The sequence below is a fragment of the Phaseolus vulgaris genome, chromosome 4 (assembly GCF_000499845.2).
Source record: "Phaseolus vulgaris cultivar G19833 chromosome 4, P. vulgaris v2.0, whole genome shotgun sequence".
NCBI classification, from domain to species: domain Eukaryota; kingdom Viridiplantae; phylum Streptophyta; class Magnoliopsida; order Fabales; family Fabaceae; genus Phaseolus; species Phaseolus vulgaris.
The window spans coordinates 16071040-16143128 of NC_023756.2; the positions used below are offsets into that span (position 1 = coordinate 16071040).

The 72089-nt window shown below is 35.9% G+C and overlaps 3 protein-coding genes and 1 long non-coding RNA gene across 6 annotated transcripts; 3 read left to right on the forward strand and 1 right to left on the reverse strand.

Moving 5' to 3' along the window:
- The first annotated feature begins 15450 nt into the window (after positions 1 to 15450).
- Positions 15451 to 18948, forward strand: LOC137838362 (uncharacterized). The gene is made up of 3 exons (XM_068647606.1): positions 15451 to 15494; positions 17211 to 17623; positions 18923 to 18948. The coding sequence occupies exons 1-3, from the start codon at positions 15451 to 15453 to the stop codon at positions 18946 to 18948; spliced, it is 483 nt and encodes a 160-aa protein (XP_068503707.1).
- A 5002-nt stretch (positions 18949 to 23950) lies between these two features.
- On the forward strand, positions 23951 to 27162 carry LOC137836444 (abscisic acid 8'-hydroxylase 3-like). The gene is made up of 9 exons (XM_068645159.1): positions 23951 to 24162; positions 24864 to 25182; positions 25278 to 25430; positions 25519 to 25782; positions 25870 to 25956; positions 26044 to 26122; positions 26513 to 26619; positions 26702 to 26820; positions 27008 to 27162. Exons 1-9 carry the CDS (start codon positions 23957 to 23959, stop codon positions 27096 to 27098), a joined length of 1425 nt encoding a protein of 474 aa, XP_068501260.1. The 5' UTR covers positions 23951 to 23956; the 3' UTR covers positions 27099 to 27162.
- A 2096-nt stretch (positions 27163 to 29258) lies between these two features.
- LOC137836445 (uncharacterized) lies at positions 29259 to 36127 on the reverse strand. The gene is made up of 4 exons (XR_011085274.1): positions 35938 to 36127; positions 29777 to 30048; positions 29560 to 29623; positions 29259 to 29471 (listed from the first exon to the last, which is right to left on the reverse strand). It is a non-coding gene; the product is annotated as an uncharacterized lncRNA (long non-coding RNA).
- A 6828-nt stretch (positions 36128 to 42955) lies between these two features.
- LOC137837363 (uncharacterized) lies at positions 42956 to 46160 on the forward strand. 3 transcript variants are annotated; one of them, XR_011085437.1, is made up of 5 exons: positions 42956 to 43319; positions 43485 to 43687; positions 43793 to 44017; positions 44689 to 45641; positions 46000 to 46160. XR_011085437.1 is itself a non-coding variant. In XM_068646343.1 (4 exons), the coding sequence occupies exons 1-4, from the start codon at positions 43093 to 43095 to the stop codon at positions 44803 to 44805; spliced, it is 681 nt and encodes a 226-aa protein (XP_068502444.1). In that variant the 5' UTR covers positions 42956 to 43092; the 3' UTR covers positions 44806 to 45031. The 3 variants fall into 3 exon arrangements, 1 of the variants encoding a protein (XP_068502444.1); XR_011085438.1 differs by lacking the exon at positions 43485 to 43687 and having other exon boundaries at positions 46000 to 46157; XM_068646343.1 differs by lacking the exon at positions 46000 to 46160 and having other exon boundaries at positions 43485 to 43596; positions 44689 to 45031.
- Positions 46161 to 72089: the final 25929 nt, after the last annotated feature.

Consider the following 72089-nt stretch of genomic DNA (forward strand, 5'->3'; position numbering starts at 1 on the left):
TCTCTACTTTGTTAGTGGAATCATATCATGTGGTATCTAGAGTTTAGGTTTGTTCTTGTTTAATTTTGAGTTGTGTTGCACTTTTAATTCAAGAGCTCTATAATTCTTGTTGTTTATCTTTCTGTTTTTAGGCTTATTTTGAGTTTTATTGCTGTTTTCTTAATTGTGCCTATCATGTGTTTGTGTTTTTTCCTTTTTAAATTCATACAAGTTTTGTCATAGTCATGTTTTTCCAAGAATGTCATCACTTCTTGTAGTACTTTTATTGTATTTTTTGTTTCTTGGTTTGGTGTAATACAATTTTTCTGAACTTGTGTTTTGATCCTTTGTGCATTTTCTATTTTAGTTTTGAGTTCATACTTGTATTTTAGACCTATACAAGTTCTTATACATCATTTCCATTATGTCTTTGCTAGTTCTTAATTCTGTTCTTCATTCCTGTTAGGATTCCTCTGTTTTTCTGAAAACGTGCTCACTGTTTCGATTTATTGCAATTGATTTACTCACTGGAAATTTCTGAAATTCTGGATTTGTGTTCTTTAAAGTGTTATAAAAAAGTAGAAAAAAGAAGTACTTAAAAATTCAAAGTACAAAAAAAAAATGATTATGTTTAAACAAACTGCAATTCTGCCGAAAAAAATACGGTAATCTGGCAGTGATTTTAGAAGTTCCATTGTTGAGCTAAGATCTTGAAATTTCTGTGGTTAAAATTTCATAATCCAGTTCGCTTCATACCATTCCAGATAAATCGGTGAACATCAAGCACGGTTTGCACAAAAATATTTTCCAGTAGCTCTGTTTTTGTTTTCTTCATCTACTCTAGTACTTTTCTTTAGGTATCTTTTGTGTGCCTTCTTTTTCATTGAGTACCTTATTTTCTTGCTTTTCTTTTATTCATTACTCTTTGAGTTTGTCATACATCTAGTATTCCTTTTGTTATAGCCTTTTATTGCTTATACCTTTTCTTGGTTGTCTTTCATTATTCATTGGTTTTGTGGTGATTGGCTTTGAAGATTGTGTGCTCTTGCTTTGACATATTTCATTTGAGGTTACTCAAGGCCTCAAGATCAGCTTGGTAAAGGGAGTATTCTTTCTTTGGAGTGATTAAAGTGACACTTCACTTCGGCACTTTGGTTCCCCCTTCTTTTTGCTAACCTTGTTTTCTTAACTTTGTTTGCTGTTTTGTTGTTTGCTGTTTTCTTTTACAAATGACTTCATATTCCAGTGGTGAATCTTACAAACAGCATTCTCCTAGCAAAGCTTCTGTTCTTGGTGAATTAAAAGAGGCCTAGCGAACCATTACACTCCAAGATGAAGCTATTAGACGGTTGGAGGAAAAATTGCAAAACATTGAAATGAAGCAAGCTAGGTCCTCTCATTCTATCCATGGATAGCGTCATCATCATAGACCTTCATCTAGAGGCTCTTCCAATGATCATGGCCGTGAAGAGGAACATAGAAGACGGAGACCTCAACCCCACTTTCATGGATATAGACCTCATGCTCATGAAGATAGGCATCACCGTGAAGATGGCTACTACCAAGAAGCAAAGGCTAAGCTTCCCTCGGTCAAAATTCCTAGTTTCAATGGGGATAATGATCCTAATGTGTACCTAGATTGGGAAGCTAAATGTGAACAAATTTTTGAGATCCATGAGGTCCAAGATGAACACAAGTTTAAGCTAGCCACCTTAGGGTTTAGTGATTATGCCATGAAATGGTGGCATGGTGTTGTAAAGGACATTATCTATCACAAGGGTCCTCCCGTGGACTCTTGGAACTCTTTAAAGGATCAAATGCGCCTTAGGTCCTCCAACGGTTTCAACAAGGCACGCTAAGTGTGGATGCTTATTTCAAAGAATTAGAAATGCTTTTGCTTAAGGTAGATAGACGTGAGAGTGAGGAAGCTTTGATAGCTAGGTTTGTGAGTGGTCTAAGGAAGGATATCCAAGATATTGTTGAGCTTCAAGAGTATTCATCATTGGGTTCTTTGGTTCATCTTGCAATGAAGGTGGAAGCCCAACTTGCTAAGAAAAATACTTTCAAAAATGCTTCCAATGATGGTTACTACAACAATTATTGGAAGAACAAAAAATCTTTTTCTAAATTTCCTTCTAAAGATTCTTCTTTCAAACCAAAGGAATCTAAGCCTTCTACTTCTATGCCTAAATCACCAACTAAATCGTCTAGTAAGAAATGCTTTAAGTGTATGGGTTATGGTCACATTGCGGCTAATTGTCCTTCTAAAAGGAATATGTTTGTGCATAATGGCATTGTCATGAGTGAGCATGATTCGGATTCACTTAGGCATTCTTCACATTCTAGGGCATCTAGTGAGAATGAGAGTGAGAGTCCACTTGAAGGAGATTTGTTAGTTGTGAGAAGACTTCTTGGACAAGTTTCACAACCTTTTGATGAAAGTAAAAGGGAAAATATTTTCCATACAAGATGTCTTATTCAAAACAACATTTGTTCCTTAATAGTGGATGGGGGGAGTTATGCTAATGTGGCTAGTACAAGAGTAGTAGATAAACTTGGATTGCCTACTATCTCTCATACAAAGCCCTACAAATTGCAATGGCTTAGTGAAGTAGGAGAAATAATTGTCAATAAACAAGTCCTCATCCCTTTCTCTATTGGAAAATACAAAGATGAGGTATTATGTGATGTTGTGCCCATGGAAGCAACACATGTTCTTTTGGGAAGGCCTTTGCAATATGATAGAAAAGTTTTTCATGATGGCTTTACCAACAAACTTTCTTTTGATTTCCATGGTCATAAGGTTACTTTAAAATCTCTCTCTCCAAGAGAAGTCCATGAGGACCAAATTCTTATGAAAAAAAAAGAGGGAGAGTGAAAATGAAAAAAGTCCTAAGCCTACGCTTCTTGTGTCTAAGCATGAGGTCCACAATCCTATTTTCTTAGCTATCCCTAGACCTCTTAAGATAGAACCACTTGTTGATAGTCCTCATTGCTTGGATAATTTGGTAAAGGAGTTTCAAGATGTGTTTCAAGATCCTCCAAAAGGCATTCCACCTTTAAGAGGGATTGAGCACCAAATTGATTTGATTCCGGGATCTTCCTTACCCAATCGTCCGGCCTATAGGACCAATCCAAGTGAAACCAAGGAAATTCGCCAACAAATAGAGGCTTTGATTGCAAAAGGTTGGGTCCAAGATAGCATGAGCCCCTGTGTTATGATTATCCTTGTGCCTAAGAAAGATGGCACATGGAGGATGTGTTCGGATTGTAGGGCTATCAATAACATTACAATTAAGTATAGGCATCCCATACCTAGGCTTGATGATTTGTTGGATGAATTGCATGGTTCTAAAATATTTACAAAGATTGATCTTAAAAGCGGCTACAATCAAATCCGTATCAAACCGAGTGATGAATGGAAGACGACTTTTAAGACCAACTTTGGTTTATATGAGTGGTTAGTTATGCCCTTTGGTTTAACTAATGCTCCAAGTACTTTCATGCGCCTCATGCATCATGTTTTGAGACCTTTCATTAGTAAGTTTGTTTTTGTTTATTTTGATGATATCCTCATTTATAGCTTATCTTTGAATGACCATAGGTTGCATGTTAGACAAGTCTTAGAAACCCTCAGGAAGGAACATTTGTATGCTAACCTTTCTAAATGTATGTTTGCACTTGATCATATAGAATTCCTAGGGTTTGTTGTGAGTAGCAAAGGGGTCCATGTGGACCAAGCTAAGGTGGTGGCCATTCAAAATTGGCCTACACCTACAACTATGAATGAAGTCCGAAGTTTTCATGGACTTGCTTCTTTTTATAGAAGATTTGTACCCAACTTTGGTACGATAGCCGCACCTCTCAATGATATAGTGAAAAAGGATGTGGTTTTTCAATGGGGAGAAGCACAAAAAAAAGCTTTTGAGATTTTAAAAGAAAAATTGACTAATGCCCCCATTTTAGCCCTTCCTAATTTTGCTAAAACATTTTAGATTGAGTGTGATGCTTCAAGTATAGGCATTGGGGCTGTTCTCCTTCAAGAGGGCCACCCCATAGCTTATTTTAGTGAAAAATTGAAGGGGAGTCATATCAACTATTCCACTTATGATGAAGAATTATATGCACTTGTTAGAGCTTTGTTTACTTGGCAACATTATCTTTTTCCTAAAGAGTTTGTGATTCATAGTGATCATGAGTCTCTTAAATATTTGAAAAGCCAAAACAAACTTAACAAGAGGCATGCTAAGTGGGTGGAATTCCTTGAGCAATTTCCTTATGTGATCAAACATAAGCAAGGCAAAATAAATGTTGTGGCCGATGCTCTTTCTCGATGATATGCCTTGCTTAATCTTTTGGGTTCTCAATTTCTTGGCTTTGATCACATTAAGGATCTTTATCATGATGACCTTGATTTTTCTCTTATCTATCAAGAATGTCTTAAAGGAGGACACAAAGATTTTTTTATACAAGATGGCTTTCTTTTTAAAGGAAAACGTCTTTGTGTCCCCCAAAGCTCAATTAGATTATCTCTTGTTAGAGAAGCACATGAGGGAGGTTTAATGGGTCACTTTGGGGTTGCTAAAACTTTGGATGTGTTGCATGAACATTTCTATTGGCCTCATATGCATAAACATGTTCATAGTTTGTGTGATAAATGCATAGCTTGCCGCAAAGCTAAATCTAAGATGCATCTCCATGGTTTATATACTCCTCTCCCTATCCCTTCAATGCCTTGGGTTGACATATCTATGGATTTCATCTTAGGATTACCCAAGACATCAAAGGGAAAGGATTCCATTTTTGTGGTAGTGGATCGTTTTTCAAAGATGGCTCACTTTATTCCTTGCCACAAAGTGGATGATGCATGTCATATTGCTAACCTCTTCTTTCAAGAAGTGGTGCGTTTGCATGGGATTCCTAGAACTATTGTGTTCGATAGAGATTCCAAGTTCTTGAGTCACTTTTGGAAGACCTTGTGGGGTAAGCTTGGTACTAAACTTTTATTTTTTACCACTTGTCACCCACAAACCGATAGTCAAACCGAAGTGGTAAATAGAACTTTGGGACAACTATTGAGATGCTTCATTTCCGGGAATCCTAGAGTGTGGGAGAATTTACTACCCCATGTTCAATTTGCCTATAACCGTGTAGTAAATTCTACCACCTCACATTCTCCTTTTGAGGTTGTTTATGGGTTTAACCCCTTAACACCTCTTGATCTTCTTCCTATTCCCATACATGAGGATGTCTTGTGTAAAGATGGGGATGAAAAGGCTTCTTTTGTGAAAACTTTGCATAAAGACATCAAGATGAGAATTGAGAAGAAGGTTGGCAAGTATGTTGAACTTGCCAATAAAAGGAGAAAAGCATTGTTGTTTGATGAGGGTGATTGGGTTTGGCTTCATTTGAGGAAAGATCGTTTTCCTACTCAAAGGAAGTCCAAACTAATGCCTCGTGGTGATGGACCAAGTCCTAAAGAGGATTAATAACAATGCTTATGAGTTAGATTTGCCTGATACATACCTTGGTAGTCATACATTTAATATCAGTGATCTAACTCCTTTTTCTATAGGTCTCCAGAATTCGTGGCCGAATTCTCTCCAACTCGGGGAGTATGATGGAGATCAAGATCAAGACAAAATGGAGGCCAATAATCAAGGACAAGAAGAGGTAGCAGCTCAAGTGTTAGACGCTCAAGGAGTCATTAGCCCATCTCATAGGCTTACAAGGAGCAAGTTCAAGGCATTAGGAAATAATGGGAGGTTGTTTTCTCTTTTTATAGTTTCTTGTGTAATAAAAGGTGCTTAGAGGGAAACATTAGACACCTCTTTTGTAAAAGCATCTCTAGGCCTTAGTTTAGGAAAATATAGAAGCTTGGGGGGTGTGAGCTTAGTAGGAGCGTGAGCTTGAGGAGTGAGCTTAGTAGGGGGCGTGTTTGTAGGAGTAGTTTTAGGTAGTTTCTAGAATAAGCTTGTATATGACCGGCCCTTGCTCCTACAAAAGGAGGGCTTAGGTCCTTCACAATTCAGATTAGAATTTGGCTATAGAGAAACTCTACTCAAATTGAGAGAGAACTGTGAGAACTTTGTCTTCTCCTATACCTTGTCTTATCTTGGGTGCCTTGGTTCTCTCAAGTGGCGGCAATTGCTCACTTATCTTGGAGCCTTCACACTCCAAGTGGCGTGACCACTAACCAAGTTCTTCATCCTCATAAGTTCTTCTCTTCTTCATCTTTTCATTTCATCTACATGTCATACGAAATTTCTAAACATGTTTAGCTTCTTATGTTCGGTATTTCAGCTTATTTCTAGCTTTGTTTCGATTCTTCTTCCTTTGCTTTGCTTTTGGTTCCGTACTTTTCATTTTTAAGCAATTCTATTCGGTTCATTTGATTTTATACACATTTTAATCGGTTCAATTGCCAATAGATGGATCTTCCATGTGAGTTTGGTGTTTGGTGCAAGTTTTGGTGAGTTCTTGAAACATAAAACATTGATCCAATTCTATTAAAAGTGCCTATTCTTTCTCCAACTCAAGTTGATTCCATAAAATGTCAAAGAATCATCTCTACTTTGCTAGTGGAATCATATCAGTATTTGTGTAGATTGTATTAAGGAAAAACATACAAAACACACAATTAAGAAAGCAGCCACAAGAAGCACACAACTCCTTGAGCTTATACACACTGATATATGTGGACCTTTTGAAGCTTCAGCTTTTGGTGGATAAAAGTATTTTATCACATTCGTTGATGATTTTTCACGTTACGGATATATCTATATGTTGCATGAGAACTCTATGGACTTAAGCAAGCCCATAGACAATGGTATGAAAGATTGAGTGTTTTTTTTACTTCACAAGGTTATGATAGAGGCACATCTGACAAGACATTGATCATCAAGAGGAAAGAGGAAGACATAATTCTGGTTCAAGTCTATGTGGATGATATTATATTCGGATCAACCAATGAAGAGCTGTGTGAGACATTTTTGGAAATTATAAAGAGTGAGTTTGAAATGTCTATAATGGGTGAACTGAATTACTTTCTAGGTCTGCAGGTCAAACAACTCAAAGATGGTATATTCTTAAACCAGGCCAAGTATTGCAAGAACTTGCTAAGGAAATTTGAAATGGATAAGTGCAAATCTATCAGCACACCATTCTCAACTAGCTAGCATCTTGATCATGATGTTGCTGGAAATCCTGTTGATGAGACTAAGTACAGAGGGCTAATCAATTCTTTATTTTATCTTACTGCAAGTAGACCTGACATAATGTTTGTTGTATGCATGTGTGCTCGCTTTCAATCTGCTCCAAAAGAATCACTTCAATGCAGCCAAGAGAATTTTGAAATATCTACAAGGAACCAAAGATGTTGGCTTATGGTATTCAGGTAATGTTTCACTAAGTCTAACTGGTTACTCTGATTAAATTTTTCAAGCTGCAAGATTGATAGAAAAAGCACCAGCAGCACCTGCTACTTGCTTGGATCAAGCTTAATCTCTTGGCAATGCAAAAAGCAAGCATGTGTTGCTCTCTCTAATGCTGAAGCAGAATATATTGCAGCAGGGAGTTATTGTGCTCAAACTTTATGGCTAAGGCATCTACTAAATGATTTTGGTATCTTGCTAAATATAATACCTATTTTGTGTGACAATACTAGTGCCATCAACTTGACAAAAAATCCCATCAAGCATTCAAGAACCAAGCATATTGAAATAAGACATCATTTTCTAAGAGAACATATATCAAATGGAACATGTGAAATTAAATTCATTGGTACTGATTTGCAACTTGCTGACTTGTTTACTAAACCTTTGGCTAAAGATAGATTTAATTTTCTGCTAAATGAATTGGCTATTATAAATATAAATTGTCCACTATAGTGAAAAAGTAAATCTTTTATTTATCATTTAAACATGTTCTTTTTCCTTTGATATTGTTTTTCATTTATGACTAGGAAAGAAAAACATTAATACCTTGTTTTTTGACTATTGACTGACATAGTGGGTATTAACCAACAGGTTTTAGATGTTTTTGTTTTGATAGTGTAACTGATTTGATGCATTCATTATACAATTGGAAGGAGTGATGTATGAAACATGACTTCAATAAATTCTTGCTCTTTTCGAAGATATTTTCTGCACATACACAGGGAATCAAATCTGCACATATATATGCTTATCTGATCCTTAGTCATTTCTTTGATTAAATCACTATTTTCTTTTTGTTATATAAACCTGTTTTGGTATTGTCAATTCTCACCTTTCACTCTTTTCCTAAAACTGTAAAGGTAACTTTATCTTCTTTGGTTTGTTGCTTTTTTCCATTCACTATGCACTAACTTTGTTTCAAGCTAATTGTTGTTCGTTGATTAAAGTGCAAACTTGAAGTTTTTCAAAGATGGCATCCTCCTCACAAAACAAAAAGAAGGATAAAGATAAGCATAACAACACTCAAGGGATTATGGAAAATTGGTTTGCAGGAGATGAAGAGGCCATGACTGTCTATATACATGAGATGAGTCAAAAAAAGATCAACATTCCCAAGGTCTTGTAGTTCTCTTGACTAAAAAATGAAAACCTGGATGAATCTAGATCTGCATTGAAGCATCAAAGACTGAAGCAGTTTCTGGAGATGATTCGGAATGTGTATCTAGATCTTGTGAAGGTCTTCTACACCAACTTAACACTGCATGGGAAGAACCCTGTGTCTTGTGTGAAAGGTATTAGGCTGAGAATCTCAAATGATGTGTGGAACTCTGTGGCTGGAATCAAGTACTTTGGATTGAAGATTGGAAAATGAAACACAAATGGTATTCAAGGGATTAATAAACTCCAATACTACAAGAGCTGTGTAAGGAATCCAACTCAAGTTATCAACCAATTTCGTGTAGGTAACCTGAAATTGACACCAAGATTAATTGCCTACATTATTGCATGACAACTTATCCCTAGAGGTAGTAATCATGAAGTTCTGCATGAGGAAGATCTAATCCTCCTTTACTGTATTATGAATCTGGTCAAAATTAACTGGGTATACATTATAAAGCAACATAGGTTGAAAAAAAAAGGTTAACTAATTACAGATTTCCTTATGCCATTTTTGTGTCAAAATTAATTGATCACTTTGGTGTTGATACTCCTAATGAGAGAAATGAGACTATCAAAGCTATGAGTGAGATTGACAATTCAACTCTCATCAAGATGGGTTTTCACAAGAGCAGGACTCACAAGGAGGAATATTAAGGCTCAAATCTCAACAATGAAGAAGGCGATGATACAGTGCCTATGGAAGATGATACTGTGCAAGCGCAGAACAGTCATGCTATGAGGTGCCTCAGTAATACTAGTACTGCTAGTAATAGCAGTACTGCCAGTACTGCTAGTAATACTAGTATTGCTAGTAATACCAGTAATACTAGCACTGCTAGTAATACTAGTACTGCTAGTAATTGTTAGAATAGATGGCTTTAAACTAGAGAGGGGGTGAATTGTTTAAAGAGGATTTTCGTAAAATTTTAAAACAAGAATGAATTTATCTCAGAAACAATTGATTCAGAAATTCAGTTTGCCAAAACAGCAAGCAAAAGCTGCAGTACCAGAAAAACAATCGGTTGTTTCGCAGAAACAATCAGTTGTTTATACCAGCAAACAACAAAATAAAACTGAATTTAAAGAGTTAGAGATAGAGAGATTGTACACAATTGTTTATACTGGTTCACTCCAAACCCAGAGCTACATCCAGTCTTCTCAAAACCCTGAGGAAATCCACTAAGCAACCACACCTTGATTACTTACACAACAACCAAGAGAATGACCTTGAACACCTCAAGAAACACACTCTCCTTGGTCAACACACCTACACCAAGATTGCTGATCTTGATCCCCTCAAGAACACACCACCAATCTTAGCAAACATAGAAACGAAACTTGTCTTTACAGAGAGTACAAGGATTACACTTGTTACAGAAGATAATCTGAAATCAATACAAGCATAATCCTATTCCATACACTTTGATCAATCACACACTCTTAGCAATCTCAGCTCTTTGAAAAACTCAAAAACTCTTAGCAAAAACTTGTCAAAGATTGTTACTCAAATCTGTTTTTCTGAATATATTCAAAGATATAGTTTGTTATCAAATCTTAACAAACTCTTAAGTTGCATTTAAAGATTGGTCAAAGCATTTAATGACTGGAGCGTAGGCAGTTAAAACATTTAAAGCTCAGTCAAAGATAAAACAGTTTTTCTGTTATGGTCCCAAAACAAACAATCGGTTGTTTCCTCCAATCAATCGGTTGTTTTGGTTCTTAACAGTTCAACCATTTAAAAAACAGTTTTCAATCTTTTTCTCAAAACACCTAAGTATAAACAATCGGTTCTTTCGACAAAACAATCGGTTGTTTTAACTTAGTTTGAAAACATTTTACTTTCACAAAGATTGAGAATGCCTATGCTTTAGATTTAATCAAAGGGTGGATTACAACATCCAAACTACCCCAGAACTAAGCTAAACCAACACAGCAACACCAAGCACAACCAAGGCTTCAACATCCTTCAAAGGATTTTGATTCTTCAAAACTTGAACACCACTTGGTTCAACAATCTCCCCCTATTTGAAGAAGACAAATCCCTTATGCTTGTGTTGTACCTGATTAAATCTGAAGCAGTTCCTGCAAGATACATTTTTGAACAAAGCATAGAACTTCTGATATTTGGTTAGCACAGATATAAGAATTAAAGTTCAGAGCTAAATATCAGAAACAAATTTTACACATCCCAATATTGTTTTAACAACAATAAAAAGAAACTTAAAACACAACATATATATCTCCCCCTATTTGTCTTCATAAATAGACACAGAGAAGATATAAAGCAAGATATAAAAGATTTGATTACATGGAATTAAAGTAGTAACAACAGAAATAAAAACATATGAAACCACACAAAAAAATCGGTTGTTTCGATACATCAACCGGTTGTTTTTCCTTCATTCTTCCTTACCAGCAAACTGAAGATCAAAGATTTGATTCTGGACATCTTCAATCTGTTCATCTAGAGTCAAGAAGCGTGCATCCATGTTGTCAAACCTGGTGTCAATCCTCTGGAAATTACTAACACAGAGATCATGGAGGCTTCTTTGATTTTCAGCAAAGCTATCAAGCCTATTCACCATGAGTCTTTCAAAAGAGGACATGGATTGCATCCTTTCTCCTTGATTTCCAGCACCAGTACTTGGTCCAACATCTAGATAATCTTCAGGTGGATCTTCATGTTGAACATCCATATCAGCAGGTTCATCTTGTTCTAGATTCGCAGCACCACTAGATGAGGCACCATGATCACCATCCTTGCTTATCCATTTTCCACCTACTTTTGTAAAACCCATTTTGTTGAGTGATCCATTGTTCAACTCTTGAGTTGACTTGACCAACTCAGAAGTTTCATCTTCAAGGTTAACTTCAAAATAGAGTAGAAATTTAGATACCAAAACAGCATATGGATAATGATAATCACCTAACCTCATGGATTTTTGCATGTGCTCTTTGATGATGTGGATCCAATTGATTTTGATTTTCTTGGTGATGCAGAAGATATATACCAGATCTTCTTCAGTTAGAACAGAATGATTACTCCCCCTTGGAGTTAGAATCCAAGTTACAATGAGAGCAAGCAATCTCTCATCAAGCTTTAGACCTCCAACCGAGCATGTACTTACTTGAGCATGTTGATTCTTCAAGCAACTCTTGTAGAATTGGATTTTGATAAAATCCTCCACCACTCCAAGGTTTCCCTTGTTGATTCTATGACCAGAGAACTTGAGACCAGCAACATCAGTCCATACTTCATGAGTTATCTCCATTTCTACACCCTTCACATGAGAAACTAGATTGTTTCCCTCAAACTTTAGGTTTGTGTAGAACACCCTCACCAAATCTGGATATATGTTTCCCTTCATTTGCAAGAACTTTCTGAGAGATTGATCCTTGAGCAGCCTTCTCACATTATCAAGCTTTTGACTTTTCAGCCAATCAAAGCATACAACCTTTGGGTTGTTTATCTTCTTGATACTTGTTTCATACTTATACTTCTCAATAAGATCATTGTCCCCAGAAAACCAGCCTTCTACCCTTCCTCCAGACCTTACAGCCCTAGTTTCGACTCTCTTTGAGGTGGGAGGGGTTGATTCCATGATGGCAGAGAAGAAAACAGAGAAGAACTCACTTCACAGATTTTTGCAAGAGATGTTGCAAGAGATGTTGCAATTGGTTGTTCTTGTGGAAGAGATCAGCTGCACCAAATTTTATAGCAGAAAAAGAATCAATTAGCATTCAATTTTATTCAGTGGGTACCTGATTTTCAGAGAGAGAGGACTTGACTCTGCTCTGCACAGAAAACGTCAGAAAAAGCTGAGAATTACATGGTCTTCACATGTGATCTTTGACTAGTCATTAAGGCTCTTGAATTTCCAAGATTTTGGAATATTATCCTTTATGACAGTTGTAACTCTTTTCTGAACATGATCAGCTTTCAACACAGATTCTTTGACCAAGATTCTCTCTTTGAATTGATCTGCAACAGATAGAATTTCAAAATAGCAATTAAAACAATTTCTTCATAATGCTGCCAGACCTAAAACAATCGGTAGTTTTTCTGCAGCAGTTAAAACTGTTTTTGAATTTTAACCATGAGCAGAAGGATTTCAAAGCAGATGACATTGATCAATATAAAAAGATTGTTTAACCATGAGAAAGAACAGAAATTAAAAAAAAATAAAGGAAAGTCTTATCCTTATGTTAATTCTTCAATGAGCCATGTGCTTTATGATCAAGAAGCCTCTTTTCACTGTTGAGGTCTTTTGCATAGCATTGATTCAACTTCAATGACTGTCTTTTTCTTCAAAAACTTGATCAGATGACTCAGTCCCTCCTTTTTCTTTAGTTTTCCTGCATAAAAGATTTCAAGCAGCAAGATTTGGTCCCCTTACAAATTTGGATCCTTTTGACTTTTCTTTGCAGTTAGAAACTTCACATCCCTTAGGAATCCATTTCATAAAACCTCTTGGAACAGAATATTTCCTTATTTTACAGAACCTAACAGAGTGGCCTTTCCTCATGCAGTAAAAGCATGTAACAACCGGTTGTTTCGTCTTAACAATCGGTTGTTTTTCTGACTTTCTTGAAAAACTTTTTGAAAACTTATCTTGCTTGTTTTGTGGATTAAAGCCTAAACCAGCCTTTCCAAAAACACAGCATTGAGATTCCAAGACATTCTCAAAGTTAGATTTCTCCTTTGAAAGCTTGTCCACAGTTTCAACAAGATAGTGAACCTTTTTCTCAAGATTTTCACAATTTTCGCAAATGAGAGTATCACACTTGCAAGAAGCATTTTTGAAATGGTTTTCCAATTTTTCAAAATCACTTTTTGCTTTTTCCAGATCTTCTTCAAGTGATTTAACTCTCTTTTCAAGCCAACTGTTAAGATCTTTCAATCGGTTGTTTGAAAGAACCAATCTATTAGCTTCATCATGTGTTTCTTGAAAAGCTTCAAGTAATTCACTGTAATTTTGTTCATTTAAGGAAGCACATGAACTTACCTCACTTGAGCTGCAAGATTCATCATCATTTTCAGCTACCAAGCATATGTTTGCTTTCTCATCTTCACTTGATGATGACACCTCATTTTCATCCCAAGCTATGTAGGCTCTTTTTGTCTTGCCTTTCTTCTCTTTGTAGTTAGACTTTTTTCTCTTTGCTCTTGTTTGGACAATCTTCCTTTATATGACCCTACTCACCACAACCAAAACAAGTATAGTTATTTGAATTAAAATCATTGGATTTCTTGTTTCCATACCTATCTTTGTTGTTGTCTTTGTTGCGGTTTCTCTTTAGGAATTTGCTGAATTTTCTTGACAGCAAGCTAAGGTTTTCCTCATCACTATCATCACTGGAATCTTGATTTCCCTTGTGCTTGGATGCTTTCAAGGCTATGCTCCTTGTGTGCTTATCTTCACTCTCTTGAACATTGAGTCTATTAATCTCTAGCTCATGTTCCCTAAGCTTTCCAAACAAAGAAGCAACACTTAATGATGTTAGATCTTTAGATTCGGAAATAGCAGTTACCTTTGGTTGCCATGCTGTATCAAGACATTTCAAGATCTTGATGTTCAGCTCTTCTTTATCAAAGGTCTTGTCAAGGCTCAAAAGGTGATTGATGATGTGCGTGAATCTTTTCCGCACCTCAGCAATTGTTTCTCCTTTAAGCATTCTAAACATCTCATACTCTTGGATCAGAGCATGCTTTCTAACTCTTTTCACCTTATTTGTTCCTTCATGACTGACTTCCAAAGTGTCCCACATTTCTTTTGATGATTTGCATTGCGAGACCCTGAAAAACTCATCAGAATTTAAAGCAGAGGTTATAATATTTTTGGCAATGCAATCGAATTTGGCCTTTTTGCTTTCTGCATCAGTCCATTGAGACCATGGTTTCTCAATGATAGATCCATCCTTTTCAAACTTTGGGACAAAAGGACCATTTTCAATTGCATCCAAAATTCCTTTGTCAAGAGATTCCACAAATATTTTCATTCTTACTTTCCAAAACTGGTAATTCAAACCACAAAACAAAGGTGGTCTGTTAATTGAAGCACCTTCCCCAAAAGGTAGTCTATCAGCCATTAAAAAAGATTTTTAGGATCAACTTGAATAAGTTTCAAGAACCAAGCTCTTGATGCCAATTATTAGAATAGATGGCTTTAAACTAGAGGGGGGTGAATTTTTTAAAGAGGATTTTCATAAACTTTTAAAACAAGAATGAATTTATCTCAGGAAACAATTGATTCAGAAATTCAGTTTGCCAAAACAGCAAGCAAAAGCTGCAGTACCAGAAAAACAATCGGTTGTTTCGCAGAAACAATCGGTTGTTTATACCAGCAAACAACAAAATAAAACTGAATTTAAAGAGTTAGAGATAGGAAACACAAATGGTATTCAAGGGATTAATAAACTCCAATACTACAAGAGCTGTGTAAGGAATCCAACTCAAGTTATCAACTGATTTCGTGTAAGTAACCTGAAATTGACACCAAGATTAATTGCCTACATTATTGCATGGCAACTTATCCCTAGAGGTAGTAATCATGAAGTTCTGCATGAGGAAGATCTAATCCTCCTTTACTGTACTATGAATCTTGTCAAAATTAACTGGGTATACATTATAATGGAACATAGGTTGAAATAAAAAAGGTTAACTAATTACAGATTTCCTTATGCCAATTTTGTGTCAAAATTAATTCATCACTTTGGTGTTGATACTCCTAATGAGAGAAATGAGACTATCAAAGCTATGAGTGAGATTGACAATTCAACTCTCATCAAGATGGGTTTTCACAAGAGCAGGACTCACAAGGAGGAATATTAAGGCTCAAATCTCAACAATGAAGAAGGCGATGATACAGTGCCTATGGAAGATGATACTGTGCAAGCGCAGAACAGTCATGCTATGAGGTGCCTCAGTAATACTAGTACTGCTAGTAATAGCAGTATTGCCAGTACTGCTAGTAATACTAGTATTGCTAGTAATACCAGTAATACTAGCACTGCTAGTAATACTAGTACTGCTAGTAATACTAGTACTGCTAGTAATTGTTAGAATAGATGGCTTTAAACTAGAGAGGGGGTGAATTGTTTAAAGAGGATTTTCGTAAACTTTTAAAACAAGAATGAATTTATCTCAGGAAACAATTGATTCAGAAATTCAGTTTGCCAAAACAGCAAGCAAAAGCTGCAGTACCAGAAAAACAATCGGTTGTTTCGCAGAAACAATCAGTTGTTTATACCAGCAAACAACAAAATAAAACTGAATTTAAAGAGTTAGAGATAGAGAGATTGTACACAATTGTTTATACTGGTTCACTCCAAACCCAGAGCTACATCCAGTCTTCTCAAAACCCTGAGGAAATCCACTAAGCAACCACACCTTGATTACTTACACAACAACCAAGAGAATGACCTTGAACACCTCAAGAAACACACTCTCCTTGGTCAACACACCTACACCAAGATTGCTGATCTTGATCCCCTCAAGAACACACCACCAATCTTAGCAAACATAGAAACGAAACTTGTCTTTACAGAGAGTACAAGGATTACACTTGTTACAGAAGATAATCTGAAATCAATACAAGCATAATCCTATTCCATACACTTTGATCAATCACACACTCTTAGCAATCTCAGCTCTTTGAAAAACTCAAAAACTCTTAGCAAAAACTTGTCAAAGATTGTTACTCAAATCTGTTTTTCTGAATATATTCAAAGATATAGTTTGTTATCAAATCTTAACAAACTCTTAAGTTGCATTTAAAGATTGGTCAAAGCATTTAATGACTGGAGCGTAGGCAGTTAAAACATTTAAAGCTCAGTCAAAGATAAAATAGTTTTTCTGTTATGGTCCCAAAACAAACAATCGGTTGTTTCCTCCAATCAATCGGTTGTTTTGGTTCTTAACAGTTCAACCATTTAAAAAACAGTTTTCAATCTTTTTCTCAAAACACCTAAGTATAAACAATCGGTTCTTTCGACAAAACAATCGGTTGTTTTAACTTAGTTTGAAAACATTTTACTTTCACAAAGATTGAGAATGCCTATGCTTTATATTTAATCAAAGGGTGGATTACAACATCCAAACTACCCCAGAACTAAGCTAAACCAGCACAGCAACATCAAGCACAGCCAAGGCTTCAACATCCTTTAAAGGATTTGGATTCTTCAAAACTTGAACACCACTTGGTTCAACAGTAATACTAGTACTGCTAGTAATAATAGTACTGCTAGAAATGCTAGTAATAGTAGTACTGCTAGTAATACTACTAATACTAGTACTGCTAGTAATATTAGTAATACTAGTACTGCTAGTAATACTAGTAATATTGGTACTGCTAGTAATACTAGTAATATTGGTACTGCTAGTAATATTAGTACTGCTAGTAATACTAGTACTGCTCTTAATACTAGTACTTCTACTAATACTAGTACTTATAGTAATACTAGTAATACTAGGACTGCTAGTAATACTGGTACTACTAGTAATACTGGTACTGCTAGTAATATTCGTACTGCTAGTAATACTCGTACTGCTAGTAATACTCGTACTGCTAGTAATGCTAGTATTTCTAGTACTGCTAGTAATGCTAGTACTACTAGTAATACTAGTACTGCTAGAAGTACTAGTACTGCTAGTAATAGTAGGAATACTAGTACTGCTAGTAGTACTAGTACTACTAGTAATACTCGTAATACTAGCAATACTCGTAATACTAGTAATACAAGTACTGCTAATAATACTAGTAATGCTAGTAATACTAGTACTGCTAGTAATACTAGTACTGCTATTAATATTAGTATTGCTAGTAATACTAGTGCTGCTAGTAATAGTAGTGATACCGATACTGCTTGTAATACTAGTAATGGTACTAATACTGGTACTGTTAGTAATACTGGTACTGCTAGTAATACTAGTACTGCTAGTAATACTAGGAATACTAGTACTGCTATTAATACTAGTGTTGCTAGTAATACTAGTGCTTCTAGTAATACTAGTGCTGCTAGTAATACTAGTGCTGCTAGTAATACTAGTATTGGTACTAGTACTGTTAGTAATACTAGTACTGTTTGTAATACTAATAATACTAGTAATTGATAAGTGCCTAATTTCAGTAATATTTCATATTAAAATATAGACACTTAAGAGGATTTATTGCTAATTTACATATAAAATAATCCCTAATTTATGAATTTATACCTTTTTATATTTTTTATGATCTTTATTTGAATAAGAGTATTTTATTCCCAAATTTGGTGTTAATTGCATATTTCTAAGGAAGATTGGATATTTGGATTTAAGATGAATGATTTGAGCTAAAAAGATGAAGATATAAGGTCCTAGAATGAAAAAAGATGCAAAGAAAGATTGAGCCTTTATGTTTTATCATTTAGCCCATTAGCGTGACATAGGAAGCAACCTAACCCTAGAAAACTATGATAAATAAAGGGCTAGAGGCTCAACTGTAGTGTGCCAGATTGAGAGGAAAACACCATAGAGTGAATTTTAACCCAATTGGGAGAATGGAAGGTGATAGAAGTATGCGTGGGTAATTCTACCCTTTGGGATTGGGAGTAATCTGCTCAAACTCTTATGTATTGAGGTGATATTTTATATATTAATATTCAGTTCTTGATTGATTATTGGTATTGTTGTTTTACTTTTAATTTTCCGTAACAAATTGAGAATCTTAAATCTGACCAGGAGGTATTTTTAGGGTTCGGACCTAAACAACCATACTTAACATATTTGAGTGCTAGGAATAGACTTGAAATGTTAATTGCTATTAAACGTCTGAGCTTCATTCTAAGTTGTTCTTATAATTATGTGAGGGATCGATAGTTAGGGGACATTCTTAAGGATTTTATATGCGAGGAATCGATATAAATGATTTTTATACGGGCATCAATTTCAATCAAAGAACTTAATATTGACTTGCTAATCAAAATACTTGAGGGTGAGAGAGATGAAACTAATCCTTATTTTTCCAATTGAAACAACTAATTATTTGTCTGTTTTCTTATTGATCAGTGCCAACACAATTAATTCAAAACTCTTTTAATTGTTCTGTTTTTATATTTAGCGATTATTGTACTCGATAGTTCACTGTTCCTTGTGGGATCGATATCCGTCCCTAGGGACAATTATTACTTCTGACAAACGCGGTGCACTTGCCGTAAAATGTCACCAGTAATACTTGTAGTAATACAAGTACTACTAGTAATACAAGATGGCTAGTAAATTTTCATTTGTCCTTATGTCGAGAAAAAGTATCTCTTGTTTTTCATTACCATTGACATAAAATGAGTACTATAGTTTACATTTCGAACAGGCATGAATCGAGAATCTATATCATAACTTCTGTCTTGAACATTTTTTAGTGTTTTTATATGATACCCCCGATTCCTCTCAATTTTTAATTCAATACACAAATGAACATGTTCCGTTACGTTGGTTACAATTTAAGAGGTCAACCATTTAACACCAACATATATATGTTGTTGATAAATTGAACCCAACAAAAGAATCGCATTCTAGCAAAATGTTTTATTTATTGATTTAAGGTAAAAATATGAAATCATACAAAAACATCAAAAAAACTAACTTATCTAACCTTAGATAGTGAATTTGTCTTCTCCTTACATGTTCAAAGGTAGTCTAATAACTACAGAAAAGAAAAAACAGTTGTCATTTTGAAACAAAATACTCGACTATACATTCAACATAATGGAGAGAAAGGGTCAGAGTGTAAAAGAGGAAGAACAAGTTCCAGATTTCATTTTACATATAGTTATATTGGCAAAACAGAGCTACTAAGATTATATTATTTGCCAAATGAAAATAGTACCAAACTCACCGAATACAAACCACTAAAAAATTCCATTATGCATACTTTATTAAAGTAAACATCATAAATTGGATTATGAGATCAGGAGTATTATATTTAAGTTTAACTTCTCTTTAAAGCAAATATTTTGTCATAATGACATCTCCATTATCTCTAGTTAGTCTTTGTCTCACAAAAGATATGGTTTCTCAACTCCTACTTTTTATAGCATCAAGGTTGAATGAAAAGATTCAAGGATATAAAACTAAAATGTATGTAATAACAAGAACAAAGAATAGTATTTGATGTTTCAGATACATAAAATAAAATTAGTAAAGTTTATTGTCTTGACATTCTTCTATTTTTACACTTTCAAGATTAAAAAAATGCGGAACGCACTAGCACCTAAAAACTCACCTTTTGCGATTCGTCTCCTTCTCTAGTGGCTTCATTTGTTGTCATCACGGTGCCTCAACACTGCTTTTAAGTTCCGTTGCTGTCACAGTCACGACAAAAATAAGAATGGAGGTGCTTGGGTTGCTCTTTGTTTAAGTTTCCAAGCTTTCGCGCCCTGCATCATAGTGACCACAGAAAAATGAAAGGTGCAATGCTGTTGTTGGGTGCACATTTTACCTAAACCCTAATTTTCATTTCATTAAGGATATTTTGGTATTTTTCTTTGTGTATATTGGGTGCAGTCCAAAATGATCTGGTGCGGGAGAATCTGTGTTCTTCTATTTTGTTTTGACTAATTCTCCCTACATCAGACTACCATACCAATTATGATTTGCACCCAACACTACATAGGAAATGTCTGTTTCACCCTTACTGTTCCAAATATCTTTATCCACAACACAAATAAGACAGTTCCAAATATATAAATTCGGAATTGAAATGTGTCTTCCAGATATGACAATATACAACACAAAAAAATGTCTTCTGGATGATAAGATCTTAAAGTTTTTTTTTTCATTGTAGATGCAAATTCCCAAAAAGATGACCAAGACAATTTGGGGTTTAAAAAAATTATGGGTGCATATCACAATTGATGTGGTGTGTATAAAGAAATAGCCTTTTGTTTTTTCTGTTTTTCCCCTGTATCAAAAGGGCCAATTTTCCATGCTGAAAACACACTTTCTGATGAACAAATTTTCTAGATGATTTTCTATTTCTTTTTGTTGTCTCCTTCTTCCCGATTCTGTTAGAATGTATGGCTTTAAACTACAGGGGGGTGAATTGTTTAAAGAGGGTTTTCGCAAACTTTTAAGCCAAGAATGAAATTACTTCGAGAATATCTTGATTAAGAAATCAGTTTTTCAAAACACAAAGCTAAAAGCGCAGCACCAGAAAAACAATCGGTTGTTTATACCAGTTTACAAATATAAAAATTGAATTTAAAGAGTTAAGGGATATAGAAAATGCACACAGAGATTTATACTGGTTCACTCTAAACCCAAAGCTACATCCAGTCTTCTTAGAAAACCACTGAGGAATACCACTAAGCAATCAAACCTAGATCACTTACAACACTACCAAGAAAGTGACCTTGATCCCCTCAAGACACACACTTCTCTTGGTCAACACACCAACACTAAGAATGTTGATCTTGATCCCCTCAAGAACACATAGCACTTCTCAGCAAACACACAAGGTTCTTTCAATAGATACAAGGATTACACTTGTTACAGAAGCAAATCTGAAATCAATACAAGAGAAAATCCTATCTCATACTCTTTGATCAAACTCAATCTCTAAGCTATCTCAAAATCAGTAAGTTGAAAAACTCAAATATATTTTTCTGTATATATCAAAGTTGTTGCCTGTTATCAAGTCTTAACAAAATTTTCATTGCATTTAAAGATTGGTCAAAGCATTAAAAACTGGAGCGTAATCAGTTAGAAAATCATTTAATGCTCAATCAAAGCACAAACCATTTTTCTGTTATGGTACCAAAACAAACAATCGATTGTTTCCTCGAATCAATCGGTTGTTTTGGTTTTGACAGCTCAACCATTTGAAAAACACTTTTCAACCTTTTCTAAAAACACCTAAGTATAAAACAATCGGTTGTTTCGACAAAACAACAGGTTGTTTTTCACTTAGCTTAAAAAACACTTTTTCTTTTAAAAAGATTGAGAATGCCTATGCTTTGGATTCAATCAATAGTGGATTACATAAACAATCTACCCCAGATCCTATCTAAGACAGCTCAGCAACAACAAGCACAGCCTAGCCTTCAACATCCTTCAAAGGGGTTTGGATTCTTCAAAGCTTGAACACCACTTGGTTCAACAGATTCTTCTCTAGCACTTTTCCTTTTATCCCAAGTTTTAGGATCTTCTGAATTTTTTATCTTGTGCAGGTGTTATCTTCTTCATCTCCCAGCCTTCACTGTGGAAGTTCTCTAAAGACTTTGACAAACACTTTCCTATTATGATGTGATAAGAAACTTAATAACAATCGAAAGAAAAACCCTAATTATTTGTCTCTCTTACTATATTTTCTCATTCCAAAAGGCTTTCTGATAGAAAATTTCAAACCACCCAAAATCTTTTATGAGAGACCTCCTTCCAAGAGAGACATGAAATCATGGAGAGAAATACAAACTCTCATAAGTTCATAACAGAGAAACCAAATACAAAATGAAAAAGATATACTGAATCCATAATAGAGAAAAGCAGACAAACTGTTATATACTAAAGTTATGGGATTTGATTAATATTATTGTTGGGTAGTTAAGATTTAATTGGTAGATATTGGGATTTAATTAGTTAGGATTTAATTAGTTGAGATTTAATTAGTAGTTTCTATCATTTATCTTTTAGTTGGGATTTAGTTAGCAGTTTCTATCATATATTTCTATCATTTGTGGTGTTTAGTACTCTATAAATAGAGTATTAAACTATTATCTGGGATGAATAATATATGCATCTTGTTTTCTTTTCTCAATTCTCTATCATATTCTCTATCATTGTTGTCGTTCTTGGTATAATCGGAAGCCACCTAAAGGTTCCCTTTGTCCAAAGCCTAATCGTTTTTCGAAATCTCTTACGAGAGGACCTAGACGCTTGCACACACGATCATTCATATCACAAACGATAACGTACTGGAACAAGAATCTTGTGAGGCGATACGACACTTGAAAATGAAGATACAAGAGAGAAACAAAAAGTAATGTGAAAGTTTTTGTTTGAAAAAGAGAGACTAGAGAAGCTTAGGGCATAAGAAATTATTACCAATCAGAAATTTTTAGCTTGAGAGGACAAAAGATTAGTTAGAAAAAAAAACACGCTAAAAACATAAATTCTAGTAATGGTGTAATAAAAAAAGGACAGATATTTCATATATTTCTGTAATTTTTTTTAAAAAAAATTTGCCTTGTAACATTTGAAACATTTGCTGAAAAAGAAATACACAAACAAGATCAACATTGAAGTAAATCCACCACCTGTTATTGAGAAAAGTTAGTAAAGAGACACTTACACATGTTATATTTCTTGAATATGGTTAATTATAATTTGGATGACGGTATGGTTACTGATTCTGTTTTCTTAAATTTCTTTGATACTAGGGTTTTCTCAAATTACTAGTCAGAACATTTCAAATCCAGTTGTTTTTATTTCTGAGATCGCACTCTATTCATGGTTGTAGGAACAATTATAATCCAATATTTCTACTAGTTGAAGGGACTCATGTTGTTACGTTTTCTCTCCAAACAAGTGTGTTTCATGGTCTAAGTAGTCTAATTTATCAAGGATTCTCTCCAAATGGTTAGTGCTCACGAGAGAACATAATGGTTCAGTAAAATCCACTTGCATAATGTGAATATACAAACCAATTGGAAAGCTTGGGAAGTTAGAAATTGTTAGGAAAAACTCTAGGTATCTGTAAAGAATTTTAGAGTGCTGAGAAAAATCCAAGCTCTTATTATAAGATTCCAAATAAAATTAACAGAAAAAGTTGGGAATTTAAGGATTAAGAATTGAAATCAATTGAAAAGTTATTGAAAATGTAAACAAGGAAACCTAGATAAAAGAAAATCATTCATATCTTCTTTCTTACTATTATAATACAATAAGAAGATACCTATGCACTTCAAGCCAAACAATGAGTAGTCCAAGGACGGCACATTGATATTGTTTGTTTTCAATGTATAAAATGTCTAAATGGAGTGTTTGTGTCAACCTAGCAATCAATATCATTACACCTTCAGCAAGAGCAAAGAATGCCCAGAGATTCTACCAAAGAAAACTGTTGGATTTCCCGCTTCAAAAATTGAGATTCCAAAAAAAACTATAGGATTTACCATTTGAAAGTAACATATTGGCCTGCAGTTTAACTGATTCCATTGTAGATATAAATATATAAATATATAGTTCTTGGTGTTTGTGTCAAGTCAAAATCTATCACACATGTCCTAAGAACAAGGTGTTCAAGATAGAGATAGATACAACTAATTACTGTAGCTTAAAGTATAGTATATAGAAGCATTTTCTTTGATCAACTTCTACTGCTATTTGGTGTTGGCTGTAAGTGGAAATGGAGCTCATCAGTTTGCTGCTCTCACTAATCCTTTCCGTATTAGTGTTATCAGTGCTCTTGTTGTATCAAACTCGTTCTCCTAAAGCAATGGAAGGCATCCCTGGCAGCCTTGGTTGGCCAATTGTGGGGGAGAGCTTCTCCTTCCTCTCTGACTTTTCAAGTCCCTCTGGAATCTTTAGCTTCATGAAGAAGAGGCAAAAGAGGTAACAAATTAGTAACATCAAAACATGGAACTGAGTTTAATTTTGCATCAGTAAAAAGTTCATTCAACTAATTACAAATCAACTAACATAATTGTCTGCAAAAGTCAAGAGTTTTTGTTAGTGTTGCACTAGCAAACTCTTCTCTGTTTTCCCTTTTCTGTTACGCAGTGCATAGACCCTCTTCTTTTGTATAAATATTCGTTTTCTGTGCCTTAGTGGATACAAAGTATTATAATAAAATACTTGTTTCTCTTTCTTTCTCATTCCACTCATATACTTATTTTTAATATCGTATCAGAGTCATTTAGAACATATTTTAGCGAGAGTTTGTCTTTGAACTTATCAGACCACCCATTTTCAGATCGCTATCAAACTATCCATAATATATAGTTTCATGCACGAGTTGGTAACCTCGACATGAGGAAGATGTGTTGGAAATTCCACATCAACTAAGTACATTTCATAGTATATAAGTGGGTGCAAACCTCACTTTATAAATCAGTTTTATAAAATTGAGTTAAACTTAAAATCGACTTCTTGATATAGTATGAGAGTAATGTAGATTCCTTCTTCAGTTTATGATTGGATGTGAATATAGAATACCTTTACAAGTATATTCCAATTAAATTCATAATTATATGTAAGGTGGTAAGGAATTTCAAGGATACTCTTTTTGATTGGTCACTTCTATTTTGTCACAGATATGGAATGGTTTTTAAGAGCTTTGTCTTAGGGAGGTTTACTATTTTCATGACTGGGAGGGAAGCAAGTAAGATATTGTTAACTGGCAAGGATGGTATTGTGAGTTTGAATCTGTTTTACACTGGCCAGCAAGTTCTGGGCCCCACCAGCTTGCTGCAAACCACAGGAGAAGCACACAAAAGGCTAAGAAGGCTGATTGGTGAACCTTTATCGATTGATGGACTGAAAAAATATTTCCATTTTATCAATACTCAGGCAATGCAAACATTAGATCAATGGGAAGGAAGGAAAATCTTGGTTCTTGAGGAGGCTTCTACAGTTGAGTGGCACTAAGTTTTCAAACAAAGAAAAGTTCATATTTGGTTATACATTCTTGTTTTATACTAAGTATTTTGAATTTTTTAATATTACAGTTTACTTTAAAAGTGATTGGACATATGATCATGAGTTTAGAGCCTTCTGGGGAGGAGCAAGAAAAGTTTAGGTCAAATTTTAAGATTATTTCTTCCTCATTTGCCTCATTGCCTTTTAAACTTCCAGGAACAGCTTTTCATCGTGGCATCAAGGTAACAAAGTAGTACAAAACTTTCCACATAGAAATATACAGATGCTTTGATTCTCCTTCCCTCTGATGCATGCTATGAATGTGTGCAGGCTCGAGATAGGATGTATGAGATGTTGGATTCTACAATTTTGCGGAGGAGAAATGGCCAGGACTTTCAACAGGATTTCTTAGGATCCTTAGTTAGGAAACACAGCAAAGAAGATGGAGAAGAGGATGAAAATAAACTCACAGATAAACAATTAAAGGATAATATATTAACTCTGTTGGTTGCAGGCCATGATACCACAACTGCTGCTCTTACATGGCTCCTTAAATTTCTTGGTGAGAATCCGATTGTTTTGGAACAATTAAGAGTAAGTATTGAAGACCCTATTACAGTCTTCTCCTTTCTGTGTTAAAATATTTTAAAATTTAGCTTCCTAAATGGTGATGTTTTGCAGGAGGAACATAGACAAATTGTGGCCAGAAGAGAAAGTGGAACAGATCTTACCTGGGCAGAAGTTAATAACATGCCCTACACAGTCAAAGTGAGTAACAATAATTTTAGTTCGTAGGTAACTAACTGATCATCAAATTTCACAGCCCACCAAGATTATTTGTCATTCATATTTCAGGTCATCAGTGAAACTCTTCGAAGAGCCACGATACTACCTTGGTTTTCTAGAAAGGCATCCCAGGATTTTCAAATTGAAGGTATGCCAATGCAAAATGGTCAGATATGCCTTTATAATGTGTCTTTCTGATAAGTAAAACATAGAAAACAAAAGGGTAACAAAAAAAAAAGTTTTCCACTGATATAAAACAAAAGGATACCAAAAGAACTTTTCTTGTGTCATACACTGAAATATCTTCCTAGTGTGACACTTGGTTTCTATTCCAACATAATTATTCCTTAAAGAGAGAGATATTACAGTTGTTGTTTAGACCAATCAAACATATAAGATATAAATATTCCTTGAACCATTTGGACTTGGTAATGGACCAAGTAGTCTTTGATCGAGGGGTGCTATCAGCAGTTCTGTGTGTGCTTATTGGAGCCTTTGTTCTTTGAATGAGAATCAAAGTTGATGTTAAATTTTGCAGGTTATAAAATTAAGAAAGGTTGGTCCATCAACCTAGATGTTGTTTCCATACACCATGACCCAGAAGTTTTCCCAGATCCTGAAAAGTTTGATCCCTCTAGATTTGATGTAAGTTCCTTCCTGACATGAGACATTACTAATAATTTCTATTTCTGAGGACACCAAATTTGATGTTTTCATTCAATTGCAGGAACCCTTGAGGCCTTTCAGTTTTCTTGGATTTGGAAGTGGACCACGTATGTGTCCTGGAATGAACCTTGCCAAGCTTGAAATCTGTGTCTTCATCCATCACCTTGTCAACAGATACAAGTAAGATTTGATCAGATTCTGAATGATCAAGAGAATCACATTGCACACAGAAAATGGACAATCACACAATGCTTTCCTTACTTTAAACACATTTCTTTTTGCTGGATTTTCCAAAACAACAATTATTACATTTTCTTATGTTCATTTTGCTCATACTACATTGCATGTAACAAATTTTTTGTAACAGGTGGAGACCTCTGGAGAATGAAAGTTCTGTCCAACCAACGCTTGTAAGGATGCCAAAGAACAAGTATCCTATAATAGTTGAGGCACTATAACTCCTTTGCTCTAGCAGCTACAAAGAAGCAACAGAAGAAGAGACAGCAAAGTAATTTCTTGTATAGGAACGGAATAATTGTCTCTTTTTTGTTACTGCATGGAGAGAAATCATGCTTTATGGCTTCTGAGGAAAGAAACTAATCCTCAATGAATAATTTGCATTTCGTTTGTAATTTGTAAGCAAGCAACACTAGAACTGAAAGTAACTACAAATGATTGGGATCATTTTCTCTTCCTGCTAATCATTACTCATTACATTATTTAATTGATAACATCTTTTTCTTATCTTTATTTCAACAATATCCTAAAAATTTGAAACGTGTGTCTGGTTAACATTTTTCAAGAATTTATATACACTAAATTACTATGTTTTAACTAAATTACTATGTTTTAAGAGTATACATTTTCATTCTTCTTAGGTTTTATGTGGAAAAATATTGGAGAAATTCGATACCAATGAATTACAAATATTTTATATAAAAAAAGTTAAGAAAAGCTTAAAAGCTCAAACTCAATGTAGAACAAACTTATATTTAAAATCTTGATAATTGTCTTATTAATTTTTAAATGATGAATTTAACCATTTAAATTATTTTTCAACAAATGTCATGCATAGTACTCTAACTTGAAATATTTGTCTCCACCTAACTTAAACTATTTGCCTACATCTTGAATGTAATTATGGCATACATCTTCTATAATGTAAATCTCGAAAATAAAACTTCTTTGATTTATTTATTTATAGCAATTTGTAACTTTTTTTAATCACTTTATTCAATTTTTGTCATTGAGATTTGAATTTTAATGTTTTTTTTTTCCTTCCCGTAACTCAATTTCCATTACAATAATTATTTTTAATCCTTATGGAAAAGTTTGCATCTTTAATCATTTTTCATCAAGGACAATATTTATTCAAACAATAAAACTTGAAATTAACATGTAATTTGTTTACTTTTACAATATCACCGAAGGAGTTTTGAACATGATAACAATAAATTTAAAAAATTAACGGTTATAACATTTAAGCACGACATTCTTTTCATTTTCTTTGATAAAATCTTATTGTCATGGTCTACATTAAAATTTAAGTAATGGTGCTTATTCTATCGGTGTTAAAGAAGATCCTGCTTTAACCAGACTATAAAAAATAATGAATTATTCTCAAGAGCATTTCTTATAGAAGGATTTTATACAAGTTTTTATAAGGTTTTAAGACTTTCTTATAAATTTTTATTTTATATAACTCACATTCTTATAGTTGTTTATTTACATTTTAATTTTTCATAAGTTAAAAAATTAATTTACTATTATATTAAAATTTAAAAAATATTTTTTTATTCTTAAAGGCTTCAAATTTTATTTAAAACTATCTAAATACCACATTAACATGCTTTAATAAGATTTTCTTAAAAACATCTAAGTAAATTTAATACTCTAATTATAATTAGACATTATAAAATAACATTTTGAATTATGATTCCACCACCTTCTATTTAAAAATACAATTATTTCTCTCATTCTAATACATATATATACATATATACAATATTGAACCCAAGTCCCTACCTAATTAATATTGGAAGCAAACTGCACTAGGCAGAACTCACCCAAGTCCTTTAAGTGACCAGAGAAGCATTAACCACTAGATCAAACAAGTCTTTAGTCATATTATGATTTTTATTATACTTATTATATTATTACTAATATAATTTATACTTATTAATAATAATAATTATAATATTAATAATAATAATAATATAAATGATATCAATAATAATAATATAAATTATATTAATAATATATTAATAATAATAATATAAATTATATTAATAATATATTAATAATAATAATATAAATTATATTCATATTATTAATATTTTATTCATATTAATAATATTATATTTATATTATTAATACTAGTGGAAACACAGGCGCTATAGCGTCTGTGCATCCGCATTTTTTTATTATTACTATATTGTATATTATTATGTGTATTCATATCTTTTAAATGTCAAATATCACTAAGTAAAAATAAGATAGAAACATTTTCTCTCATCATTTATGAGTTTCAACCTACTGTTTTTATAATTAAGTTACAGTAAAAATTATATTAAACAAATTTAAATTTATAACACAATAAACATAACCAATTTTGATTTGTTGTTATTAACATAAAACTAAAAAACGAGAAATATAATAATGAAAAGAAAAAAGAAAAAGAATAAGATAAGAAACTCCGTAAAAAACCTTAAGAAAATATTTATTTTTTAATTCATTTCCTCCTCTCCGCAAGAATGTTGTATTCAAAACGCATTCATCCTCGTACATCAACCATGATGTCAAGATAACTCTGTACCTGTGCAGTATTCCGCCTTCGGTGTACAAACATGAAAGACTGAGTAAAAAAATTAAAATGAGTAACATTAACAATTAAACAACCAAGAAAAGAAACTCACTTACAGAGACTAACGTGGGATGTGTGCTCTTCTTCTTACTCTTTATTTTGAAGAATGAATCTTTTTATCTAATGAAAGTGATATGAACAGAAAAGATAAAGTGAGAAAGAAGGAGGAGAGAAAAACGATAATAAAAATTCCAAATATAAATTCAAATTGAAAAGAAACTGTGAGTGAAAAATGAAGAAATAAAGATATATTTCAAAAAAACAGTAGCTGACCTCGTCATCTCCTTCCTCGGTGACCTCGTCATCTTCTTCCTCATCCTCTTGGACTATCTGGGGAGCTTTCCTCTTAGCCCTCTTGAGGACAAGTTTCTTCCGCTGGGCGGCGGGTTGGACGTCGGAGGGTGCTGGGCCCTTAGGTGGCGATCGGCCCTGAGTGGCGGCGATCTCCACCATAGAATTTGGCACTGTTTGAGAGCCCGTCGCCAGCCCGTGGGTTCGGGCGAGCGCCCTCAATTCAGCAAGCATACCCTTGCCCAACATGTTATCTGCATGGAACGAAAATGCATGGGTTAACTCAAGGAGAATATAAGTGCATAAGGCAGTATGCAGCAAAGCAGATGATCGGTGCAGGAAAAATAAAACCAAAGTCTTGCGCATAACGCACAAGACGCCCAGAAACAGTCAAATAGAAGCAGTATTAAAACAACAGTTTAAATGTTCTAACCTATTCGAATTTCGAGTTGGTCCTCGTAGAATTCGAAGCAGATCAGGGTGGTGGTAAGGAAAGTGATGTTGGCATCCGCGACCCTTTTCCAGAAAAGGCAGAGATCTCGGTCCAACGCTCCCATGCTGTCAGGACTTCTGGGTCTCCTGAAGCAGCTCTTGGACTCTTTCTTCCCCTTGTCCACCCAGTACAAGGGGAAGCCGTCGAGTAGGGAGGCGTCCTTGTCGTTAGGGCGCACTTGGACGAATTTCCCTTTCCAATCTTTATAGGATTGCTGGAAGATAGCGAAGATTGACCTCCCAGCAATCGCATTCAAGCTAACCCACAGGCGGTCTCCTGGGTGCTTGGCTTCGAAGAGAAACAAAAATACGTCCACGGATGCGGGCAGCCCCAGGTGGTCGCACATCACTTGGAATGCTCGCACGAACACCCAGCTGTTGGGGTGAAGCTGGGCGGCGGCAATGTTGAGCTCGGTGAGGAGCTCCCTTTCGAAACGGGTGAAAGGGAACTTCAGTTTCACCTTCTTGAATAGTGTTGTGTAGACGAAGCAGAAGGGCCCGTCAGCACTCACCTTGTTATCAGCACAAACGGGCAGATCGGGGGGCCAAGGTAGCACTATCATTTTCTCATCGTGCTCCTTATGAAACGTTTGGTTGGGCTCATCCCCCTTTGTCAGCCGCAAAACTGCTCCAGCAGTGTTCACAGAAGATGTCTCCCTCAGAAGGGTCGAGTTGGCCCAGGGATACAGGGTTTTGAAGTCTGGCAAGGGAACGGGGGCTCCTCCGGCGATAGGTGGAGTCGCCTGGGCCAGGTTAGGGCGGGAAGACGCAGGCCTCTCAGCCTGGGAAGATGAAGCGCCACGAACTCGTGGTGGGTCGTGTGCTTGTGAAGGGGGGTTTCGTGATGAAGGAGGAGGATTCGGGGTGATCTTTGTGCGAGTCATTGTTGCAGCTGCAAAGGAAGAAGAAAAGGAAAAATGATCAGGGGTTACAGAGGCTGACTCGATCATGGAAGGAAGGTGAAAAACGAACGAACGTAGGTTCGTTGCGATGATTGACGAAGCCCTAAGTTACGTAGAAGGAGAAATGGAAAAAGCAACCCACAGCGTATGCACCAGGCAGTTACAGGATGATGCGAATCGGTTAAAATGCAAGAAAAACCAGCAGAAGAAGGAAAGTAGGTACCTTTTGATGATCAGGAAGACGATGAAGGATGATGGTGATTCAGAATGTTAGAGAGCGCTGAGAGTTTTTTGCAGAAGGAAGTTAGAGCGTTTGTGAATACGAAGAAAAGTGATGGAACAGTGTGGAGTGAAAATGGGTTTAAGAGTTTTTTTCGAAATGGGTTTGGGAAGCGCAAACGGTAACTGAAGGTGACTGTTGATGAAGCCACGTGTCGAACGATGGGTGAGGGGTTTGGTGGAGCGTCAGAGAAGCAGAAGGTACAACCGCTTGGAATTCTGCGTCAGTGCCATGTAGACCGGTGTTGACGTGACTCTTCTAGTCTTTTCGCTGGACAAGTCTTCGCTTAAGACTGGGGGGCTTGTGTACCGCCCTGGTAGTCGGAAGTGATGACGTGGCATCAAGCTACAGTATAGGCGTGTTGACAAGGCGCCAGGTTGGCAGAAGGGAAGGAAGTCGGGGGGCTCGTGAAGTCGCCAGTTATTAAGTTGGCGTGTTCCGATCTCCAGCATACCAGAATCGGCGATCACCGGGTTAAAGATGAAGTCGCCAGATGTAGACTCAGGCGACCTAGTGATTGGAGATCGCCAGAGCAAGCACATCGCCAGAGATAAAGGTGGTGCAGATTATGAAGGCGGCCGGCGAGACCACAGGGAAGGTGTATGAAGGCACCCTAACTCGCCAGTTCCAGTAGAGATCGCACTCCTAAGTTAGCTATGTACTGGGCAGCACCATGCATAAATAACTTAGCCAAAGAGAGAGTCAGGAGCAGCGCCCAAGTCAAGGAGGCTCCAGATGATGGCACGTGTACGGTTGGATGCGAGCCACGTGTCCAAGTCTGTAACTGCCAGGAGAGAGAAAGTAACCAGGTATATAAGAGTTCTCAACGAACTTTCTGAGGTACGCACGTTCAGAATACATTCTTTACGCTTGCGAGTTATAGAGCTTACTGTGAGAGAGGATTTCCACGGTTCTTGTTCTCTTAGTATTTGGTGATTCGGTCACTGACTTGGGCGTTGGAGTGCGATCGGCCGCAGCGGCGCCGCTCTGTTTCTTTGCAGGTTCTTGAGGTGGATCTCGAAGAGGAACGGACGTTTGAAGCGGTGCACACGTCGATCCTTTGACGAGGCAGTTTCCAGCGTTCTGGTCAACAGGCAGGATCATTAATATTATTAATCAAGAGACCGACCAAAGACATGGACGAACTAAGAACCTGAGCCACTAAATTCATGCAGATCGAAAAACATGTTGACTACCATAAGGTACACCAGACTGAAACCACCGGTAAGGAAAGGGAGAAAGAGAAAGATAGAGGTAATCGACCCGGACCAAAGCAATCTGATTGATTTAGAGAAAATCGCGGCCCCCGTTTCTATAGTTACACACCTCTCACGGTCCCAAGGGGAAGAATTATAGATGAAGCGTTACAAGCCGAACTCATCCCGACCCTTAAATAGTCACAGACCCTGTGAAACGCCGATACGTCCAAGCATTGTCAGTACCATCGCAACTATGGCCATACAACAGAAGGATCTCAAGCCCTGAAGGACAAAGTTGAAGAACTCGTTCGGGCGGGTCACTTCCAAAAATTTGTCAAAACAGATGTCGCAGTATATCGGTCTCCCCAAAGATACCGACAGTTATCTAAGGGACCAAGAGATTATCACGACCGATCGAGCCGAGGAGATGGACGTCGGCGAGACGATCACCAGCGTCCAGTTAGAAGAAAATGGAGTGAAAGCCCGGTAAGACAGACCCAATGGCGGAGTGAGAGTCCCGAACGGAACAATCCGACCAAATGCAAAGTGCGGGAAGTCATCAATACCAAAGCGGGGCCGTTATCGCTCGGCGTACCGGACGAAGAAGTCAACTCAATAGTCGAAGGCTTCGCAGGGGGAGGATGTTCTAACTCGACTAGGAAAAAACATCTTCGGGCCATTCAATCAACTCATGTCAAATCCTGCCAAAGTAGACCGAGAATACCTCCGATAACATTCACTGGTAATGATTTTACAACAATTGACGCTGCTCAAGACAACCCTATGGTAATAACCGTGGAGATAGACAAGTTTGCAATCACTAAGGTCCTGGTAGATCAAGGCAGCTCAGTGGATATTCTCTATTGATAACCTTTCAGAAAATGAGAATTCCTGAATTGGAGATCTAATCCCATGAAGAGCAAATCGTCGGGTTCTCAGGCGAGAGAGTAGACACTAGGGGGTACATTGACTTATATACCACGTTTGGTGAAGAAGAAGGTATGGCAAAAACCATAAAGATCAAATATTTATTAGTAAATGCCAATACCTCATACAACATACTACTTGGTCGGTCATCCATAAACTGTCTCAAGGCAATAGTGTCTACCCCTCATCTAGCAATGAAATTCTCATCCACAACCGGGGACATCGTCACAGTCCACGTAGAACAAAAGGTCGCACGTGAATGTTATGTCGCAAGTTTAAAAGTGGAACCTACAGACAATTGTACAGAGCATCACCGCACGGCCAATCTCGAGAGAGAATAGAACGTTCGACTGAGAACCGCTCTCGTAGCAAAGCAAAGGAGTATATGGTCGCACTCGTAGATCTAGATCCCCAGCTTAACGACGCACGAATGGAAGCAGGTGAAGATCTTTAGCCTTTACCCCTCAGTGATGATGAACACAAGACATACATCGATTTGTCCTTGAACCCGGATGACCGCAAATTAGTCTGTAGAACTCTGATGGATAATGTTGATCTCTTTGCTTGGACAGTCGCCGACATTCCAGGGGTAAACCCTGACATCATTACCCATCGCCTCTCTATTTATAAGGAGGCAAGACTAGTGACTGAGAAAAAACGAAAACTCAGGGAAGAGAGGTGCCATGCCGCCTGAGAAGAAGCTAAAAATTGTTGAAAGCCAATTTTATCTGAAAAGCGCACTATACGACATGGGTAGCCAACGTCGTAATGGTCCATAAATCTAACGATAAGTGGCGGATGTGTGTGGACTATACTGATGTCAATAAAGCGTTCCCTAAAGACTCATATCCCTTACCGACCATTGATCGGCTAGTTGATGGAGCTGATGGCCATAATATCTTAAGTTTTCTTGATGCCTCTTCGGGATACAATCAAATCCATATTCCTTCAAACGACAAGAAAAAAACAGCTTTCAGGATTGACTCTAACAATTTTTACTATGAAGTCATGCCCTTTGGCCTCAAAAATGCCGGAGCCACCTACCAACGGTTGATGGACAATGTCTTCCATGGCATGATTGGAAAAAGTGTCGAAGTTTATGTGGACGACATTGTCGTCAAGTCTGACTTGTCAGAACAACACATTCAGGATTACAGGAAGTATTTCAAGCTCTATACTGCTATCAAATACGCCTCAATCTCGACAAATGTGCATTCGGAGTTGAAGGAGGGAAGTTTATATAGGCTTTATGCTCACTCATCGCGACATAGAAGCCAATCAAGAGAAGTGCAAGGCGATCACCGAAATGTGCAATCCTATCAGCATAAAGGAAATACAGAGGTTGATACGGGTCTCTCTCGGTTTATGCCCAAACTGGCAGAACGAATGTGACCCATCATACATCTATTACAAAAAGCTTCCAAATTCGAATGGACGGACGAATGCGAAAGCATATTCCTTCAATTGAAGACGTTCCTGGCATCCCCTCTAGTTATTCAAAAACCAGTTGCCGAGGAGCCCATAATTGTCTATCTGGCAGTATCAGAAGAGGTAGTTAGTGCAATTTTGGTTCAAGGAAAAAGAGGCGTTCATGACCGACTGTGACAACTTCTAGGTCATGTCATTCGGCCTAAAAAATGCAGGTGTCACCTATCAAAAACGGATGGATTACATCTTCAAAGGGATGCTCAACCGAAATGTCGAGGTTCATGTATATGACATTGTAGTCAAATCTGACTCATGTCTACAGCATGTCCAAGATAGATCTGAAGGAAGTTTTTCAAGACCTTCGAAACCACGACATGCGACTCAACCCCGACAAGTGCACGTTCGAGGTAGAAAGAGGGAACTTTTTGGGTTTTATGCTCACTCACCGTGGCATAGAAGCGAACCTGGAAAAATGTAGGGTTGTCACTAAAATGCGTAACCCTGAAAATGTAAAAGAAAAACGACCCTCTCTAGATTTGTGTCGAGACTGACATAGAAAACTAAGCCCATCGTACAATTGTTAAGTTCAGTTAAGTTCAAATGGACAGACAAATGCAAGGAGATATTTCTTCAACTGAAAGCTTTCCTGGCATCCACCCCGATCATTCAAAAGTTGAACAGTACATAGCCCATAATCATTTATTTTGCGGTGTTGTCAGTGCAACGATAGTACAAGAGGTTGAAAAGGAAGAGTGGTCGGTTTATTTTGTCAATCGAGTACTACACGGATCCAAGGTGTGTTACCAAATGATTGAAAAGATAGTCTTGACATTAGTAATAAGAACACGAGGAATGCACATGTATTTTCAAAATCATCATATAATAGTCAAGACTACTATTCAATAATGAACGTACTAGCAAAGTCGGAACTGGTCAGCAGCTGATTAGATGGACCGTACAGCTATCCGAATTTCAGATTCAGTATTAGCCAGGGGCAATAAAATCTCATGTCTTGGCTGATTTGAAGGGTTGCCGCTTTCCCTGTTGCGCCATTCCGCAGCCGCCCTTGCTTGTTTCGAGTGTCGCTTTCGCAGCACACCCTTGCATCTAGGTTAGAATTTCAATCAAAATTTAAGTTTTATTTACAATTTTATTTATATTAATATTAATTAAACTACAGTATGAGAAGATAATATCTATAACAGTATAAAAAATATCTATCCGAAAATATCCACTTAAAATGTTTGGTTGGGAAAGAATACGTGTAGATGCTCCATTTCTTCTATCAACATTTAAATGTTATACGTTGACAAAAAAAATATAAAATACTTACAAAATATCAATTTCTTGCTATGACCATCAAAATGTTTGAATAAGATTATGTGTTATATAAACCCGTGACTATAAATACACCTGTTAAACCATAATTATTAAAATTAGATTGAACCTATAACTAATAGTGCAGCAGTGATGGACTATGTTTAAATTCATTTATCATACTATATTAAACCTTTTTATGTGCTAAGCAAGAGTTTAAAAATGTTAAACAGTATAAGTATATGTACTTAGGCAAATATGAAGATTGTGATTTTGTTAGTCTACTTCTCAGACCAAACAGTTAAAATTTGTTGCATAGACTTTTTTTTATACGGTGTTTAATTTGAACAGACTTTTCACCTTTGTACATACAAATTGAATTTATTTATATGGATATAGAATTCAAAACAAATTGGTAATGCATTATAATATTTTTTTTACTCATGTTTGCGTCTCTTAAGTTGGATTAAATCAAGATTGTGGTATACTCGTGAAAGTCTATATTGGAAGTGGGGATTGAAATAATATGTAGCTTTATGCAAATATCTATAAAGATGATTATCATATCTTGCATCAATTATTTTTTAAACATCTTCCTATCTACATTCAATATCAATTATCATATATTAGAAATAATTTCACAAATAAGTAATTAAATTTTGAAAGAGAGAAGCTATAAATTTTTTATCTTAATATGATTAAAATTGTTCTTAATCTTTTCCTTTGCACAATCCATCTCTTCATATATGAAATCCATTGTAGGCTTCATTCTTTGAGTCCACCAATCTTAGGACCACTATAAGAGGGGCGACAACTTTGAGGCACATGAAGACATTCTTCCTAAACAGACTGTCTAATAACACATTTTAACTTTTCTCCCCTCTGGTGAAGTTCCAAACTTGCTTGTTTTGCATTATTCAGAGCTGGACATGGTCAATAATAATGCTTTCAATTCATGATGACAAGCTAGAGTCAAATAAGCTATGAAAAATATAGTCATATCAGACCTTATCAAGTATATTCTTTTTGTGAACTTCTTCAACATGCTAATTAACATTGATCTACCATAAATGTAAGTGGTGATCTTACTTCATTTCTTGATACTAATTTGATTGACGTTCAATTTTTTTTCAAAATCTTCAAAAACCAAGTCAATGCAATGGGCAACACATAGGGTCCAATACAATTGCACCCTTTTTTGTATCAACAACTCTCTAGTTGCCTTAAAATTTGTAGCATTATCAGTCACCACTTGAACTATGTTTTAAATACTTTATTTGCTATTTTTTATATGTCTAAGGTGTCTAATGAATAAAGAAAACCAAGAAGTTACAAATAAAACGCCTTTTTTTTTCTATCCACCCATCATACATAATTGTGCAACTTGTTCTTTTCCTCTCATCCTTGTATTCTTAAAGTATTAAATCAACTTTGTCAACTGCTTGCTTTAAGAGCTTCTCTATAATATCATGATAAGATGGGATTTATAGCGAACTCCATATTTTCCAATCATTTCACACATCTTTGCAAAAGCTAGAATTTTAATTACATTAAATGTAATGACACTTGTGTAACAAATTTCAGCAACTTGAGCATCGACCTTTTCTTTATAACCTTTTTTAATCATTTGATTTATGATAGCTTGAACTCCCCCTATAGCTACGAACTCTTTCTTTTCCCTTTATTACCAAATATACTTTGTATTTTTTTAAACCCATCACTTTCTTCGTGATCTTTATCAATTATATTTTAACTTTTTTTTCTTCAATTAAGCTTGCTTAGCTTCTGCAACAACTTTTATCATCAAATTTTTTATTTCTTTTGAAACATAAGCACAAGGTTCTGAGTCCTCCCTAGTTCCAGAAAGATGATGTTTAAATCTGAATATTCTTCCACTCACGATCTTTGAACAAAGTTACATTCCCATTAACATCTATCTCATACTTCCATTCATTGTCTAGCCTACTTCTTGGAGCATTTCTACTTTTACTTTTGATAGATAAAGATTGCACTTGGATTGCCCCTAGTTGAATTTGATTCACTCCTAAACATTCCTTAAAAGACCATGAATTTCAAAACTCAAATATTTTTAAATTAGAAACAAAATTCATTTAAAAAAATAAATAAAAATGTTCACAATCTGATGTATTGTTCCAATATGCAAAAATAAATAAAAAATTCCAATTATAAGTTATAAGTTTCTCCCAATTTGTAGATAACATCTATCCCATGCTTCCATGCAATGTGTGATATACTTTCTCAAACATTTTTACTTTTAATAGATGAAGATACACTTAGATTGCCCCTGGTGGAATTTGATCCACGACATTCCTTAAAAGAGCGTGAATTTGAAAAATTAAATACTTTTAAATTAGAAACAAAATTCAATTAAAAAAAATAAAATTGTTCATAATTTGATGTTTAGTCTCCAATATGCGAAATTAAAAAAAAAACAATTATAAGTTATAAATTTCTCTCAATTTGCAGATGCACCTCAATTAAGTTCTTTTTTAAAGTTTCTGCTCTGCACCATGTTTTCTCCCACTTAAAAAGAACCTTGCAACAAAGCAACTATGAGTGACTCTAACCTGATATTAGATCCCCGACGCACGACGATGAGCGACACCACTGCAGACTCGCGTGCCGATGAACACAACCACCGCACGCGACGACAAACATGACCATTGCATATCGCAACTTAGACGAAGGTGACCTTGAACGTCACCACTACACGCAACCATGATGACCAACATTGCACGTGACCACGAATGCCACCACCATACAAACATATAAGAAGGTGACCGAGTGACCACGACAAAGGCCACAAACAACGATATTGAACCTCAATCGCAAGAACCCTTATGCCAATGAAAGTTTATTTGATTTTCTGTTTCAAACGATAATGTTTTGGGTTTAAATGAAAAACCCTCTGGACTCGCTAACTAAGAGACAAGCTCATGAGTTCACCGGGAGTCTACCGAGTTCACTTCAAAAATGAGTTTACTTCCAAGTCGGAGTCTACCGAGTTTACTTCAAAAATGAGTTTACTTCCAAGTTCACTTGTTTGGAGTGAGTAGGAACGAAAACTCAGACGATTTAACTATCATAGATTAAACAAATAATATATGTAACCTTTACAATTTAATGGTTAACGTATACTTTATACACGGGGTTATTTTTTTATTTTTAATGTTATAAAATCAAAATATGTTTTTTTATAATGTAGTTTAATATACTTACGTAAGAGAAGGAAAATAATGAGAACCCTCATAGGCTTCTTGACCCAAGATGAAAAAATGAAAAATACAATAATAATTATTGAAAATGAAGTTATTTATTTATTATTAAATCAATATGTAAAATTATATTGTAATTTGAACGTAAATATATGCTTATATTTGTTATTGTGATTCAATATTATTAATTGTTATATGTTAAGCGTATTGGTATTGGGTCATATTGTAAGAGATATTCATGTATAAACCAAGTTCTTCTATTACGTTCTATTACGTAGTGATAGATCGAAGTTGCATAGATGCAAGTCGGGTCAGTGATGTGTATGAGAATGGTGTTGAAGAGTTTCTACAATTTGCTCAACAAAATGTGGTAGGTATAAATGGAAGATATTTTTGTCCCTGTGTAAACTTTTTGAATGGGCGACGACTAAAAATTGAGTTGATACGAGGACATGTTCTTTGTGATGGTTTCTTGAAGTACTATACAAAGTGGATCTGGCATGGTGAAGTGTTAAACCTACCACCTATATCTCAATCTCAACAGTCTAATGAACAACTATTGTAATATGTGCCAGCGTAAGGATATTACATGGGTTCTAAAGAACAACAATTGTAATATGTGCTCTCGCTTTGCATTATAAATTGGTTATTTTATATCATTTACTACTTAAATCCGATGTAATATTTGCATATTTTACATTGGTTAAAAAAAATCAATATAAAATATGATATACTTTCTTCATTGTTGGTATTTACGTTAGTGACAGAACTAGTGTAATAAGCCTCTAATAAATTATGTAAAATGTACTTTTTGTACTAGTGTAACATGCCTCATCAGACACAACCTTTGCGAAGAAGGCATTAATAGATCATATATCTTATAAAACTATTGTTTGATTCTTCCTCATTAGACAATACGAAAATTAAAAAAAAAATTAAAACACAATTGAATCCTTCTTTGTGTTTTTCGTATTTTCTTTAGCTATTTCATTCTCTGCTCAACTTCCTTCTCCATTTAAGTTTCCACTACAACTTATCATTCACCCAATCCTCCATATTGTTAGTAAGAATCCCCTATACTGTTAATAAGGCATGATTGTTGTTCAAATATTAGATACAACTTATTATTTTTTCAGCTATTCTATTTTCCTTAACCCGTTTGTCTTCCTATAGCCCTGTATTTTCCTTGTCTCTCATCCTTCTTTGTAGCCATATATTAAACCACTTGAGTATTTTTAGTATCACACATATTTCTTATATCTCTCCACCAGATTGAGAAATGTTTGTATCCCTACACTTCCTCCAAGGTCCTTTAGTCTCCATGCTTAGCAATTAAGATATTCTACCATAAGCTATCGTTGTGAGAGAGATATTATTATTTCCATTTTCCTAGCGAGCCTGGTTGAACATTCTTGTTTCTTTGATAGACAAACCTTTGTCCATTTGACCCTGTGTATCTTCCTTTGTCCCTTTTAGCTTGTTCATAGAAATATACTTTGGATAACTATTTTTCTAACAATAAAAGAGAGAATTTTGAAGAAGAATAAGAAGTAAATGGGGTGGGTTTTCATAATCGAATTTATCAAGCACAATCTTCTTACAAATGTCAATTTTTTGTCCAACTTACGTATAATTAACTTTTAAATCTCCACCCTTCTAGGATCCCTAATTAAGTAAAGGGAAGTTTTAGTAGATTGCAATTTAAGTTGCTTATTAACCTTTTGTATTCCTTATATTTAATCCAAATGCCCCGAAATTGCTTTTTGAAAAGTTAACCTTTTACCAAAAAAACAAGTTTGTACATTCTCTTTATACACTATATGATTGTCATATTATTAGCTTTCCCAAACTGTAAAGTGTTGTCTGCAAATTGTAAGATACTTCAACTTCATATCTTCCTACCTTAAAATTCATATACATCTTTTTCCACATAACTTCTATAATAAATCATGTTCTCGTCGGTTGACCTCAAGTTGACTGGATGTGTAAGGTCTGCTTCTAGTCTGTCTCCTCTTGATGCAATGGAATAATGCTCCGCTGAAACAGAGGGGGATCTACCTGTTCATCACACTCTGATGATCAAGTCAGTGAAAGCATACAAAATAATAATCAGTTTCAGTCTCTAGTATTCAAAAACAGCATACCTTTACTGGGGTCTCAAACCCCTTTTATAGTTTTCCCTTTAACAGCTTTCACCCAAGAGAATATAATCTTAACTGAAAGCTTATATAACAAAAAGATACTCTACCTACGAGCACCTTCTCTCACAGTGCTAAAAACATAAGAGAATCTCATGCACCTTTATTCATGGGTGCTTTCTACTTAATTAACAACTTTATTCATTTAACTAACAACTTTATACATATATTATAACAACTTTCACATATATTAACATATATATTTGACTAACAATTCTATATATATTAACATATATATTCAACTCAATATTTTCTCTACTTTAATTATTCCTCACCATGCTTAGCATTAAAACTGGATCGAGGTCCCGAGCATTCCTGTCCAGTACACAAGCCCCCCAGGCTCGAGCCGAGCTTGTCTTTGCGAAGAAGTTTTCTAGCCTTTAGCAAGGTATACCTTCTTGAAAGAGCATCCGCAACCACATTGATTTTACCTTGCTTATGTTTAATCACATAAGGAAATTGTTCAATGAACTCCACCCATTTAGCATGTCTCTTATTGAGCTTGCTTTGGCCTTTCAAATATTTAAGGGATTCATGATAACTATGTATCACAAACTCCCTTGGAAAAAGGTAATGTTGCAAATTTTGCAAGGCTCTTAGAAGAGCATAAAGTTCTTTATCATAAGTGGAGTAGTTGAGATGACTCTCCTTGAGTTTCTCACTAAAATAAGTTATGGGGTGGCCCTCTTGAAGGAGGACAACCCCAATGCCTATGTTTGAGGCATCACATTCGATTTCAAATGTCTTAGCAAATTTAGGAAGGGCTAAAATGGGGGCCTTAGTCAATTTTTCTTTCAAATTTTCAAAAGCTTGAATTTGGTCTTGTCCCTGTTTAAACACCACATCCTTCTTTATTATGGCATTTAGAGGTGCGACAATGGTACTAAAGTCTTTCACAAACCGCCTATAAAAACTAGCAAGTCCATGAAAACTTCGTACCTCACTGACATTGGTGGGTATTGGTCAATGTTGAATTGTTGCAACCTTTTCCTTATCACTACAAAAAATCATGTATGAAGTGGCAGTTTTAATATGGCAGTTATTAATAACCGTCACAAATTTCCGTATAATACGACATTTCAGTAACCGCCACAATTGTCCTTCAAAATATGTTAGTTTGAACCGCCACAATTATCCTTTAGTTGAATTGCCACAATTATCCATTCAAAATGAAAACCCCTCCATTCCATTTCTCATTATTCCCAATTTTTTTTGAAAACCTTCTTTCACTCTTTAGAAACCGAATACACTTAACTTCAGAAACTAGACTTTTCCCTCTCTCCCTCTGCAAACACTTCACAAACCCTCTCTTCATCTTCATGAACGAATCCCTTTTTTCACCTCTTCGCGAAACACTCTTCCCTTCAATGTCGCTCTTCACTCTGGCTTTCACTCACTCTTCCTTTCAATGTCTTCTCACTCTCGCGTCCCCAAAACCTAACCCTCACTCTCGTGCCCTAAACCTAATCCTCAATCTCGTGCCCTTCACTGTCCGTCATTGCCTCCTCCTCGTAAGGATTTCAAACTTCTGTCCACCTTTGTTCAGGTTTGTGCTCTATAAACTTGTCTTCGAAATCTATTGCTCGATTTCCTTTGTCGTGTGCTGGTTCTTAATTTGTGAAATATATTGTGAACAAATTTTAGTGTATGGTCCTTTAAATTTAATTTGCGTTCTAGTGTGTATTTAGAGTGCTATTGTTTTACATCTAAGGTGGAAAATGATGTTCAAGTTCGTGAAACTGCAAAGGTTCCTAGATCCCTTCGTCGAAGACCATGGATTAATTATGGACAATATGAGGACCTTTCAGATGAAGACTCTGACTGTGGGTGGCTTGATCAAGTCTGTGTCATATTGATTTATATCTTGATTTTGAACACAATTAATACTCAACATTTCCTACTGAAGAAATTGAGGTCACATTATGTAGAAACTCAATAATTTTTGGCTGCACGAAACTATTATCTATTTGTTGCCCTTATATGCTGCTCTACTTACATTTAATTTACTATCACTTCTAGGTGCTTTATGGAGCTGATCTGGAAACTGGAATTTTTGGAAGTGGTTTCCCTAGGAAATCTAGTCAACTAGGTTCTGCTTCACATGACCAGTACATAAAGTCTGGCTGGAATTTAAATAACTTTGCAAGGCTTCCTGGATCTCTTCTCTCTTATGAAATCAGTTATATATCTAGTGTTTTAGTGCCATGGTTGTACATTGGAATGTGCTTTTCCTCCTTTTGTTGGGTAAGAACTACATAGTTTCCTTATTTTCTAGCATGTATTTCATTGAATTCATCACAATTTGTGTTTACAATGCTTGAGATCAAAGAAAAAGATTGAAAAAAATGCTTCATTTCTAATTGAAAAAACTAGACACTCCCAATGCCACATACAATAAGAGTTGTGATCATAAATATGCAGTTGTCCTAACTTTCTAATGTTCTTATTCTCCGCAGGAGAGAAAGTGAAACAGAGTGAGTACATCTTTTAACTCTTTAATCACCACATTTTCATGTGCAACTTAACAACAAAATTTAATTTAGGAAGAATGCCATGAAGTAGTTTTGTCTTAATAGTTCGTGAATAAAAATTGATTGAGGTGATGGTGAAAACTTAATTTTAATTGAAGAATACTACAGTAGATAAGGTAGTATGAGATTCTAGTGTGAGGTTTATAAGGTCTTCGACTCTTCAACTACTACTGCAGCTAGCTTTTTTGGTGGTGGAGTTCTTCCATGGTTCTTGTCAAAATAATTTACAGCAAATATTCTCAAAATAGGTTGTCTGCGTAATACAAATAAAATATGATATAAATAGAAATAAAGTCAACTAAATCAAATTTGTATCAGATCTCCTGAAATATATCTGTAATATATTTACATGTGTTTTTTTTTGTCTTCGAAATGCTTTTTCAGGATGGAAAGGACGTAAGGATGTGCATTTGTGTGAGACTAAGGGGACACATAGTATATGTATCAACTTTTTGCCCAGATTTGTTTGCTAAACCACAACAGAACTATTTGTTGTGTTGAGTGGCAATTTGTTGATGTTGTGCTATGCTTTAGTCCCTATAGTGGCAAGTTTGATAGTGGACTGAAGTGTTTGCTGCGTAATCATCATCCAAGTACGATCATCGCATTTCAAGCATTTTTATGGATGATTATGGAAAAAAGGAAACAAATTTCTGTTCTGTTTCATTCCTCTCAGACTTTTTGTGTTAAAAGCTGTTTTCTAAAACAATTTTACATTAAAGATCAATCAGTTTCTCATATGAAATAAATTAAGTACTGATTTTTTTTTTCAAAACAGCTGTTGTAAAAAATCCAATAACAGCAACAATTGAAAAGTGTTTTTTCATCGTCTTCTCTTTGTTTTCTTTAAATGCACTGTTTATGTGTTCAGTCAGAGGATAAGGTTTTAGAAGGAAAAAATGCTCAAGAGACAAACTCTCTCCAATGTGCTCAACAGAATAACAAATTTTAGAAAAAGGAAAACTGCTTTTAAAATTAATTAGAAAAAGAGAGGGATAATATATTCTCCTAAGAAAACAAATTAATTGGCATGGGGTTGTTTCAGCTTATCTAGTTCTCTCGAATTAGAGTCCTCAGTATAAAGATACATTAAATACTAGGAGGAGAGCTTTACCGTCCATAGTAATCTTACCTGGATTGAACAAGATTTTATTTGTTGAAGGATATATATGATCTATACCAAAAATAGCAAGACAATGGTATAATTTCTTTTCGTGTATATCATCTTTATGTTTCATGAAGGGGTCTTTTGGTGAGATTTTAAAAGCCCATTGGCGTGGAACACCAGTCGCTGTTAAACGTATTCTTCCATCTCTTTCAGAAGATAGATTGGTGATGTGAGATTCGTTCTTTCGTCTCTGGCATTTGTTTCAATTTGGTTGCTGCTAGTTGGTCGTTATTTGCGATGTGAATGTCATTAGATTGCTTGTGGCTGGTGAAGTTGTTAAAAGAAGGTCTAGTAGCTTACTTTTACCTGTTATCCGTTAGCATTAGGAAAGACTTTGACAATTTATTTAAGTGTTTTTGCTAAATGTACTCATGGTTTATTCTAAACCTATTGGATATTGGATGCGTAGTCATGTCTGTTTATGATAAATGATAAACAGTTAAAGGAATTGGGGAGGGGGGCGAGCATATAAATCGTATGTCACAGGTTTTTTGGATAACTCATATTCTGTGTTAAATTTTATGCAGTCAGGACTTCAGGCATGAGGTCAATTTGTTAGTGAAGCTTCGACACCCCAATATAGTTCAGTTTCTTGGAGATGTTACAGACAGGAAGCCCGTTATGTTAATTACTGAGTATCTAAGAGGGGTATGTGAATAAAATAGAATTCCTTCAGATTGAGTGCACTTAGTTTTTGATCTAGCAAACTAATGCTTTAAATATGATGTAGTGCAAACATACACTTAGCAAAATTAGCATACAAACTATCCTTCCTAAGGGTTTCTAACACTTGCCTAACATGCTTGTCATGATCCTCTAAAGACAAGCTATAGATAAGAATGTCATCAAAATAAACCACTACATACTTGCCAATGAAAGGCCTTAAAACATGGTGCATGAGTCGCATGAAGGTACTTAGAGCATTGGTCAAGCCAAATGGCATGACTAACCACTCATATAAACTAAACTTGGTCTTAAAGGTGGTTTTCCATTCATCCCCCGGTTTAATCCGGATTTGGTTATAACCACTCTTAAGATCAATTTTGGTAAATCTTTGAGACCCATGTAATTCATCCAACAAGTCATCTAATCTAGGAATGAGATGCCTATACTTGATGGTTATGTTGTTTATGGAGCGACAATCCGTACACATCCTCCAACTTCCATCCTTTTTAGGGACAAGAATCACAGGCATAGCACAATGACTCATGCTATCTTGCACCCACCCCTTAGCTATTAATTCCTCTACTTGTTGTTGAACTTCCTTGGCCTCGGTTGGATTGGTCCTATATGCAGGCCTATTTGGTAAAGAAGCATCGGGTATGAAATCTAATTGGTGTTCAATGCTTCTTAGAGGAGATAATCCTTTTGGGGGGTCTTGAAATTCCTTTACCAAATTTGCCAAACAAGAAGAACTGTCTAACGCCAACTCACTTGCAAGGACCCTAGGAAAAGCTATGAAAATATTCTTTTGGGAAAGAATTACCTTTTTGACCTCTTGTGGGGAAATGAGAAGGCTTCTCTTAGAATTCTTTTTATCTTTTTCTTTCTCTCTCTCTTTTCTTTCATTTTAAGTTGGTCCTCATGGACTTCCTTTGGTGAGAGAAATTTTAGTGTGACCTTATGCCCATGGAAGTTGAAAGAGATTTTGTTGGTAAGACCATCATGAAGACTTTTTCTATCATATTGCCATGGCCTACCTAAAAGAATATGATTAGTGTTCCCGCTGGTTGACTCGCTTTGCCGGTTGACTCGAATGACAACCTTTGGCCCTCCTATTTCCGCCTGAGAATCGAACTTTCTTGATCAAAGAATCTCTCACCTGCAAAGACAAAGGGCGCCTTGACGGTCGTTTGCACTCCGACGCTCAAGTCAGTATTAGGGCAAAGAAACACCAAGTGTATAAAGTAGTTTCAGTCTTAGAAACCTCGTACCTTGCTAGGGTTCTTAGCACCCTTTATATAGGTTGAAACTAGGGTTTACCTTGGTTCCCTTACCCACGTCTAGGGTTCCTTGGAGAATGTCCCTACACCGTTATTACATAATCTTAGCGTAATCTGGCACATGGAATTTCCCTTAACTGGAGTGCAGCGACTAACAGAATGGCTGCTTGGGTACCAACTTGTGCACCTAATCTTTGGGACCATCTGTTTCGCGGGTGCCCTAAGTATTCATGTGTCATGCATGCAACTTCCTGTCGAAACCCTAACCCTAATGGGCCTTAGTGCTTCCAGGAGTTATTCACTTGTGTCGCGCCTTAATGCGCTTTACACACCACTTGCATGGTTCCCTCGCGACTTAGGCTTTCCTCATATATGTTTTCAGCTGATAACTATGTAATTCTGGGACCCAACTTACATGGCCCAATATAACTGTTCAGACCATCAACGTACGATCTCTCCCTCTTCTGGCGAGGTCTGATGTCGATTTCCAACGTCGAGGTCTATGGTTCTGAAGTCCGAAGACTGACCAACACCCTGATATGTGTATCTGGGGCCCACCTTACGTGGCCCATCTTTACTATCAGGCATCGGTGTGCGATGTCTGAGGTCAGTTACTGAATTCGATGACCGAGGATTGGTCGGTAAAATTAGCTTCCATAGGTACAACATCACATAAGACTTCATCCTTATATTTTCCAATAGAAAAGGCTATGAGGACTTGCTTATTAACTATGATCTCCCCCCCTTCACTTAACCATTGAAGCTTATAGGGCTTGGCATGAGAGATAGTAGACAATCCAAGTTTATCTACTACTCTTGTTCTTGCCACATACGCATAACTCCCCCCATCCACTATTAAAGAACACAACTTTTCATTAATGAGACATCTAGTGTGGAAAATATTTTCTCTTTGACTTTCATCAAAGGGCTTTAAAACTTGTCCTAGCATTCGTCTCACTACTAATAAGTCGCCTACACATGGACTCTCACTCTCTTCCTCACTTGGGGATCTAGAATGATTAAGAGACTTAGATCTTTGTGAATTATGGTCACTTAGAACTACCCCTTCATGCACCATCATATTGTGTTTGGAAGGACAATTTGAATCAATGTGACCAAAACCTAAACATTATTTTCTGTTGAAGATGGATGAAGCTTCTTCTCTACCTAGTCTTAGTGTGTATTTGATGTAGAAAATAACTAGTTTACTTTGAAGATTGTAATGTGTTTTAAATGATCTTGTATTTAGGCTAGTGTGTGTTTAAGGTTGTCTTTTGCTACATGACCTATCCTAGATGCCTAATCAAGGTGGTAAGATCAAGCACATGAAGTGATTAAATGTTTTTCAAAAAGCTTTTTAGAGTTTTCTCAAAAATCAGGATACTGACAAAAATAAATCTGTTTCTTTGTAAAATAATAGGTTTATTTTTGTTCTGCTGAAAGGTTTTTCGAAAGTTTGTTAGGGCACCAAAAATGCAGTTCAATTAGTTATTTTAGTTAAGCTGAGCTGACAATTTTCCTGAAAAACAATCTGTTTGTTTTGAAATCAACCTGTTGTTTTTATAACAGCTTTTTAACTGTTTTTTGAAAAGTTGTTAGAAACTGTTTTCTATAAACTGAAAGGTCTCTCTCACATGAAAGGTTGTTGAGCAATCACGGTTTTAACAGAGATTAAACATTTTCTGTGTGAAAAGAAGGATTGAAATAAGGGATCTTTAAGTGCGCTTGTTCTAGGAGAACCTTGATCTTGGTGAAGGTGCTGGTACTATTTTTGCTGCAATTGGGACAACTGTTTTTTGTTCTTGCATCTTCTTTCAGGTGTTATCTTTCCTTTATTCTTTCTTGTAAAAGGTGTAAGTGTTAGTCACTCTTTGATAGGGTTTCTTGGAGTGCAAGGTGTGCTAAAATAGGGTTTTTCAGCTTTGGTTGTATTATTCTTGTAGGTTTCAAGAACTGTTGTGTTGTAATTGTTTGAAATTGGTTTTTAGTGTATTTCACCTTGGAGTAAGGTGAAACTGGATGTAACTCTTTATGAGTGAACCAGTTTAAATCGTGCTTGCATAAATCTTCTCATCCCTACACTTCTTTTCTTGATTAATTGATAATCTGTTAAGAAATAAATTTGTTCATTAAAAGATGAATATGTTATTTCTGGGCTTGTTCAAACTGTTTTTCTTTAATCAGGACAATTCCTTTAATCATACATAAAGCTTGTTGAATCTGCGTGCTAACTGGTTTAAGGACAAATTGAATCAAAAGGATTTGTACTTGATATGTTGTTGCAACTTTTGTTCATATTGTTGTTTGTGAAAATCACTCATTTGTTCTTTAGAATTCCCTGTTTGATCTTAATACTAATCTGAACAAGTTCTGGTTTTGTGTTGAAGCGTTTTGAAGAATCAATCTGTTCATTCTAAAATCAATATGTTTTTTTTCCTCTGATATACTGTAAACCAGTTTGTGTTGGCGAAAATTTTATAACTTCAATTCACCCCTCCCCTCTTGAACTTAGACACTAATATACCCAACATTTTCTACTTGAGGTTTTAGTAGGGGATTTAGGAGTTGAAGGTGAGGTTTTAGAATCCCTAGGTTTGTAAGTGGACTCCTTAACAAAATTGGAGGGAAAAATTGAAGAAGACTTGTTTTTGTTTTTCCAAGAAGAGTGGTAAAAGTCATGATTATGAGATTTTTTAAAAGAGGTTTTCTTTGAAATTTGTGATTCTACCTTGATGGCATGGTGAACCAACTTTTCTAAAGAGGTATACTCATAGAGTTCTACCACATCTTGGATATCCCTTCTTAGGCCACTTACAAATCTAGCCATTTTTTATTCCTCACTTTCATGCATGTCAATCTTTGTTAATGTTGTTTCAATTTCCTTAAAATAAGCATCCACACTTTGTCTTCCTTATTGAAGTCGTTGGAGCTTCAATAAGAACTCTTTCCTATAGTGTGGAGGCACAAATCTAGCGCGCATGCATAATTTGAAATCCTCCCAAGAGACCACAGCTGATCTCTTGTTTAAACCAATGTCCATGACATTTTGTGCCACCATTGCATGGCATAATCCAAAAATTCTAAGGAGGCTAACTTAACCTTTTGGTCATCTTGGACCCCATACACATTAAAGAGTTGTTATACCTTAGCCTCCCATCCTAAATAAACATTGGGATCACCTTCCCCACTAAAACTAGGCAATTTTACAAATGGTAAAAAAGGCTTCGCCACATTTTGGCGCCTATTTTCAAAATGATGCACTCTCAATTCGTCCTCTTCTTCATGGCAACCATAATTTTGATAACTTCTTAATTTATGCCTTAGATGATATCTTCTTCCTCTTTGGGGTCTATAATAGGCCGATTCTAGCCTTTGGAGTCTTTCCTCCATTTGCCTCACCTCTTCATCCTTTTGAGCTATAGTTCTTTCGGTCGCCGCCAATTCTCCCATAACGAATGCCTTTTGGGGAGATTGAGGTTTAGAAGATTCTCCACTTGAAATATGAACCATAAAAAACAAACAAGAAACACAAGTAACAAACAAGTAAAAAAAATAAGTGAGTAAGAAATTAAAGCTTGCAACGATTGAAGAAAAAACACTCTAAGCACTCAAGAAACAAGATTTCCTCCCTTAGCCAAAGTCTTTCTTGTGGTTGAAAAACTCTCAAGTGAAAAAGGTCAAAGCCTCAACACTTGCTCAAAGTAAAATCACCACAAAACTTGAAGACAGAAAAAATAAAGATAAACAATAAAAGCTTAGGCAAGAAAAAGCTAAACCAACTTGAAAAGAGATTTATGACAAAACTTGAAAAGGAAGACAAATAAGAAAAGGCACAAAAGAAGACTCTAAGAAACTTACTAAGCTTTTAACTATGAAACTTTTCTTTAGAACTTGTTAAAGTAAAAGGATAAAAAAAGTCCACAAGGTTGAAAACAATTTGCCAATCAAGTTGAATCCATAGTTTGGAAAATGATTTTTCTTTGAGAAGTGATAACCAAAGATGCCTTTTAAATTTTCTTTGTTGTTTTTGTATCACTGTTTTGTTTTGTTTTGTACTAAATGTGACTTATGGAAAAGAAGACCATAATTTGTATCATGCATATTGGTCAAGAACTTTTAATTTTTACAAAAAAAAAAAAAAAAATTGGTTGGATTCAATATAATTGAACACTTGAAATCATGTGTTTGGAACTTTAAATCTACTTCTACTAAAAACAAGTTTCTAATTACTTTGCAAACTTCAAAATTAAAAGCAAGTAGAATCAAAACAAGGACACCTAGAACACTAATGAACATAAAACTCAAGGTAAAAGGCAAGATCAATAAAAGATATAACAAGAAACATATTCAAAACGAAAAATGCTATGAATATTAAAAAATGGCAGAAAAAAATTATGCAAGAAATAAGGTGCTGGAAAATAAAAAGCAAGAAAATAATGACAAGAATTTAAAGACAAGAAAGGAAAAGTACTTGAATTTAAAGACAAGAAAGTAAAAGTACTTGAATTTAAAGACAAGAATTAAAGGTGCTAGAATGTAAAGAAATTGTAAAGTGCCAAATCAACTCAAGCAAATTAAGCATAAGAACCTAAGCTCTGATAACCACATGATGTAAGTTGATTTTAGGATTGTTCATTTAAGTGACACTTTAGATTTATGATTGAGATTTTAAAATAATTAATGAGTGAAAACCTATGGAAAATCCCCACTGGACATTAACTTAACCAAGTGGTTAAGTAGATGTGAAAGTTCATTTCACAAAGGTAAAAGGAAAAACACAATTATAAGATGAAGATGATGACAAGATATGGAGCGAAATTTAAGCATGGAAAACAATAACAAAAGACAATGACCAAATATAATCAAGACAACAAAATAAGAACATATTTATGAATTGAAATGGAATGACAATGGAATAGAAAAGATGAAGGAAAAGGAAGCTTATGAGAAATGGAACTGAGAATGGTTGCACGCCACTTGGATGGTGAAATGACTCCAAGATAAGTGAAGGATGCCGCCACTTGAGAGCTCTCAAAACTCACAAGATAAGACTAAGACTAAGAGGACAAGCCTCACTAATCATTCACACACAAAAATGTGCAGAGTAACTTTTCTCTATTTCATTCAACTTCTCAATACAAAGAGGGAGGCCTCCTATTTATAAGAAGAGGAGCCTTGGAAAACAAGGAATGAGGGTAGAAGGGAAAAAAAGCAAATATGGTGCGGCTAGGGTTTGACCTTGATCAATGTCGCACTATTCTACATATTCTAGAAGGTAGGGTTCCCTTCCTTCCCTAATGGACTTCTCATAGGCCCATTCTTATATCTTCACCTCCTATTTATGCTATATAAATCTACTCTACGGAAATTACAAAAAGGGAAACCAATTGATGCTCAACACCCAAAGTCTGTGCTCTGCTCCTAATAATCCTTTGAGGTATGATGGGTGCTGAGGTAAGGAGGCGCCCTCTCTCCTTGGTCTTCATCATAAACCGATGACATAGGAAGTCTGGGTCTATCTCGGGCATGTGTGCGGATGACCATGCGAAAGCACCCATGTTCTCCTATATCACATCAGTTATCTTATCTTCGAGCTCTTTTCCCAACGTGATGTCGAGCTTAAACTTCCCTTTTATCTCCCTTTCCTAAACCTCTCCAGCAGGTCCAGGTCACCTCTCATTGACGAGTTCTGCATCCACAATCCATTATGGGTCTGCTGCTTGAATAGTGATCGCGTAAGTTCCTCTTTTATTCTTCACGCTACTCTCGTAGCACTTTTGCGTCGTCTTCTAGTTGGACTTTATGGTAATCACTTCTCCCTCAGAAGAAGGCAGTGTTATCTTCATAAGAGTCTTTGAGGCCACCGCACCCAATCTATTTACGGAAGGTCACCCCAAAAGCAAATTGTAAGCGAAGGACGCGTTAACAACGATGTACCTGATGGTAATCGTCCTAGTCGTGATGTCTTCAGAGAAGGTTGTCCTCAGCTCGACGTACCCTCGTATTTCAACTTGATCTCTCGCGAAGCCGACCAAACACCCATTGTATGGCCTCAATTGTTCGAGAGACAACTGCAAGCTACTGAATGTTCCCGAGTACATCACATCAGCCGAACTCCCTTGATCAATCAAGACTTTGTGCACCCTCATTCCCATGATGACAACAAATATCACCACCGAATCATCCTCGTGAGGAACCATGTCTTTAGGGTTAGAGCTCGTGAAGCAAAGAGTGGGCTCTGGTGGATGATCGCTTATGTTTGGAAGCAGAGTTCCCTCCTCCCAAAAATCCTCTCGAGATGGTGTTCAGCTCTCCATGGACCGGTGTCTCATGTGCTTGGTACTTGAGAGCGACCTCTCCTTTTGGCTCTTACCAGTCAACCTTAAGATACTCCTTAAGGAACCTTTCCTTCACCAAGCTAGCTAGTTGGTTGCCCAAAGTTATGCATCGCTCGACATTATGCCCAACTGCTTTGTGGAACTCACACTAGGCATTTTTTCGTGATCCCAGATTTCGGTCTACTTCTGGGGAAACTTCAGCTTGTCTGTTACCCCTAGCATGCTCAACAATTCTTTGTAGGACACTCAGAATTTGGATCGAGTTGATGAGTCCTCTATGGCCTTTGTCTTGGGCTCGCCTCTTTTGGCTACGTATGAAACGTACCTCGAGCCCGTTCTCTTCTCGGCTGAGGTTTCGTTGACTCATAAGAGTCGATATCGGCTGCTTTCCTTAGACCTAGGTTGCCTTAAATGCGAGTTTTCGTTCTTTTTTACCATGGCTTTCTCTGCTTCGATGTGGGCGACAACTCGTTCTCGTACCTCGGAAAATGTTTCCGTTGGATTTCTAATTAAGAGTCGCTAAATGGTCCCACTGCGATCCCTGGCTAGAAAGTGGCGATCACCATATCTTTATCATGCATTTGAAGTCTTACCGTAAGCGCACTGAACCTATTCAGGTAATCCTTCAACTGCTCTCCCTCCCTTGGCCTCACACCAAAGAGGTCATACATCCTCAGGGGTTTGACCTTGTTGGCGGAGAATTGCTCTCTAAACATCGTGGAAACTAAGAGAAAGAGGTGATTTAAGGGATCCCACTGAACCATTGTAGGGTCGTACCTATAAAAGTTCCCATGAACATTTTACACCGGGTAACATTCGTCCCTCCAGAGATAATCATCTGAGCACTGAATGCCGTGAAATGATTTTCAGGGTCCTCTATCCCCGTGAAAAAGGCAAGTTTAGGTGTGATGTAATGAGCTGGCACAAGATTATCCATGATTTCCTTCGAGAATGGTTTGGGACTGTCCCTCGCTGGTAAGTTTAGAGATCGTTCCTATTGAACCAAGTGGTGTTCAATGTTTTGAAGAATCCAAATCCTTTGAAGGATGTTGAAGCCTCTGCTTTGCTTGGTGTTGCTGTGCTGCTTTAAGCTTAGTTCTGGGGTAGTTTAATGTTGTAATCAACCCTTAGATTAAATCTCAAAGCAATTAGCATCTCAATCTTTAACAAAGCAAAATGTTTTTCAAACTAAGTTGAAACAACCGATTGTTTTGTCGAAACAACTGATTGTTTACACTTAGGTGTTTTGAGAAAGTTTGAAAACTGTTTTTGAATGGTGAATTTTGTTAAGTAACAAAACAACCGATTGATTCGAGGAAACAATCGATTGTTTGTTTTGAAACCATAACAAAAAAACTGTTTTCTTTGACTGAGCTTTAAATGCTTTAACTGAATATGCTCCAGTCATTAAATGCTTTGACCAATCTATTTTAAATGCAATTAAGAGTTTGTTAAGATTTGATAACAAACTATATTCTTATATATATTCTGAAAAACTGTTTTGATGTTTTAAGTATCTTGAAACAAAGTTTTGATCTAAGAGTTTTTCAAAGTGTTCTGAGATTACTAAAGAGTTGAGAGATTGATCAAGGTGCTGAATAGGATTCTACTTGTATTGATTTCAGATATTCATCTGTAACAAGTGTAATCTTTGTAAACTGCTGAACAATTCGTTTGTGTGTGTTGCTGAGATTGGGTGTGTGTTCTTGAGGTGTTCAAGATCAGCAATCTTAGTGTTGGCCAAGGAGAGTGTGTTTCTTTAGGTGTTCAAGGTCATTCTCTTGGTTGTGGTGTAAGTGATCAAGTGGTGATTGCTTAGTGGATTTCCTCAGGGTTCTGAGAAGACTGGATGTAGCTCTGGATTGGAGTGAACCAGTATAAAAAACTGTGTACAATTTCTCTATCCCTATCTCTTTAATTCAGTTTTAATATTTTGGAACTGGTATAAACAACCGATTGTTTCGCTAAAACAACCGATTGTTTTTCCAGCTTTGTGCTTTTGTTATTTGTTTTGGAAAAACTGAATCCTTAATCAAGATTCTATCAAAGAAGTTTCATTCTAAGTTTAAAAGTTTTCAAAAATGCTTCTTAAACAATTCACCCCCCTCCCTCTCGTTTAAGGCCATATATTCTAATAATTGGCATCAAGAGCTTGGTTCTTGAAAGTTATTCAAGTTGATCTAAAAATCTTTTTTCTATGGCTGGAAAACTATCTTTTGAGGAGGGTGCTTCAATCTACAAACTACCTTTATTCTGTGGATTGAATTATAAGTTTTGGGAAGCAAGAATGAAAATCTTTATTGAATCCATTGATCAAAGAATTTGGGACTCAATTGAGAATGGTCCTTACATTTCAAAAAGGAAAATGCTTTTTGTACAAAACCTTTGTCCAAATGGACAGATGATGAATGTAAGATGGCTCAGCTTGATAAGTCTGCTCAAAATATTATAGCTTCTGCACTAGAAACTAATGAATTTTTCAGAATATCAAAGTGCAAAACTGCTAAGGAAATGTGGGAGACACTCAAGGCTGCTCATGAACCAAAGGAAGCAATAACAAAGAGTCAAACAAGAAGAAAGAAAAGGCAAAACAAGAAAAGCCTAAATCTTTGCTTAATGGACAGGAGGGAGGATGACTCATGTAGTGTAAGTTCATCAAACTCTTCAAACTCTGAAAATTATGATCAATTGCTTCAAGCCTTTCAAGAAACTCATGAAGAAGCCAACCGATTGGCTCTCTTGAACAATCGATTGAAAGAAAAGAATAGCTGGCTTGAAAACAGAGTAAAGGCACTGGAAGAGGATTTAGAAAATTCAAAAATGGATTTGAAAATTTGGAAATCATTTACAAAACTCCTCTTGCAAGTGTGATACTCTAGTTTGTGAAAATTGTGAAAATCTTGAAAATAAGGTCCACTATCTTGTTAAAATAGTGGATAAGCTTTCTAAAGGCCAATCTAACTTTGAGAGTGTGCTAGCATCTCAAAATTGTGTTTTTGGAAAATCTGGATTGGGTTTTAATCCACAAAACAAGCAAGATAGATTTTCAAAATCATTTTCGAAAATGCCAGAAAAACAATCGATTGGACCATCGAAACAACCGATTGTTACATGCTTTTATTGCATGAAAAGAGGTCATTTTGTGCGATTCTGTAAAATCAGAAAACATGTTGTTCCTAAAGGGCTTATGAAGTGGATTCCCAAGAAAAATAAAGCTTATATTGATGAGTATAAACCAGATGGACCCACATTCATAAGGGGACCAAACCTATGTACTTGAAAATCTTTGTTGTAGGACATCTTGGAGGAAAGAAAACAACTTTGGTACTTGGACAGTGGATGCTCCAAGCATATGACAGGGGACAAATCAAAGTTCCTGAGAATATCCTTCACGCAAGAGGGTCATGTCACCTATGGAGACAACAACAAAGGAAGAAGTCTTGGAAGAGGATCCATAGGAGATGAAAGCATCTTGGTGATTCATGATGTGCTCTTTGTTGAAGGCCTAAAGCATAATCTTCTGAGTATTAGCCAACTATATGACAAGGGGTATCAAGTGATGTTCAAGACAAAAACATGTGAAATCTGTCTACCCAACACCAAAGAGGTAATGTTGGTAGGTAAGAGAGTTAATAATGTGTATCTTTTAGATATCTCTTCACCATGTTCAATTGGATGTCTTTTATCCAAGCAAGATGAATCTTGGTTTTGGCATAGAAGAATTGCTCATATTCACATGAATCATTTGAACAAGCTAATATCAATAGATCTTGTGATTGGGCTGCCAAAACTCAAGTTTGAGAGGGATCACATTTGTGAAGCTTGCCAAAAGGGGAAACAAGTGAAAAGTTCTTTTAAAACCAAAAATCTTGTCTCTTCATTGAGACCTCTTGAACTCCTTCACATGGATCTCTTTGGACCCTCTAGAACTATGAGTCTTGGTGGAAATTATTATGCTCTTGTTATTGTTGATGATTTCTCTAGGTACACTTGGACTTTGTTCTTGGAATCAAAGAGTGATGCCTTTGCTGCATTCAAAAAGCTAGCAAGAAGGCTTCAAAACACAAAGAACAGCAACATAGGCTTCATAAGGAGTGACCATGGAGGAGAATTCCAAAATGAGAAGTTTGCAAAGTTCTGTGAGAAGTTGGGGATTCTACATAATTTCTCTGCTCCAAGAACACCACAGCAAAATGGAGTTGTAGAGAGGAAGAACAGATCTCTTGAAGAGCTTGCAAGGACAATGCTTAGTGAGTCATGACTTCCTAAGTATTTTTGGGCAGATGCAGTGAGCACCTCTTGTTATGTGATGAATAGGGTGCTTATAAGGCCCATTTTGAAGAAAACTCCTTATGAGTTGTTCAATGGAAGGAAGCCCAACATCAGTCACCTCAAAGTCTTTGGCTGTAGTTGTTTTGTTCTCCACAATGGAAAGGAAAGCTTGGGAAAGTTTGATGAGAAAGCTGACCTTGGCATTTTCATTGGTTATTCACTCACAAGCCATGCTTATAGAGTCTACAACAAAAGGTTGATGACTGTAGAAGAATCAGTTCATGTAGTCTTTGATGAGGTAGATCGTAGAACCAGTGAGAACCCACAGATCAGTGCTGAGGAAGACGAACAGAGCATCAGTTTGGAAAAGATGGATATCTGTGCAGAAAAACAACCGGTTGATTCGCAAAAACAACCGATTGAAATTCTGCAACAGAGTGAGTTGCCCAAAGAGTGGAGGATTCCTAGAGATCTGTCAGTGGATAACATCATAGGGCAGATAAAGGAAGGTGTCTCCACACTTAGCTCCATCTTAAACTACTGCAGGCACACAACTTTTGTTTCTCAAATTGAACCAAAGTCAATTGAGGAAGCTCTCAAGGATGAGAAGTGGGTTGAAGATATGCATGAAGAGCTAAATCAGTTTGAAAGAAATGAGGTATGGTTTCTTGTCCCTAAAACTAATGAAATGAATATTATTGGTTCGAAATGGGTTTTCAGGAACAAGCTAGATGAGGATGGAGTGATCACTAGAAACAAATCAAGGCTAGTAGCCAAAGGCTACAATCAAGAAGAGGGCATAGACTATGGTGAAACCTTTGCTCCTGTGGCTAGATTGGAGGCTGTGAGGCTGCTGCTGGCCTTTGCTTGTATGAGTGGTTTTAACCTCTTCCAAATGGATGTAAAGAGTGCCTTCTTGAATGGCTACATCAATGAGGAAGTCTATGTAGATCAACCACCGGGTTTTGAAGATCACAAGTATCCCCACCATGTCTTCAAGTTGAAGAAAGCTTTGTATGGACTGAAACAAGCTCCAAGGCAGTGGTATGAGAGACTTAGCAACTTTCTGCTATCACATGGTTATGAAAGAGGAATGGTAGACAAGACTCTCTTCATCAAGAAGTCAAATGCAGAAATAATTCTTGTACAAATCTATGTTGATGACATCATCTTTGGTGCTACACAAGATAGGTTGTGTGAAGAATTTGTGGCTGCAATAAAAGGTGAGTTTGAAATGTCTATGATGGGAGAACTATCTTTCTTTCTTGGATTGCAGGTTAAACAAACAAAGGATGGGATCTTCCTAAGTTAATCAAAGTATTGCAAGGAAATTCTCAAAAAGTTTGAAATGGAGAATTGCAAAGAGGCAAGCACTCCAATGCCATCAAGCTGCTACATGGATGCAGATGCTGTTGGAAAGAGTATAGATCAAACAAAATACAGAGGTTTGATTGGATCATTGCTTTATCTAACAGCAAGTAGGCCGGACATCATGTTTGCGGTGTGTCTATGTGCAAGATATCAAGCAAATCCTAAAGAGTCACACTTCAAAGCTGCAAAAAGGATTCTGAAATATCTCAAAGGAACATCATCTGTAGGACTATGGTATCCTTCTCATTCTCCAATACATTTAATTGGTTATTCAGATTCTGACTTTGCAGGTTGCAAGCTAGATAGAAAGAGCACAAGTGGCACTTGTCACCTTCTTGGCTCAAGCCTAATCTCATGGCATAGCAAGAAGCAAGCATGTGTTGCTCTCTCTACTGCTGAGGCAGAATATATAGCTGCTAGTAGCTGCTGTGCACAAATCCTATGGCTCAAACAACAACTTGGAGATTTTGGTTTACAAATCAGCAAAGTTCCTTTGATGTGTGATAACACAAGTGCAATAAATCTTACCAAAACTCAAATCCAGCACTCAAGGACCAAACATATTGAAATAAGACATCATTTCATCAGAGATCATGTGCAAAATGGGAACTGTGAAGTGAAGTTTGTGGAGACCAAATTGCAGCTAGCTGACATCTTCACAAAGCCTTTGCCAAAAGAGAGGTTTTTCTTCTTGAGAAATGAGTTAGGTATTCTTGATCTTAATAATCTCTCTTAAATCTGTTTTTGGTATATGATAAAGTCTATTTGTGAAGACAAATAGGGGGAGAATTATTGGTTCTTGTATATTTGTGTCTTATATGCATAAAATGTTTAAATCTCTGAAGAAAACAAAAATTGTTTTCTGCTGCTACTGATCAAAACAACCGATTGTTTCGTGTAAACAACCGATTGTTTATTGTGTTAAAAGGGTTATAATCTAATTTGCTGCTGTAAGAAGCTTTGGATAGTATAAATGCTTTCTCTGCAGTAACTGCTTCAGATTTAATCAGTACAACACAAGCACCAGAGATTTGTCTTCATCAAATAGGGGGAGATTGTTGAACCAAGTGGAGTTCAATGTTTTGAAGAATCCAAATCCTTTGAAGGATGTTGAAGCCTCTGCTTTGCTTGGTGTTACTGTGCTGCTTTAAGCTTAGTTCTGGGGTAGTTTAATGTTGTAATCAACCCTTAGATTAAATCTCAAAGCAATTAGCATCTCAATCTTTAACAAAGCAAAATGTTTTTCAAACTAAGTTGAAACAACCGATTGTTTTGTCGAAACAACCGATTGTTTACACTTAGGTGTTTTGAGAAAGTTTGAAAACTGTTTTTGAATGGTGAATTTTGTTAAGTAACAAAACAACCGATTGATTCGAGGAAACAATCGATTGTTTGTTTTGAAACCATAACGAAAAAACTGTTTTCTTTGACTGAGCTTTAAATGCTTTAACGAAATACGCTCCAGTCATTAAATGCTTTGACCAATCTATTTTAAATGCAATTAAGAGTTTGTTAAGATTTGATAACAAACTATATTCTTAGATATATTCTGAAAAACTGTTTTGATGTTTTATGTATCTTGAAACAAAGTTTTGATCTAAGAGTTTTTCAAAGTGTTCTGAGATTGCTAAAGAGTTGAGAGATTGATCAAGGTGCTGAATATGATTCTACTTGTATTGATTTCAGATATTCATCTGTAACAAGTGTAATCTTTGTAAACTGCTGAACAATTCGTTTGTGTGTGTTGCTGAGATTGGGTGTGTGTTCTTGAGGTGTTCAAGATCAGCAATCTTAGTGTTGGCCAAGGAGAGTGTGTTTCTTTAGGTGTTCAAGGTCATTCTCTTGGTTGTGGTGTAAGTGATCAAGTGGTGATTGCTTAGTGGATTTCCTCAGGGTTCTGAGAAGACTGGATGTAGCTCTGGATTGGAGTGAACCAGTATAAACAACTGTGTACAATTTCTCTATCCCTATCTCTTTAATTCAGTTTTAATATTTTGGAACTGGTATAAACAACCGATTGTTTCGCTAAAACAACCGATTGTTTTTCCAGCTTTGTGCTTTTGCTATTTGTTTTGGAAAAACTGAATCCTTAATCAAGATTCTATCAAAGAAGTTTCATTCTAAGTTTAAAAGTTTTCAAAAATGCTTCTTAAACAATTCACCCCCCCTCTCGTTTAAGGCCATATATTCTAACAATTCCCTGGTGGAACATTGGACACGTTGGTGCAGGCTCTTGTGTAATTCCTCATTGGTTTTGCACAACTACTCATTGGCTTGTGCTTGCCCATCCATTGCCGCCCGAGAGGTCTCAATTTCTTCCATCAGGCAATTCTGCAAAAGCTCTTGCTCTGCTCGGGCTTCCGCACGTAGCCTCTCCTACTCAGCCTTGGCTTCTTCTTGGATTCGCTCTTAGATTTGTTCTTGCTCTCGTCTGTGCTTCTCGTTGGCATCCTGGAGGGCCCTCATGGCATTCATGAGTTGTTATAAGATGGGGGAATCACTTCCTTCAGATCCCTGCGGGCCTTGCCTTGTGTTTCTCATCACATCAGAAGGCTCAATCATGAATGCGGATGGGATCAAGTTTTATCGACCCCACGGTGGATGCCAAATGTTCTTGCCGATTGAACTCGGGTTGAATGGATGGACAAACTTTGCTTCTAGTATGTCTCCTCTTAGTGCACTGGAACAACGCTTCATTGAGACAAAGGGAGCTACCTGTTGATCACACTCCGACGATCAAGTCAATGAAAGCATACAAAATAATAATCAGTTTCAGTCTCTAGTATTCAGAAAGCGTACCTTTATTGGGGGTCTCAAGCCCTTTTTATAGTTATCCCTTTAACAGCTTTCATCCACGAGAATATAATCTTAACTGAAAGCATATATAACAAAAAGATATTTTGCCTATGGGCACCTTCTCTGACGGTGCTAACAATAGAAGAGAATCTCATGCACCTTTATTCACGGGTGCTCGCTACTTAATTAACAACTTTATTCATTTAACTAACGACTTTATTAATATATTCTAACAACTTTCACATATATTAACATATATATTTGACTAACAACTTTATATATATTAACATATATATTCAACTCAATATTTTCTCTACTCTAATTATTCTTTACCGTGCTTACCATTAAAATTGGGTCGAACTCATGACCCGCCCAAAGCCGAGTCAACAATATAGACTTTATTCTTTAAGTTAGGATCTTAAATACCATTTTGTAAACACAACCTCCAACAATATTGGTCTAAACTAATTAAGACGCAGAAGATTTTCAGCTTTAGGTATGAGTGTAATAAATGACAAATATTTCCCTCTTAAATTTCCTAATAGATTGAAACTCTTGTAAACAACCCATAAAGTCAATTTTCATCACAATCTAGAGTTATTTGAGGAATTTAGAATTGAAGTCATCCCGAACTTGTAATGCTATCATAATACCAAATTGCTTCTCTTTCTTTTTAGTGTGTAAATTTTTGTATTACGAACTTATTATCTTCCTCCTTAATTTATGCAAATTTGATTCCATCAAGTAAGGGTCTATTCCGTTCCTCCTTCCAAATGTAGATTTAAAGTATTTCCAAGTTTCTTCTTTCACTTGTACAGGGTCTATCAAACCCAATAGACCCAATTCATTTCAACTTGTAATCCTTTCAATGTGTTTTTCTTTCATTCCGAATTGACTAGAGAATGGAAGAATTTGCTATTTATTTCTCCCTCTTTCAACCAATTATGTCTACATTTATGTTTCATCAAGGATTCCATTTTAAATGATACCTTCCATGATTTACCTTACAAATCTTTTCCTCTCTTCTACTTCTTCCGCACTTAAAAGTTGTTTCCTCCACCTTTTTGTCATGTTGGTTCATATTCCATACTATTGACTTTTATTGATAATTTTTACTACCAAACTGATTTTTGCTCTACCATTTCAAAAGCCTTTTCATCGCCTTTAATTTATCTTTAAAAGCATGACATTCCCCTTCAGTGTTTAATCATTTCAATTTTTCTTTAACCTCACCTTTGAAATTCTTTTCCTTCCTCCAACAATTCAACACAGTAAAAGGTTTTGGACTTACTCAATGTTTTCAAACTTTAAGAGAATTGGACAATGGTTTGTATCTTAGGTCATTAACAATATATATTGACACCCTGTTCTAATATACAACCTCAATTATATAAAAAAATTGTATTTTTGCCATTTTATATAAAAATTAAATATTTAGGTAAAAAAAAAAAGGTGGTACAGTGGAGCAAGATTGTCAATGAATATTTTTCTTATGATATTCCATTTGACTTGCTTGTGCGAAGTAACTGACATACCTATATCATAGGTAACTCTTCTACTTCCATCTCTCTTATAAATCCATTAAATCCATTTCTATCTTTTCTATCAGAATCCTTTGTGGTCTCCTCCCGTCTTTTCTCTCTTCTTTTAAGGAAACAAGCTTTTAATTACATTGCTTTATTTCCACCTTTTCAACTCTTCTCATAAAATTTTCTTAGAATTTTTATCGCATGAGGAATAAACATAGATAATAGTTATTTTTTCTTGTAGTGCCTTCCGTTTCCCTTCCAATCCATATTCATTCCCACCAAAGGAATTGCTTACATAAAAACTTCTTTATCCCACATACACAATAGTCCCCTCTATACTAGTTAGATTCACCTTCCATTATACATTTGGATCCCCCAAAGCCATAGAAAGACTAAACTCTATTTGCTCCATCTTAGTTTCTTGCAAACACGAAAGTTAGATCTGTTGTTATGATATTAGCTCATTCACTACTTTCTTTTTAACCCTTCCCCCAAATCTTTTACTTTAAACTATAATACCCTCATTTATCACCCCTCCCGTTTTCCTCTTCTATTCCCTTAATTATTTCTTTCATCTCTTCTCTCCCATATAGGTCATTCTTTATACAATTTCTTTCTCCTCACCCTCTCGTCACACCTAATTTTTTCCTTAACTCCCACACCTTTTTGCCTCCTTAATTTCTTTTGGTATCCAAAATATTCTATTCCAGGTTATGATATTTTCATCAGACAGCATATTACAGATAAAAGGCACTAAAAAACTAAGATTCTTCCTATTGATAGAAAATATTGTCACCTTGGTATGATCTTTCTTTAGAATCGTTACGATTCCATGCCTCAACCTGCTTATCTGATACATATCGTCAATCCCTCCAGCTTTAAGCGGCTCAAAGAACTCCTCCACTAACCTGATGCTTCGAACTCAAGATATTCAACAGACTCCCTTGCCCTCCTTGAACATCAGATGGAATAAAGACTTCTAAATCTTCCTCTATTTGTGCCCTAGAAAGGATTTTCAGTGATTGAGTATTTTGTTGAGGTTAACCAAAGCAATTTGGTATAACTAATTACAAGGGTCTATAGTGGTTCATTCACAAATTGAGAACCCTTTTCATTATTGTTGTTGGTACTAAGACCTAAACAATCCTTCTTAGGCCCAACGGCTTTGCATTTTGTGCTTCATAAGTGATTAACTGTTTCAAAATTATTTCTTTTTGTTTGATCATCTCTCATCACTTGTCCATCCCCATTGCCATTGGAAGTCCCCTAATCACACCTTCTAACCCAAACCCACTCAGTCTTTTCTATTTACCTTCTTTACGCACGTGTTTATGCTAGATTTCCGATTCATGAGATTCCTTCATAAATGCAATCTTCTCACCGTCTGACATTGGCCACCTATTTTCCTTAGTATCTTGTCATAGGTTCACTTTGTCCCTTGGTTTCAATATTTTCCATAGTAGCTTGTCATAGGTCTTATGTGTTTTTTTTACATGTCCCCTTATTTAGCTCTAGCTTCCGTCTTCACCACCCACTCTTCCTTTTCTTTGACCAAACAGAATCGTATTCCTTCCTGACCACACTCTGCATTGATGATGTCTCACTCAATGTTGTCACAAAATGTGATGGCATTTGCCTACATTGTCACCCCATAAGGTTTTCTTCCTTTGTGATCCTTTGAAACAACACCATTGAAGTTGATAATCTCATTATGTGAAGTCTCATTATGTGTCTCTTAAATTGGTGTCGACACTCGTACACACTCGTAAGACACTTATCGGTGAAGTGTTCAATTCAAAAAATATTTGTTGGATTTTTGAAAATTCTAACACGTTTCTAACACAATTTTAAAATGTATAAATACAATAATTTTCTAAAAACTCAAATTTATTGTATAAATTTTTATTATGATTATAAAAATAAGGAACAAATTCTTTTGAACCAGTCATGAAAAATATTTTTCTGCTCCCAAAAGAATCTGAAACATACTTTTGCACATAAATATTTATTTTCAATTTATATAATTCAAAATTATATAATATATAGATTTGTGTCCCTGTGTCCTACATTTTAGAGATTATACGTATCTCCGTGTCCGTGTCCGTATCCGTGTCGTGTTAGTGTCCATATCCGTATTTGTGCTACATAGACGTCAAGTAGTCGGTCCAAACAACTGACAATACATATTAAAAAGGTAACTAAAATAAAAACAACTAAATGAATAACTTAATTAGCTAGGCACAAATATTTGTTGAAGCTGGAGGAACCTTCTTCCCTACCAAGGCTTGATGTGTGTTTGATGAAGAAAATAGCTTGAGTGCTTTGAAGATTGTAATAGGTTTTTAGATTCGTTTGTAATTAGGCTTGTAATTGTGTAAGGTTGCCTTTTGCTGTATAATCCATCCTAGATGCCTAACCAAGTCTAGATCAAGCACATGATGTGGTTAAAAATGGTTTTTGAAAAGCTTTTTAAAGTGTTTTTAACAGTTTTAAATCAGTACACAAATAAATCTGTTTTGTGGAGAAAGAATCGGTTTATTTCTTCTCTGTTAAAAGGCTTTTCTAAATTCTGTTAGGGCACCACAGGTAAAGCTTAGTTAGTTAATTCAGTTAAAGCTGAGTTGGCCTGTTTGCTATATTGTAATTTGTTTCACTGAGAAAGAACAGGTTTATTCTTTGGTGAGTTGAAAGGTTTTTCACAAGTTAGTTAGGGCACCAAAGGTACAACTCAGACAGTTATTTCAGTTAGCTGAGTTGGCGGTTTTCACAAAATAAATCTGTTAAGTTCAAAAATGAATTTGTTGTTTTCATAACTGCTTTTCAACTGTTTTTTGAAAAGAGGTTAGAAACTGTTTTCTATATAAAGAAAAGTCTCTCTCACATGAAAAGGTGCTGAGCAATTACGTTTTTGACAGAGATCAAACAATTTCCATGTGAGAAGAAGGATTGAAAGATTTTTGAAAGGTTTTCCAAAGAGATTTTCAAGTGTGCTTATTCTAGGAAACCTTTGATCTTGGTGAAGGTGTTGGTGCAGTTCTGCAGCAAATTGAACTACTGGTTTTGAGTTCTTGCATCTTCTTTTCAGGTGTAATCTTTCCTTTATTCTGTTTTGTAAAGGTGTAAGTGTTAGTCACTCCTTGATAGGGTTTCTTGGAGTGCAAGGTGAGCTGAAATAGGGTTTTTCAGCATTGTTTGTGTTGTTCTTGTAGTGTTCAAGAACTGCTGTGTTTGTAAGTAATTGGTACTGTTTTTAGTGGATTCCACCTTGGGGTAAGGTGAGACTGGACGTAGCTCTGTATGAGTGAACCAGTATAAAAACTTGTGTGCCTTTTCTTCTCATCCCTGCACTCATTTCTGGTTTTGCTTAATTCTGTCAAGAACTAAATCTGTTCTTTTGAAATTGAATCTGTTAATTCTGGGTTTAAATAAGAACAGTTCTTCCTGATTTGTTAAAGCTTTCTAATCTCAAACAAGGCAGTTGTATATGATGTTTTAATTGATTTGAAAAACAAATTGTCTATTCATTAAAACCTGAGAAAGATTCATTATCATTAAAACCTTGTGTTGAATGAAGTTGATTGATTTCTTGGCATAGCTGTATTCTTCATACTCATAAAATCAAATTAATCTGATTCTGTTATAGCTCTCTGCTGATTACAATTTTAATTTGAACAAAGTCAAATTGTGCTAGACTGCTCTGAAGAATCAATCTGTTTCATGTAAAAACAATCTGTTCTTTTTGTCTCTGGTATACTGAAAATTGTGTGTTCTTGCTAAAATTTTATAAGCTCAATTCACCCCTCCCCTCTTGAACTTAGACAGTAATAGACCCAACAATTGGTATCAAGAGCTAGGGCTTGTATTTTGCTCAAGTGTGTGCATGATGTCTGAGTTTAAAATGCCTTTTGCTGAAGGTGCGTCTATTAATAGACCTCCCATGTTTGGTGGTGTTAACTATGCTTTCTGGAAAATCAGGATGAAGATCTTTATGGAGTCTATTGATATGGGAATCTGGGATGCAGTGGTCAGTGGACCTTTTATACCTATGCAGGTTGTCAAAGATGAAACAATAAAGAAGCCTTGGTCTAAATGGAGTGAAATCGAGAAGAAGAAGGCCCAATATGACTCCTTAACCAAGAATATTATCACCTCTGCACTGAACATTGATGAGTTCTTTAGAGTCTCTCAATGTAACTCAGCCAAAGAGATGTGGGATGTACTAGAGGTGACTCATGAAGGAACTGATGATGTGAAACGGGCAAGGAAGCACTCACTGATTCAGGAGTACGAGCTGTTCAAAATGCAATCTGAAGAAAATATTGCAGATGTGCAGAAACGATTTACACACATTGTAAATCACCTCACTGGCCTTGGTAAATCTTTGACAAGGAAGAGCTCAACATAAAGGTACTAAAATGCCTTGATAGGAGCTGGCAGCCTAAGGTAACAGCAATCTCAGAATCCAAAGATTTATCCAAGATGTCCACTGCTGCACTTTTTGGAAAGCTGATAAAGCATGAAATAGAGCTGAAAAGATTGAAAGAACAAGAAACTGTGGAGAAGAAGGCCAAAGGAATTGCTCTGAAAACTACCATGGAACATGATACAAGTGAGGAAGAAGTTGATCCTGAACATGATGAGACCGTGAGTCTGCTCACCAGAAAATTCAGCAGGTTTCTTAGAAAGAAAAACCGTGACAGAACTCAGCAAAGAAAGAGGTATTCCAAACAACCTAATGATTCAAATTCTTCCAATTACACGTGCTTTGGATGTGGTAAACCAGGTCATATAAAAGCTGATTGTCTAAACAATCAAAATAAAGAAAAATCAGCAAGCAAGAGGAGTGACAAAGGCAAAGGTAGAAGAGCATACATCTCATGGGAAGAAAATGATGTATCCTTATCTAGTAATTCCTCAACTGAAAGTGAAGAAGCAAATCTGTGCTTCATGGTGAATGATGAAGGATCCAACTCTGACTCAGTAAGTAATTTCTCCACTGATTCTGAAAACTATGACCAGTTGTTAATAGCGTTTAAGGAAACACATGATGAAGCAAACAGGTTGGCTATAATGTGCAACAGAGTGAATAGAGTAAATAGGGTACTTGAACCTAAGGTCAAAACTCTTGAAGAAGAACTGCACAAAGCTAAAACTGAATTGATTAGCCTTGAATTGACATGTTTGCATGCATCAATTAAAACTTGTGATAATTGTAAGAAGCTGGAAAAACAGGTTGAATATTTGTTAAAAACACTTTCAAATTTCACTAAAGGAAGAGAAAATCTTGAAACCTTATTAGGTTCACAAAATGTTGTTTTCAATAAAAATGGTCTAGGATATAATCCTGGAATGAAAGGTAATGTGAAAAAGCTGTCCAGTTTCTTTGTTCCTTCCAAAATAGGTTTTTCCTCTTTTAGTTATTCTAAAACAATGCATACTGCAACATGTTTTTATTGTATGAAGTCTGGTCATGTGTCTAGAACATGTAAAGCTAGGAGGTATCTTGTTCCTAAAGGATTGACCAAATGGCTTCCTAAAGAAAGGTGTTAATCATGCTGGACCCTAGACTAAAGGGGTACCATATGTGCTGAATCTGTTTTGTTGCAGAAAAACATCAGGAGGAATCAGTGGTACCTTGACAGTGGCTGCTCAAAGCACATGACTGGTGATGTGACTCAGTTCATAAATCTGAAACTCAAAGCTGAAGGGCATGTCACATATGGAGATAACAATAGAGGAAAAATTCTTGGAAGAGGAGATGTTGGTACTAAAGACTCAACCACTATTGAGAATGTATTGTATGTTGAAGGGCTAAAACATAGTCTTCTAAGCATCAGCCAGTTGTGTGACAAGGGATACAAGGTTAATTTCGAAGCCAACACTTGTACAATTTCAAATGAAATTTCTGGTAAGGTGTTGTTCACTGGAAAAAGGGTAAATAACATCTATCTCTTAGATATTATAAAGAGTTGTTCTGAAAACGAGTGTTTGTTGTCTAAAAATGATGAGTCATGGCTGTGGCATAGGAGGTTAGCTCATATTCACACAAATCACTTGAATAAGCTAAGGTCTAAGGAACTTGTTTCTGGTTTACCAAACATAAAGTTTCAAAATAACAGATTGTGTGATGCTTGTGTAAAGGGAAAACAGATTAGAACTTCCTTTAAATCAAAAGATATGGTTTCTTCAAATAAAGCTTTGGATGTTTTGCATATGGATTTGTTTGGACCATCTAGGACTGCTAGCTTAGCTGGAAATTACTATGCTTTGGTGATTGTTGATGACTTTTCAAGATATACATGGACTTTGTTTCTTGCTTCTAAAAATGATGCATATAAAGCCTTTAAGAAACTAGCTAAGGTTCTGCATAATGAAAATGGAAATAGGATAAAACAGATTCGTAGTGATCATGGGGGAGAATTTCAAAATGCAAAGTTTGATAAATATTGTGAAAAACATGGGGTCATACATAGTTATTCTGCTCCTAGAACACCCCAACAAAATGGTGTTGTTGAAAGAAAGAATAGATCACTAGAAGAGTTAGCTAGGACTATGCTAAATGAATCTGGTTTACCTAAATATTTTTGGGCTGATGCTGTATATACTGCTTCTTATGTGCTTAACAGAACATTGATTAGACCAATTCTTAAGAAAACTCCCTATGAATTGTATAAAGGTAGGAAACCTAGCATTAGTCATCTTAGGGTGTTTGGCTGCAAATGCTTTGTTTTAAATAATGGTAAAGATAATCTGGGAAAATTTGATCCTAAATCAGATGAAGGAATACATATTGGATATGCTATAAATGGTCATGCTTATAGAGTATATAACAAAAGATTGCTTGCAGTTGAAGAATCTATACATGTTGTATTTGATGAAACAGATTTTTCTGTGCCCAAATCTGTTCTGGATGAACCTGGTATGGATGATTTAAGAACCATTATGCAACAGAATCAATCTAGTGAGCTTGATGCTACTAATCCAAATTCTGTCAAAGAATCTACTGTGAATGCAGGACTGCCTAAAGAATGGAAGACTCCAAGGGATCTCACTCTTGACAATGTAATTGGTAAAATTGAGAAAGGAGTCTCAACAAGGAATTCACTCAACAATTTCTGCAGAACAGTGGCTTTTGTGTCACAGATTGAGCCTAAAAGCCTGGAAGAAGCACTGCAAGACATCAATTGGATAACAGCAATGCAGGAAGAGCTGAACCAGTTTGAATACAATGAAGTGTGGACTTTGGTTCCAAGAAAGCATGAGATGAACATCATAGGAACCAAGTGGGTGTACAGGAACAAGATGGATGAACATGGAGCTATCACTAGAAATAAAGCAAGGCTGGTTGCTAAAGGGTATAACCAAGAAGAAGGTATTGATTTTGGTGAAACCTATGCACCAGTAGCACGTCTTGAAGCTATCAGACTACTTCTAGCATTTTCCAGCATACAAGGTTTCAAGCTGTTTCAAATGGATGTCAAGAGTGCATTTCTAAATGGCTACATCAATGAAGAGGTGTTTGTATCTCAACCTCCAGGGTTTGAAGATCACAAAAATCCAGAACATGTGTACATGCTTAAGAAGGCCTTATATGGATTGAAGCAAGCACCTAGGCAATGGTATGAAAGGTTAAGCGAATTTCTGCTCTCTCAAGGATATAGCCGTGGCAATTCTGATAAAACCCTCTTTATAAAGAAGAAAAGAGAAGATATCATACTTGTGCTAGTCTATGTAGATGATATTATCTTTGGATCCACAAATGAAGAGATGTGTGAAGACTTTGTGAAAACCATGAAAAATGAGTTTGAGATGTCAATGTTAGGAGAAATGAATTTCTTCCTTGGACTACAAGTTAAGCAACTCAAGGATGGTATTTTCGTAAGTCAAGAAAAATACTGCAAGGAGCTGCTTAAGAGGTTTGATATGGATCAATGCAAAGCAATCAACACTCCTATTTCAACAAGCTGTCAGCTGGATCAAGATTTGGCAGGAAAATCAGTGGATCAAACTAAGTACAGGGGTTTGATTGGTTCTTTACTATACTTAACTGCTAGCAGGCCTGATATTATGTTTGATGTGTGCTTATGTGCTAGATATCAATCTGATCCAAAGGAATCACACTACAATGCAGCAAAGAGAATTCTGAAATATTTGCAAGGATCTAAGGATGTTGGATTGTGGTATCCTAACTAGGTATCTTTAAATTTGACTGGTTTTTCAGATTCTGATTTTGCAGGCTGCAAAGTTGATAGGAAGAGCACAAGTGGGACTTGTCACATGCTTGGATCAAGTCTAATCTCTTGGCATTGCAAGAAGCAAGCTTGTGTTGCTCTCTCCACAGCAGAGGCAGAATACATAGCTGCTGGAA

Coding starts and splice junctions, on each gene's coding strand:
- LOC137838362 (XM_068647606.1), top strand. CDS start 15,451: ATGGAAGATGATACTGTGCAAGCGCAGAACAGTCATGCTATGAG. Junction 15,495..17,210: donor CAGAACAGTCATGCTATGAG/GTGCCTCAGTAA, acceptor TAGTACTGCTAG/AAGTACTAGTACTGCTAGTA. Junction 17,624..18,922: donor TAGTGCTGCTAGTAATACTA/GTATTGGTACTA, acceptor CATTTCGAACAG/GCATGAATCGAGAATCTATA.
- LOC137836444 (XM_068645159.1), top strand. CDS start 23,957: ATGGAGCTCATCAGTTTGCTGCTCTCACTAATCCTTTCCGTATTAGTG. Junction 25,431..25,518: donor CTTTTCATCGTGGCATCAAG/GTAACAAAGTAG, acceptor GAATGTGTGCAG/GCTCGAGATAGGATGTATGA. Junction 26,123..26,512: donor CCAGGATTTTCAAATTGAAG/GTATGCCAATGC, acceptor TAAATTTTGCAG/GTTATAAAATTAAGAAAGGT.
- LOC137837363 (XM_068646343.1), top strand. CDS start 43,093: ATGAACGAATCCCTTTTTTCACCTCTTCGCGAAACACTCTTCCCTTCA. Junction 43,597..43,792: donor TTCAGATGAAGACTCTGACT/GTGGGTGGCTTG, acceptor TATCACTTCTAG/GTGCTTTATGGAGCTGATCT. Junction 44,018..44,688: donor GCTTTTCCTCCTTTTGTTGG/GTAAGAACTACA, acceptor ATGCTTTTTCAG/GATGGAAAGGACGTAAGGAT.